The sequence below is a fragment of the Leuresthes tenuis genome, unplaced genomic scaffold (assembly GCF_036924035.1).
Source record: "Leuresthes tenuis unplaced genomic scaffold, fLeuTen1.0.hap1 SCAF_23, whole genome shotgun sequence".
NCBI lineage: Eukaryota > Metazoa > Chordata > Actinopteri > Atheriniformes > Atherinopsidae > Leuresthes > Leuresthes tenuis.
In genome coordinates, this window is record NW_027325377.1 from 29,274,933 (window position 1) to 29,347,021 (window position 72,089).

The window sequence follows — 72,089 nt, forward strand, 5'->3', positions numbered from 1 at the left end:
GTTCCGTTTCTGGTCCACGATAATATTCTGTTTCGGTTTCACGGTAATGTTCCGTCTCTGGTCCACGATAATGTTCTGTCTCTGGTCCACGATAATGTTCCGTTTCTGGTCCATGATAATGTTCTTTTTCACGGTAATGTTCTGTCTCTGGTCCATGGTAATGTTCGATCTCTGGTCCACGATAATGTTCGGTTTCACGGTAATGTTCCGTCTCTGGTCCACGAAAATGTTGTGTTTCTGTTTCACGGTAATGTTCCGTTTCTGGTCCATGATAATGTTCTTTTTCACGTCAATGTTCTGTCTCTGGTCCATGGTAATGTTCTGTCTCTGGTCCACAGTAATGTTCTGTCTCTGGTCCACGGTAATGTTCTGTCTCTGGTCCACGGTAATGTTCTGTCTCTGGTCCACGGTAATGTTCTGTCTCTGGTACACGGTAATGTTCTGTCTCTGGTCCACGGTAATGTTCGATCTCTGGTCCACGATAATGTTCGGTTTCACGGTAATGTTCCGTCTCTGGTCCACGATAATGTTCTGTTTCGGTTTCACGGTAATGTTCCGTTTCTGGTTCACGATAATATTCTGTTTCGGTTTCACGGTAATGTTCCGTCTGGTCCACGGTAATGTTCCTTCCCTGGTCCACGATAATGTTGTGTTTCTGTTTCACGGTAATGTTCCGTTTTTGGTCCATGATAATGTTCTGTTTCATGGTAATGTTCCGTTTTTGGTCCATGATAATGTTCTGTTTCATGGTAATGTTTTGTCTCTGGTCCACGGTAACGTTCGGTTTCAAGGTAAAGTTCGGTCTCTGGTCCACAGTAATGTTCTGTCTCTGGTCCACGGTAATGTTCTGTCTCTGGTCCACGGTAATGTTCTGTCTCTGGTTCACGGTACTGTTCTGTCTCTGGTCCACGGTAATGTTCGATCTCTGGTCCACGATAATGTTCGGTTTCACGGTAATGTTCCGTCTCTGGTCCACGATAATGTTCTGTTTCGGTTTCATGGTAATGTTCCGTTTCTGGTCCACGGTAATGTTCGGTTTCAAGGTAAAGTTCGGTCTCTGGTCAACAGTAATGTTCTGTCTCTTGTCCACGGTAATGTTCTGTCTCTGGTCCACGGTAATGTTCTGTCTCTGGTCCACGGTAATGTTCTGTCTCTGGTCCACGGTAATGTTCGATCTCTGGTCCACGATAATGTTCGGTTTCACGGTAATGTTCCGTCTCTGGTCCACGATAATGTTCTGTTTCGGTTTCACGGTAATGTTCCGTTTCTAGTCCACGATAATGTTCTGTTTCTGTTTCACGGTAATGTTCCGTTTCTGGTCCATGATAATGTTCTGTTTCACGGTAATGTTCTGTCCCTGGTCCATGGTAATGTTCTGTTTCTGGTCCACGGTAATGTTCGGTTTCAAGGTAAAGTTCGGTCTCTGGTCCACAGTAATGTTCTGTCTCTGGTCCACGGTAATGTTCTGTCTCTGGTCCACGGTAATGTTCTGTCTCTGGTCCACGGTAATGTTCGTTCTCTGGTACACGGTAATGTTCTGTCTCTGGTCCACGGTAATGTTCGATCTCTGGTCCACGATAATGTTCGGTTTCACGGTAATGTTTTGTTTCTGGTCCACGATAATGTTCCGTTTCTGGTCCACGATAATGTTCTGTTTAGGTTTCACGGTAATGTTCTGTCTCTGGTCCACAATAATGTTCCATCTCTTGTCCACGATAATGTTCCGTCTCTGGTCCACGGTAATGTTCTGTCTCTGGTCCACGGTAATGTTCTGTCTCTGGTCCACAGTAATGTTCTGTCTCTGGTCCACGGTAATGTTCGATCTCTGGTCCACGATAATGTTCGGTTTCATGGTAATGTTCCGTCTCTGGTACACGGTAATGTTCTGTTTCGGTTTCACGGTAATGTTCCGTTTCTGGTCCACGGTAATGTTCTGTCTCTGGTCCACGGTAATGTTCGATCTCTGGTCCACGATAATTTTCGGTTTCACGGTAATGTTCCGTCTCTGGTCCACGATAATGTTCTGTTTCGGTTTCACGGTAATGTTCCGTATCTAGTCCACGATAATGTTCTGTTTCTGTTTCACGGTAATGTTCCTTTTCTGGTCCATGATAATGTTCTGTTTCACGGTAATGTTCTGTCCCTGGTCCATGGTAATGTTCTGTTTCTGGTCCACGGTAATGTTCGGTTTCAAGGTAAAGTTCGGTCTCTCGTCCACAGTAATGTTCTGTCTCTGGTCCACGGTAATGTTCTGTCTCTGGTCCACGGTAATGTTCTGTCTCTGGTCCACGGTAATGTTCTGTCTCTGGTCCACGGTAATGTTCGATCTCTGGTACACGGTAATGTTCTGTCTCTGGTCCACTGTAATGTTCGATCTCTGGTCCACGGTAATGTTCGATCTCTGGTACACGGTAATGTTCTGTCTCTGGTCCACGGTAATGTTCGATCTCTGGTCCACGATAATGTTCGGTTTCACGGTAATGTTCCGTCTCTGGTCCACGATAATGTTCTGTTTCGGTTTCACGGTAATGTTCCGTTTCTGGTTCACGATAATATTCTGTTTCGGTTTCACGGTAATGTTCCGTCTGGTCCACGGTAATGTTCCTTCCCTGGTCCACGATAATGTTGTGTTTCTGTTTCACGGTAATGTTCCGTTTTTGGTCCATGATAATGTTCTGTTTCATGGTAATGTTCCGTTTTTGGTCCATGATAATGTTCTGTTTCATGGTAATGTTTTGTCTCTGGTCCACGGTAACGTTCGGTTTCAAGGTAAAGTTCGGTCTCTGGTCCACAGTAATGTTCTGTCTCTGGTCCACGGTAATGTTCTGTCTCTGGTCCACGGTAATGTTCTGTCTCTGGTTCACGGTACTGTTCTGTCTCTGGTCCACGGTAATGTTCGATCTCTGGTCCACGATAATGTTCGGTTTCACGGTAATGTTCCGTCTCTGGTCCACGATAATGTTCTGTTTCGGTTTCATGGTAATGTTCCGTTTCTGGTCCACGGTAATGTTCGGTTTCAAGGTAAAGTTCGGTCTCTGGTCAACAGTAATGTTCTGTCTCTTGTCCACGGTAATGTTCTGTCTCTGGTCCACGGTAATGTTCTGTCTCTGGTCCACGGTAATGTTCTGTCTCTGGTCCACGGTAATGTTCGATCTCTGGTCCACGATAATGTTCGGTTTCACGGTAATGTTCCGTCTCTGGTCCACGATAATGTTCTGTTTCGGTTTCACGGTAATGTTCCGTTTCTAGTCCACGATAATGTTCTGTTTCTGTTTCACGGTAATGTTCCGTTTCTGGTCCATGATAATGTTCTGTTTCACGGTAATGTTCTGTCCCTGGTCCATGGTAATGTTCTGTTTCTGGTCCACGGTAATGTTCGGTTTCAAGGTAAAGTTCGGTCTCTGGTCCACAGTAATGTTCTGTCTCTGGTCCACGGTAATGTTCTGTCTCTGGTCCACGGTAATGTTCTGTCTCTGGTCCACGGTAATGTTCGTTCTCTGGTACACGGTAATGTTCTGTCTCTGGTCCACGGTAATGTTCGATCTCTGGTCCACGATAATGTTCGGTTTCACGGTAATGTTTTGTTTCTGGTCCACGATAATGTTCCGTTTCTGGTCCACGATAATGTTCTGTTTAGGTTTCACGGTAATGTTCTGTCTCTGGTCCACAATAATGTTCCATCTCTTGTCCACGATAATGTTCCGTCTCTGGTCCACGGTAATGTTCTGTCTCTGGTCCACGGTAATGTTCTGTCTCTGGTCCACAGTAATGTTCTGTCTCTGGTCTACGGTAATGTTCGATCTCTGGTCCACGATAATGTTCGGTTTCATGGTAATGTTCCGTCTCTGGTACACGGTAATGTTCTGTTTCGGTTTCACGGTAATGTTCCGTTTCTGGTCCACGGTAATGTTCTGTCTCTGGTCCACGGTAATGTTCGATCTCTGGTCCACGATAATTTTCGGTTTCACGGTAATGTTCCGTCTCTGGTCCACGATAATGTTCTGTTTCGGTTTCACGGTAATGTTCCGTATCTAGTCCACGATAATGTTCTGTTTCTGTTTCACGGTAATGTTCCTTTTCTGGTCCATGATAATGTTCTGTTTCACGGTAATGTTCTGTCCCTGGTCCATGGTAATGTTCTGTTTCTGGTCCACGGTAATGTTCGGTTTCAAGGTAAAGTTCGGTCTCTCGTCCACAGTAATGTTCTGTCTCTGGTCCACGGTAATGTTCTGTCTCTGGTCCACGGTAATGTTCTGTCTCTGGTCCACGGTAATGTTCTGTCTCTGGTCCACGGTAATGTTCGATCTCTGGTACACGGTAATGTTCTGTCTCTGGTCCACTGTAATGTTCGATCTCTGGTCCACGGTAATGTTCGATCTCTGGTACACGGTAATGTTCTGTCTCTGGTCCACGGTAATGTTCGATCTCTGGTCCACGATAATGTTCGGTTTCACGGTAATGTTTTGTTTCTGGTCCACGATAATGTTCCGTTTCTGGTCCACGATAATGTTCTGTTTAGGTTTCACGGTAATGTTCGGTCTCTGGTCCACAATAATGTTCCATCTCTTGTCCACGATAATGTTCCGTCTCTGGTCCACGATAATGTTCTTTCTCTGGTCCACGATAATGTTCCGTTTCTGGTCCACGATAATGTTCTGTTTCGGTTTCACGGTAATGTTCTGTCTCTGGTCCACGATAATGTTCCCTTTCTGGTCCACGATAATGTTCTGTTTTGGTTTCAAAGTAATGTTCTGTCTCTGGTCCACGGTAAAGTTCCGTTTCTGGTCCACGATAATGTTCTGTTTCGGTTTCACGGTAATGTTCCGTTTCTAGTCCACGATAATGTTCTGTTTCTGTTTCACGGTAATGTTCCGTTTCTGGTCCATGATAATGTTCTGTTTCACGGTAATGTTCTGTCCCTGGTCCATGGTAATGTTCTGTCTCTGGTCCACGGTATAGTTCGGTTTCAAGGTAAAGTTCGGTCTCTGGTCAAAAGTAATGTTCTGTCTCTGGTCCACTGTAATGTTCTTTCTCTGGTCCACGGTAATGTTCTGTCTCTGGTCCATGGTAATGTTCTATCTCTGGTCCACGGTAATGTTCTGTCTCTGGTCCACGGTAATGTTTGATCTCTGGTCCACGATAATGTTCGGTTTCACGGTAATGTTCCGTCTCTGGTCCACGGTAATGTTCCGTCTCTGGTCCACGAAAATGTTGTGTTTCTGTTTCACGGTAATGTTCCGTTTCTGGTCCATGATAATGTTCTTTTTCACAGTAATGTTCTGTCTCTGGTCCATGGTAATGTTCTGTCTCTGGTCCACAGTAATGTTCTGTCTCTGGTCCACGGTAATGTTCTGTCTCTGGTCCACGGTAATGTTCTGTCTCTGGTCCACGGTAATGTTCTGTCCCTGGTCCATGGTAATGTTCTGTCTCTGGTCCACGGTAATGTTCGATCTCTGGTCCACGATAATGTTCAGTTTCACGGTAATGTTCTGTTTCTGGTCCACGGTAATGTTCTGTGTCTGGTTCACGATAATGTTCGGTTTCACGGTAATGTTCCGTCTCTGGTCCACGATAATGGACCGTCTTTGGTCCACGATAATGTTATGTTTCTGTTTCACGGTAATGTTCCGTTTCTGGTCCACGATGATTTTGTGTTTCTGTTTCACGGTAATGTTCCGTTTCTGGTCCACGATAATGTTCTGTTTCGGTTTCACGGTAATGTTCTGTCTCTGGTCCATGATAATGTTCCGTTTCTGGTCCACGATAATGTTCTGTTTCAGTTTCACGGTAATGTTCCGTTTCTGGTCCACGATAATGTTCTGTTTCTGTTTCACGGTAATGTTCCGTTTCTGGTCCATGATAATGTTCTGTTTCACGGTAATGTTCTGTCCCTGGTCCATGGTAATGTTCTGTCTCTGGTCCACGGTAATGTTCGGTTTCAAGATAAAGTTTGGTCTCTGGTCCACAGTAATGTTCTGTCTCTGGTCCACGGTAATGTTCTGTCTCTGGTCCACGGTAATGTTCTGTCTCTGGTCCACAGTAATGTTCTGTCTCTGGTCCACGGTAATGTTCTGTCTCTGGTCCACGGTAATGTTCTGTCTCTGGTCCACGGTAATGTTCTATCTCTGGTCCACGGTAATGTTCTGATTCGGTGTCACGGTAATGTTCCGTTTCTAGTCCACGATAATGTTCTGTCTCTGGTCCACGATAATGTTCCGTTTCTTGTCCATGATAATGTTCTTTTTCACGGTAATGTTCTGTCTCTGGTCCATGGTAATGTTCTGTCTCTGGTCCACGGTAATGTTCGGTTTCAAGGTAAAGTTCGGTCTCTGGTCCACAGTAATGTTCTGTCTCTGGTCCACGGTAATGTTCTGTCTCTGGTCCACGGTAATGTTCTGTCTCTGGTCCACGGTCATGTTCTGTCTCTGGTCCACGGTAATGTTCTGTCTCTGGTCCACGGTAATTTTCTGTCTCTGGTCCACGGTAATGTTCGATCTCTGGTCGACGATAATGTTCGGTTTCACGGTAATGTTCCGTCTCTGGTCCACGATAATGTTCTGTTTCGGTTTCACGGTAATGTTCCGTTTCTGGTCCACGATAATATTCTGTTTCGGTTTCACGGTAATGTTCCGTCTCTGGTCAACGGTAATGTTCCTTCTCTGGTCCACGATAATGTTGTGTTTCTGTTTCACGGTAATGTTCCGTTTTTGGTCCATGATATTGTTCTGTTTCATGGTAATGTTCTGTCTCTGTATCCACGGTAACGTTCGGTTTCTGGTCCACGGTAATGTTCGATCTCTGGTCCACGATAGTGTTCGGTTTCTGGTCCACGGTAATGTTCGATCTCTGGTCCACGATAGTGTTCGGTTTCACGGTAATGTTCCGTCTCTGGTCCACGATAATGTTCTGTTTCGGTTTAACGGTAATGTTCCGTTTCTGGTCCACGGTAATTTTCGGTTTCAAGGTAAAGTTCGGTCTCTGGTCCACAGTAATGTTTTGTCTCTTGTCCACGGTAATGTTCTGTCTCTGGTCCACGGTAATGTTCTGTCTCTGGTCCACGGTAATGTTCTGTCTCTGGTCCACGGTAATGTTCTGTCTCTGGTCCACGGTAATGTTCTGTCTCTGGTCCACCATAATGTTCCCTTTCTGGTCCACGATAATGTTCTGTTTTGGTTTCAAGGTAATGTTTGTCTCTGGTCCACGGTAATGTTCCGTTTCTGGTCCACGATAATGTTCTGATTCGGTGTCACGGTAATGTTCCGTTTCTAGTCCACGATAATGTTCTGTCTCTGGTCCACGGTATGGTTCGATCTCTGGTCCACGATAATGTTCGGTTTCACGGTAATGTTTTGTTTCTGGTCCACGATAATGTTCCGTTTCTGGTCCACGATAATGTTCTGTTTAGGTTTCACGGTAATGTTCTGTCTCTGGTCCACGATAATGTTCCGTCTCTGGTCCACGATAATGTTCCGTCTCTGGTCCACGATAATGTTCTGTCTCTGGTCCACGATAATGTTCCGTTTCTAGTCCATGATAATGTTCTTTTTCACGGTAATGTTCTGTCTCTGGTCCATGGTAATGTTCGATCTCTGGTCCACGATAATGTTCGGTTTCACGGTAATGTTCCGTCTCTGGTCCACGGTAATGTTCCGTCTCTGGTCCACGAAAATGTTGTGTTTCTGTTTCACGGTAATGTTCCGTTTCTGGTCCATGATAATGTTCTTTTTTACGGTAATGTTCTGTCTCTGGTCCATGGTAATGTTCTGTCTCTGGTCCACGGTAATGTTCTGTCTCTGGTCCACGGTAATGTTCTGTCTCTGGTCCACGGTAATGTTCTGTCTCTGGTCCACGGTAATGTTCTGTCTCTGGTCCACGGTAATGTTCTGTCTCTGGTCCACGGTAATGTTCGATCTCTGGTCCACGATAATGTTCGGTTTCACGGTAATGTTCCGTCTCTGGTCCACGATAATGTTCTGTTTCGGTTTCACGGTAATGTTCCGTTTCTGGTCCACGATAATATTCTGTTTCGGTTTCACGGTAATGTTCCGTCTGGTCCACGGTAATGTTCCTTCCCTGGTCCACGATAATGTTGTGTTCCTGTTTCACGGTAATGTTCCGTTTTTGGTCCATGATAATCTTCTGTTTCATGGTAATGTTCCGTTTTTGGTCCATGATAATGTTCTGTTTCATGGTAATGTTCTGTCTCTGGTCCACGGTAACGTTCGGTTTCAAGGTAAAGTTCGGTCTCTGGTCCACAGTAATGTTCTGTCTCTGGTCCACGGTAATGTTCTGTCTCTGGTCCACGGTAATGTTCTGTCTCTGGTCCACGGTAATGTTCTGTCTCTGGTTCACGGTACTGTTCTGTCTCTGGTCCACGGTAATGTTCGATCTCTGGTCCACGGTAATGTTCTGTCTCTGGTTCACGGTACTGTTCTGTCTCTGGTCCACGGTAATGTTCGATCTCTGGTCCACGATAATGTTCGGTTTCACGGTAATGTTCCGTCTCTGGTCCACGATAATGTTCTGTTTCGGTTTCATGGTAATGTTCCGTTTCTGGTCCACGGTAATGTTCGGTTTCAAGGTAAAGTTCGGTCTCTGGTCCACAGTAATGTTCTGTCTCTTGTCCACGGTAATGTTCTGTCTCTGGTCCACGGTAATGTTCTGTCTCTGGTCCACGGTAATGTTCTGTCTCTGGTCCACGGTAATGTTCGATCTCTGGTCCACGATAATGTTCGGTTTCACGGTAATGTTCTGTCTCTGGTCCACGGTAATGTTCTGTTTCGGTTTCACTGTAATGTTCCGTTTCTGGTCCACGGTAATGTTCTGTCTCTGGTCCACGGTAATGTTCTTTCTCTGGTCCACGTTAATGTTCTGTCTCTGGTCCACGGTAATGTTCGATCTCTGGTCCACGATAATTTTCGGTTTCACAGTAATGTTCCGTCTCTGGTCCACGATAATGTTCTGTTTCGGTTTCACGGTAATGTTCCGTTTCTAGTCCACGATAATGTTCTGTTTCTGTTTCACGGTAATGTTCGGTGTCAAGGTAAAGTTCGGTCTCTGGTCCACAGTAATGTTCTGTCTCTGGTCCACGGTAATGTTCTGTCTCTGGTCCACGGTAATGTTCTGTTTCACGGTAATGTTCTGTCCCTGGTCCATGGTAATGTTCTGTTTCTGGTCCACGGTAATGTTCGGTGTCAAGGTAAAGTTCGGTCTCTGGTCCACAGTAATGTTCTGTCTCTGGTCCACGGTAATGTTCTGTCTCTGGTCCACGGTAATGTTCTGTCTCTGGTCCACGGTAATGTTCGATCTCTGGTACACGGTAATGTTCTGTCTCTGGTCCACGGTAATGTTCGATCTCTGGTCCACGATAATGTTCGGTTTCACGGTAATGTTTTGTTTCTGGTCCACGATAATGTTCCGTTTCTGGTCCACGATAATGTTCTGTTTAGGTTTCACGGTAATGTTCTGTCTCTGGTCCACAATAATGTTCCATCTCTGGTCCACGATAATGTTCCGTCTCTGGTCCACGATAATGTTCTGTCTCTGGTCCACGATAATGTTCCGTTTCTGGTCCACGATAATGTTCTGTTTCGGTTTCACGGTAATGTTCCGTTTCTGGTCCACGATAATTTTGTGTTTCTGTTTCACGGTAATGTTCCGTTTCTGGTCCACGATAATGTTCGGTTTCAAGGTAAAGTTCGGTCTCTGGTCCACGGTAATGTTCCGTCTCTGGTCCACGGTAATGTTCCGTCTCTGGTCCACGAAAATGTTGTGTTTCTGTTTCACGGTAATGTTCCGTTTCTGGTCCATGGTAATGTTCTGTCTCTGGTCCACGGTAATGTTCGGTTTCAAGGTAAAGTTCGGTCTCTGGTCCACAGTAATGTTCTGTCTCTGGTCCACGGTAATGTTCTGTCTCTTGTCCACGGTAATGTTCTGTCTCAGGTCCACGGTAATGTTCTGTCTCTGGTCCACGGTAATGTTCTGTCTCTGGTCCACGGTAATGTTCTGTCTCTGGTCCACGGTAATATTCGATCTCTGGTCCACGATAATGTTCGGTTTCACGGTAATGTTCCGTCTCTGGTCCACGATAATGTTCTGTTTCGGTTTCACGGTAATGTTCCGTTTCTGGTCCACGATAATATTCTGTTTCGGTTTCACGGTAATGTTCCGTCTCTGGTCCACGGTAATGTTCCTTCTCTGGTCCACGATAAAGTTGTGTTTCTGTTTCACGGTAATGTTCCGTTTTTGGTCCATGATAATGTTCTGTTTCATGGTAATGTTCTGTCTCTGTATCCACGGTAACGTTCGGTTTCTGGTCCACGGTAATGTTCGATCTCTGGTCCACGATAGTGTTCGGTTTCACGGTAATATTCCGTCTCTGGTCCACGATAATGTTCTGTTTCGGTTTAACGGTAATTTTTCCGTTTCTGGTCCACGGTAATGTTCGGTTTCAAGGTAAACTTCGGTCTCTGGTCCACAGTAATGTTCTGTCTCTGGTCCACGATAATGTTCCCTTTCTGGTCCACGATAATTTTCTGTTTTGGTTTCAAGGTAATGTTTGTCTCTGGTCCACGGTAATGTTCCGTTTCTGGTCCACGATAATGTTCTGTTTCGGTTTCACGGTAATGTTCCGTTTCTAGTCCACGATAATGTTCTGTCTCTGGTCCACGGTACGGTTCGATCTCTGGTCCACGATAATGTTCGGTTTCACGGTAATGTTTTGTTTCTGGTCCACGATAATGTTCCGTTTCTGGTCCAAGATAATGTTCCGTTTCAGGTCCACGATAATGTTCTGTTTAGGTTTCACGGTAATGTTCTGTCTCTGGTCCACGATAATGTTCCGTCTCTGGTCCACGATAATGTTCCGTCTCTGGTCCACGATAATGTTCTGTCTCTGGTCCACGATAATGTTCCGTTTCTGGTCCATGATAATGTTCTTTTTCACGGTAATGTTCTGTCTCTGGTCCATGGTAATGTTCGATCTCTGGTCCACGATAATGTTCGGTTTCACGGTAATGTTCCGTCTCTGGTCCACGGTAATGTTCCGTCTCTGGTCCACGAAAATGTTGTGTTTCTGTTTCACGGTAATGTTCCGTTTCTGGTCCATGATAATGTTCTTTTTCACGTCAATGTTCTGTCTCTGGTCCATGGTAATGTTCTGTCTCTGGTCCACGGTAATGTTCTGTCTCTGGTCCACGGTAATGTTCTGTCTCTGGTCCACGGTAATGTTTTGTCTCTGGTCCACGGTAATGTTCTGTCTCTGGTCCACGGTAATGTTCGATCTCTGGTCCACGATAATGTTCGGTTTCACGGTAATGTTCCGTCTCTGGTCCACGATAATGTTCTGTTTCGGTTTCACGGTAATTTTCCGTTTCTGGTTCACGATAATATTCTGTTTCGGTTTCACGGTAATGTTCCGTCTGGTCCACGGTAATGTTCCTTCCCTGGTCCACGATAATGTTGTGTTTCTGTTTCACGGTAATGTTCCGTTTTTGGTCCATGATAATGTTCTGTTTCATGGTAATGTTCCGTTTTTGGTCCATGATAATGTTCTGTTTCATGGTAATGTTCTGTCTCTGGTCCACGGTAACGTTCGGTTTCAAGGTAAAGTTCGGTCTCTGGTCCACAGTAATGTTCTGTCTCTGGTCCACGGTAATGTTCTGTCTCTGGTCCACGGTAATGTTCTGTCTCTGGTTCACGGTACTGTTCTGTCTCTGGTCCATGGTAATGTTCGATCTCTGGTCCACGATAATGTTCGGTTTCACGGTAATGTTCCGTCTCTGGTCCACGATAATGTTCTGTTTCGGTTTCATGGTAATGTTCCGTTTCTGGTCCACGGTAATGTTCGGTTTCAAGGTAAAGTTCGGTCTCTGGTCAACAGTAATGTTCCGTCTCTGGTCCACGAAAATGTTGTGTTTCTGTTTCACGGTAATGTTCAGTTTCTGGTCCATGATAATGTTCTTTTTCACGTCAATGTTCTATCTCTGGTCCATGGTAATGTTCTGTCTCTGGTCCACGGTAATGTTCTGTCTCTGGTCCACGGTAATGTTCTGTCTCTGGTCCACGGTAATGTTCTGTCTCTGGTCCACGGTAATGTTCTGTCTCTGGTCCACGGTAATGTTCGATCTCTGGTCCACGATAATGTTCGGTTTCACGGTAATGTTCCGTCTCTGGTCCACGATAATGTTCTGTTTTGGTTTCACGGTAATGTTCCGTTTCTGGTTCACGATAATATTCTGTTTCGGTTTCACGGTAATGTTCCGTCTGGTCCACGGTAATGTTCCTTCCCTGGTCCACGATAATGTTGTGTTTCTGTTTCACGGTAATGTTCCGTTTTTGGTCCATGATAATGTTCTGTTTCATGGTAATGTTCCGTCTCTGGTCCACGATAATGTTCTGTTTCGGTTTAACGGTAATGTTCCGTTTCTGGTCCACGGTAATGTTCGGTTTCAAGGTAAAGTTCGGTCTCTGGTCCACAGTAATGTTCTGTCTCTTGTCCAAGGTAATGTTCTGTCTCTGGTCCACGGTAATGTTCTGTCTCTGGTCCACGGTAATGTTCTGTCTCTGGTCCACGGTAATGTTCTGTCTCTGGTCCACGATAATGTTCCGTTTCTGGTCCACGATAATGTTCTGATTCGGTGTCACGGTAATGTTCCGTTTCTAGTCCACGATAATGTTCTGTCTCTGGTCCACGGTATGGTTCGATCTCTGGTCCACGATAATGTTCGGTTTCACGGTAATGTTTTGTTTCTGGTCCACGATAATGTTCCGTTTCTGGTCCACGATAATGTTCTGTTTAGGTTTCACGGTAATGTTCTGTCTCTGGTCCACGATAATGTTCCGCCTCTGGTCCACGATAATGTTCCGTCTCTGGTCCACGATAATGTTCCGTCTCTGGTCCACGATAATGTTCCGTTTCTGGTCCATGATAATGTTCTTTTTCACGGTAATGTTCTGTCTCTGGTCCATGGTAATGTTCGATCTCTGGTCCACGATAATGTTCGGTTTCACGGTAATGTTGCGTCTCTGGTCCACGGTAATGTTCCGTCTCTGGTCCACGAAAAAGTTGTGTTTCTGTTTCACGGTAATGTTCCGTTTCTGGTCCATGATAATGTTCTTTTTCACGTCAATGTTCTGTCTCTGGTCCATGGTAATGTTCTGTCTCTGGTCCACGGTAATGTTCTGTCTCTGGTCCACGGTAATGTTCTGTCTCTGGTCCACGGTAATGTTCTGTCTCTGGTCCACGGTAATGTTCTGTCTCTGGTCCACGGTAATGTTCTGTCTCTGGTCCACGGTAATGTTCGATCTCTGGTCCACGATAATGTTCGGTTTCACGGTAATGTTCCGTCTCTGGTCCACGATAATGTTCTGTTTCGGTTTCACGGTAATGTTCCGTTTCTGGTTCACGATAATATTCTGTTTCGGTTTCACGGTAATGTTCCGTCTGGTCCACGGTAATGTTCCTTCCCTGGTCCACGATAATGTTGTGTTTCTGTTTCACGGTAATGTTCCGTTTTTGGTCCATGATAATGTTCTGTTTCATGGTAATGTTCCGTTTTTGGTCCATGATAATGTTCTGTTTCATGGTAATGTTCTGTCTCTGGTCCACGGTAACGTTCGGTTTCAAGGTAAAGTTCGGTCTCTGGTCCACAGTAATGTTCTGTCTCTGGTCCACGGTAATGTTCTGTCTCTGGTCCACGGTAATGTTCTGTCTCTGGTTCACGGTACTGTTCTGTCTCTGGTCCACGGTAATGTTCGATCTCTGGTCCACGATAATGTTCGGTTTCACGGTAATGTTCCGTCTCTGGTCCACGATAATGTTCTGTTTCGGTTTCATGGTAATGTTCCGTTTCTGGTCCACGGTAATGTTCGGTTTCAAGGTAAAGTTCGGTCTCTGATCAACAGTAATGTTCTGTCTCTTGTCCACGGTAATGTTCTGTCTCTGGTCCACGGTAATGTTCTGTCTCTGGTCCACGGTAATGTTCTGTCTCTGGTCCACGGTAATGTTCGATCTCTGGTCCACGATAATGTTCGGTTTCACGGTAATGTTCCGTCTCTGGTCCACGGTAATGTTCTGTTTCGGTTTCACGGTAATGTTCCGTTTCTGGTCCACGGTAATGTTCTGTCTCTGGTCCACGGTAATGTTCGATCTCTGGTCCACGATAATTTTCGGTTTCACGGTAATGTTCCGTCTCTGGTCCACGATAATGTTCTGTTTCGGTTTCACGGTAATGTTCCGTTTCTAGTCCACGATAATGTTCTGTTTCTGTTTCACGGTAATGTTCCGTTTCTGGTCCATGATAATGTTCTGTTTCACGGTAATGTTCTGTCCCTGGTCCATGGTAATGTTCTGTTTCTGGTCCACGGTAATGTTCGGTTTCAAGGTAAAGTTCGGTCTCTGGTCCACTGTAATGTTCTGTCTCTGGTCCACGGTAATGTTCTGTCTCTGGTCCACGGTAATGTTCTGTCTCTGGTCCACGGTAATGTTCGATCTCTGGTACACGGTAATGTTCTGTCTCTGGTCCACGGTAATGTTCGATCTCTGGTCCACGATAATGTTCGGTTTCACGGTAATGTTTTGTTTCTGGTCCACGATAATGTTCCGTTTCTGGTCCACGATAATGTTCTGTTTAGGTTTCACGGTAATGTTCTGTCTCTGGTCCACAATAATGTTCCATCTCTTGTCCACGATAATGTTCCGTCTCTGGTCCACGGTAATGTTCTGTCTCTGGTCCACGGTAATGTTCTGTCTCTGGTCCACGGTAATGTTCCGTCTCTGGTCCACGGTAATGTTCTGTCTCTGGTCCACGGTAATGTTCTGTCTCTGGTCCACGGTAATGTTCTGTCTCTGGTCCACGGTAATGTTCTGTCTCTGGTCCACGGTAATGTTCGATCTCTGGTCCACGATAATGTTCGGTTTCACGGTAATGTTCCGTCTCTGGTCCACGATAATGTTCTGTTTCGGTTTCACGGTAATGTTCTGTTTCTGGTTCACGATAATATTCTGTTTCGGTTTCACGGTAATGTTCCGTCTGGTCCTCGGTAATGTTCCTTCCCTGGTCCACGATAATGTTGTGTTTCTGTTTCACGGTAATGTTCCGTTTTTGGTCCATGATAATGTTCTGTTTCATGGTAATGTTCCGTTTTTGGTCCATGATAATGTTCTGTTTCATGGTAATGTTCTGTCTCTGGTCCACGGTAACGTTCGGTTTCAAGGTAAAGTTCGGTCTCTGGTCCACAGTAATGTTCTGTCTCTGGTCCACGGTAATGTTCTGTCTCTGGTCCACGGTAATGTTCTGTCTCTGGTTCACGGTACTGTTCTGTCTCTGGTCCACGGTAATGTTCGATCTCTGGTCCACGATAATGTTCGGTTTCACGGTAATGTTCCGTCTCTGGTCCACGATAATGTTCTGTTTCGGTTTCATGGTAATGTTCCGTTTCTGGTCCACGGTAATGTTCGGTTTCAAGGTAAAGTTCGGTCTCTGGTCAACAGTAATGTTCTGTCTCTTGTCCACGGTAATGTTCTGTCTCTGGTCCACGGTAATGTTCTGTCTCTGGTCCACGGTAATGTTCTGTCTCTGGTCCACGGTAATGTTCGATCTCTGGTCCACGATAATGTTCGGTTTCACGGTAATGTTCCGTCTCTGGTCCACGGTAATGTTCTGTTTCGGTTTCACGGTAATGTTCCGTTTCTGGTCCACGGTAATGTTCTGTCTCTGGTCCACGGTAATGTTCTGTCTCTGGTCCACGGTAATGTTCTGTCTCTGGTCCACGGTAATGTTCTGTCTCTGGTCCACGGTAATGTTCTGTCTCTGGTCCACGGTAATGTTCGATCTCTGGTCCACGATAATGTTCGGTTTCACGGTAATGTTCCGTCTCTGGTCCACGATAATGTTCTGTTTCGGTTTCACGGTAATGTTCCGTTTCTGGTTCACGATAATATTCTGTTTCGGTTTCACGGTAATGTTCCGTCTGGTCCACGGTAATGTTCCTTCCCTGGTCCACGATAATGTTGTGTTTCTGTTTCACGGTAATGTTCAGTTTTTGGTCCATGATAATGTTCTGTTTCATGGTAATGTTCCGTTTTTGGTCCATGATAATGTTCTGTTTCATGGTAATGTTCTGTCTCTGGTCCACGGTAACGTTCGGTTTCAAGGTAAAGTTCGGTCTCTGGTCCACAGTAATGTTCTGTCTCTGGTCCACGGTAATGTTCTGTCTCTGGTCCACGGTAATGTTCTGTCTCTGGTTCACGGTACTGTTCTGTCTCTGGTCCACGGTAATGTTCGATCTCTGGTCCACGATAATGTTCGGTTTCACGGTAATGTTCCGTCTCTGGTCCACGATAATGTTCTGTTTCGGTTTCATGGTAATGTTCCGTTTCTGGTCCACGGTAATGTTCGGTTTCAAGGTAAAGTTCGGTCTCTGGTCAACAGTAATGTTCTGTCTCTTGTCCACGGTAATGTTCTGTCTCTGGTCCACGGTAATGTTCTGTCTCTGGTCCACGGTAATGTTCTGTCTCTGGTCCACGGTAATGTTCGATCTCTGGTCCACGATAATGTTCGGTTTCACGGTAATGTTCCGTCTCTGGTCCACGGTAATGTTCTGTTTCGGTTTCACGGTAATGTTCCGTTTCTGGTCCACGGTAATGTTCTGTCTCTGGTCCACGGTAATGTTCGATCTCTGGTCCACGATAATTTTCGGTTTCACGGTAATGTTCCGTCTCTGGTCCACGATAATGTTCTGTTTCGGTTTCACGGTAATGTTCCGTTTCTAGTCCACGATAATGTTCTGTTTCTGTTTCACGGTAATGTTCCGTTTCTGGTCCATGATAATGTTCTGTTTCACGGTAATGTTCTGTCCCTGGTCCATGGTAATGTTCTGTTTCTGGTCCACGGTAATGTTCGGTTTCAAGGTAAAGTTCGGTCTCTGGTCCACTGTAATGTTCTGTCTCTGGTCCACGGTAATGTTCTGTCTCTGGTCCACGGTAATGTTCTGTCTCTGGTCCACGGTAGTGTTCGATCTCTGGTACACGGTAATGTTCTGTCTCTGGTCCACGGTAATGTTCGATCTCTGGTCCACGATAATGTTCGGTTTCACGGTAATGTTTTGTTTCTGGTCCACGATAATGTTCCGTTTCTGGTCCACGATAATGTTCTGTTTAGGTTTCACGGTAATGTTCTCTCTCTGGTCCACAATAATGTTCCATCTCTTGTCCACGATAATGTTCCGTCTCTGGTCCACGGTAATGTTCTGTCTCTGGTCCACGGTAATGTTCTGTCTCTGGTCCACGGTAATGTTCTGTCTCTGGTCCACGGTAATGTTCGATCTCTGGTCCACGATAATGTTCGGTTTCACGGTAATGTTCTGTCTCTGGTCCATGGTAATGTTCGATCTCTGGTCCACGATAATGTTCGGTTTCACGGTAATGTTGCGTCTCTGTTCCACGGTAATGTTCCGTCTCTGGTCCACGAAAATGTTGTGTTTCTGTTTCACGGTAATGTTCCGTTTCTGGTCCATGATAATGTTCTTTTTCACGTCAATGTTCTGTCTCTGGTCCATGGTAATGTTCTGTCTCTGGTCCACGGTAATGTTCTGTCTCTGGTCCACGGTAATGTTCTGTCTCTGGTCCACGGTAATGTTCTGTCTCTGGTCCACGGTAATGTTCTGTCTCTGGTCCACGGTAATGTTCTGTCTCTGGTCCACGGTAATGTTCGATCTCTGGTCCACGATAATGTTCGGTTTCACGGTAATGTTCCGTCTCTGGTCCACGATAAGGTTCTGTTTCGGTTTCACGGTAATGTTCCGTTTCTGGTTCACGATAATATTCTGTTTCGGTTTCACGGTAATGTTCCGTCTGGTCCACGGTAATGTTCCTTCCCTGGTCCACGATAATGTTGTGTTTCTGTTTCACGGTAATGTTCCGTTTTTGGTCCATGATAATGTTCTGTTTCATGGTAATGTTCCGTTTTTGGTCCATGATAATGTTCTGTTTCATGGTAATGTTCTGTCTCTGGTCCACGGTAACGTTCGGTTTCAAGGTAAAGTTCGGTCTCTGGTCCACAGTAATGTTCTGTCTCTGGTCCACGGTAATGTTCTGTCTCTGGTCCACGGTAATGTTCTGTCTCTGGTTCACGGTACTGTTCTGTCTCTGGTCCACGGTAATGTTCGATCTCTGGTCCACGATAATGTTCGGTTTCACGGTAATGTTCCGTCTCTGGTCCACGATAATGTTCTGTTTCGGTTTCATGGTAATGTTCGATCTCTGGTCCACGATAATTTTCGGTTTCACGGTAATGTTCCGTCTCTGGTCCACGATAATGTTCTGTTTCGGTTTCACGGTAATGTTCCGTTTCTAGTCCACGATAATGTTCTGTTTCTGTTTCACGGTAATGTTCCGTTTCTGGTCCATGATAATGTTCTGTTTCACGGTAATGTTCTGTCCCTGGTCCATGGTAATGTTCTGTTTCTGGTCCACGGTAATGTTCGGTTTCAAGGTAAAGTTCGGTCTCTGGTCCACTGTAATGTTCTGTCTCTGGTCCACGGTAATGTTCTGTCTCTGGTCCACGGTAATGTTCTGTCTCTGGTCCACGGTAATGTTCGATCTCTGGTACACGGTAATGTTCTGTCTCTGGTCCACGGTAATGTTCGATCTCTGGTCCACGATAATGTTCGGTTTCACGGTAATGTTTTGTTTCTGGTCCACGATAATGTTCCGTTTCTGGTCCACGATAATGTTCTGTTTAGGTTTCACGGTAATGTTCTGTCTCTGGTCCACAATAATGTTCCATCTCTTGTCCACGATAATGTTCCGTCTCTGGTCCACGGTAATGTTCTGTCTCTGGTCCACGGTAATGTTCTGTCTCTGGTCCACGGTAATGTTCTGTCTCTGGTCCACGGTAATGTTCGATCTCTGGTCCACGATAATGTTCGGTTTCACGGTAATGTTCCGTCTCTGGTCCACGATAATGTTCTGTTTCGGTTTCACGGTAATGTTCCGTTTCTGGTTCACGATAATATTCTGTTTCGGTTTCACGGTAATGTTCCGTCTGGTCCTCGGTAATGTTCCTTCCCTGGTCCACGATAATGTTGTGTTTCTGTTTCACGGTAATGTTCCGTTTTTGGTCCATGATAATGTTCTGTTTCATGGTAATGTTCCGTTTTTGGTCCATGATAATGTTCTGTTTCATGGTAATGTTCTGTCTCTGGTCCACGGTAACGTTCGGTTTCAAGGTAAAGTTCGGTCTCTGGTCCACAGTAATGTTCTGTCTCTGGTCCACGGTAATGTTCTGTCTCTGGTCCACGGTAATGTTCTGTCTCTGGTTCACGGTACTGTTCTGTCTCTGGTCCACGGTAATGTTCGATCTCTGGTCCACGATAATGTTCGGTTTCACGGTAATGTTCCGTCTCTGGTCCACGATAATGTTCTGTTTCGGTTTCATGGTAATGTTCCGTTTCTGGTCCACGGTAATGTTCGGTTTCAAGGTAAAGTTCGGTCTCTGGTCAACAGTAATGTTCTGTCTCTTGTCCACGGTAATGTTCTGTCTCTGGTCCACGGTAATGTTCTGTCTCTGGTCCACGGTAATGTTCTGTCTCTGGTCCACGGTAATGTTCGATCTCTGGTCCACGATAATGTTCGGTTTCACGGTAATGTTCCGTCTCTGGTCCACGGTAATGTTCTGTTTCGGTTTCACGGTAATGTTCCGTTTCTGGTCCATGGTAATGTTCTGTCTCTGGTCCACGGTAATGTTCTGTCTCTGGTCCACGGTAATGTTCTGTCTCTGGTCCACGGTAATGTTCTGTCTCTGGTCCACGGTAATGTTCTGTCTCTGGTCCACGGTAATGTTCGATCTCTGGTCCACGATAATGTTCGGTTTCACGGTAATGTTCCGTCTCTGGTCCACGATAATGTTCTGTTTCGGTTTCACGGTAATGTTCCGTTTCTGGTTCACGATAATATTCTGTTTCGGTTTCACGGTAATGTTCCGTCTGGTCCACGGTAATGTTCCTTCCCTGGTCCACGATAATGTTGTGTTTCTGTTTCACGGTAATGTTCAGTTTTTGGTCCATGATAATGTTCTGTTTCATGGTAATGTTCCGTTTTTGGTCCATGATAATGTTCTGTTTCATGGTAATGTTCTGTCTCTGGTCCACGGTAACGTTCGGTTTCAAGGTAAAGTTCGGTCTCTGGTCCACAGTAATGTTCTGTCTCTGGTCCACGGTAATGTTCTGTCTCTGGTCCACGGTAATGTTCTGTCTCTGGTTCACGGTACTGTTCTGTCTCTGGTCCACGGTAATGTTCGATCTCTGGTCCACGATAATGTTCGGTTTCACGGTAATGTTCCGTCTCTGGTCCATGATAATGTTCTGTTTCGGTTTCATGGTAATGTTCCGTTTCTGGTCCACGGTAATGTTCGGTTTCAAGGTAAAGTTCGGTCTCTGGTCAACAGTAATGTTCTGTCTCTTGTCCACGGTAATGTTCTGTCTCTGGTCCACGGTAATGTTCTGTCTCTGGTCCACGGTAATGTTCTGTCTCTGGTCCACGGTAATGTTCGATCTCTGGTCCACGATAATGTTCGGTTTCACGGTAATGTTCCGTCTCTGGTCCACGGTAATGTTCTGTTTCGGTTTCACGGTAATGTTCCGTTTCTGGTCCACGGTAATGTTCTGTCTCTGGTCCACGGTAATGTTCGATCTCTGGTCCACGATAATTTTCGGTTTCACGGTAATGTTCCGTCTCTGGTCCACGATAATGTTCTGTTTCGGTTTCACGGTAATGTTCCGTTTCTAGTCCACGATAATGTTCTGTTTCTGTTTCACGGTAATGTTCCGTTTCTGGTCCATGATAATGTTCTGTTTCACGGTAATGTTCTGTCCCTGGTCCATGGTAATGTTCTGTTTCTGGTCCACGGTAATGTTCGGTTTCAAGGTAAAGTTCGGTCTCTGGTCCACTGAAATGTTCTGTCTCTGGTCCACGGTAATGTTCTGTCTCTGGTCCACGGTAATGTTCTGTCTCTGGTCCACGGTAGTGTTCGATCTCTGGTACACGGTAATGTTCTGTCTCTGGTCCACGGTAATGTTCGATCTCTGGTCCACGATAATGTTCGGTTTCACGGTAATGTTTTGTTTCTGGTCCACGATAATGTTCCGTTTCTGGTCCACGATAATGTTCTGTTTAGGTTTCACGGTAATGTTCTCTCTCTGGTCCACAATAATGTTCCATCTCTTGTCCACGATAATGTTCCGTCTCTGGTCCACGGTAATGTTCTGTCTCTGGTCCACGGTAATGTTCTGTCTCTGGTCCACGGTAATGTTCTGTCTCTGGTCCACGGTAATGTTCTGTCTCTGGTCCACGGTAATGTTCGATCTCTGGTCCACGATAATGTTCGGTTTCACGGTAATGTTCTGTCTCTGGTCCATGGTAATGTTCGATCTCTGGTCCACGATAATGTTCGGTTTCACGGTAATGTTGCGTCTCTGTTCCACGGTAATGTTCCGTCTCTGGTCCACGAAAATGTTGTGTTTCTGTTTCACGGTAATGTTCCGTTTCTGGTCCATGATAATGTTCTTTTTCACGTCAATGTTCTGTCTCTGGTCCATGGTAATGTTCTGTCTCTGGTCCACGGTAATGTTCTGTCTCTGGTCCACGGTAATGTTCTGTCTCTGGTCCACGGTAATGTTCTGTCTCTGGTCCACGGTAATGTTCTGTCTCTGGTCCACGGTAATGTTCTGTCTCTGGTCCACGGTAATGTTCGATCTCTGGTCCACGATAATGTTCGGTTTCACGGTAATGTTCCGTCTCTGGTCCACGATAAGGTTCTGTTTCGGTTTCACGGTAATGTTCCGTTTCTGGTTCACGATAATATTCTGTTTCGGTTTCACGGTAATGTTCCGTCTGGTCCACGGTAATGTTCCTTCCCTGGTCCACGATAATGTTGTGTTTCTGTTTCACGGTAATGTTCCGTTTTTGGTCCATGATAATGTTCTGTTTCATGGTAATGTTCCGTTTTTGGTCCATGATAATGTTCTGTTTCATGGTAATGTTCTGTCTCTGGTCCACGGTAACGTTCGGTTTCAAGGTAAAGTTCGGTCTCTGGTCCACAGTAATGTTCTGTCTCTGGTCCACGGTAATGTTCTGTCTCTGGTCCACGGTAATGTTCTGTCTCTGGTTCACGGTACTGTTCTGTCTCTGGTCCACGGTAATGTTCGATCTCTGGTCCACGATAATGTTCGGTTTCACGGTAATGTTCCGTCTCTGGTCCACGATAATGTTCTGTTTCGGTTTCATGGTAATGTTCGATCTCTGGTCCACGATAATTTTCGGTTTCACGGTAATGTTCCGTCTCTGGTCCACGATAATGTTCTGTTTCGGTTTCACGGTAATGTTCCGTTTCTAGTCCACGATAATGTTCTGTTTCTGTTTCACGGTAATGTTCCGTTTCTGGTCCATGATAATGTTCTGTTTCACGGTAATGTTCTGTCCCTGGTCCATGGTAATGTTCTGTTTCTGGTCCACGGTAATGTTCGGTTTCAAGGTAAAGTTCGGTCTCTGGTCCACTGTAATGTTCTGTCTCTGGTCCACGGTAATGTTCTGTCTCTGGTCCACGGTAATGTTCTGTCTCTGGTCCACGGTAATGTTCGATCTCTGGTACACGGTAATGTTCTGTCTCTGGTCCACGGTAATGTTCGATCTCTGGTCCACGATAATGTTCGGTTTCACGGTAATGTTTTGTTTCTGGTCCACGATAATGTTCCGTTTCTGGTCCACGATAATGTTCTGTTTAGGTTTCACGGTAATGTTCTGTCTCTGGTCCACAATAATGTTCCATCTCTTGTCCACGATAATGTTCCGTCTCTGGTCCACGGTAATGTTCTGTCTCTGGTCCACGGTAATGTTCTGTCTCTGGTCCACGGTAATGTTCTGTCTCTGGTCCACGGTAATGTTCGATCTCTGGTCCACGATAATGTTCGGTTTCACGGTAATGTTCCGTCTCTGGTCCACGGTAATGTTCTGTTTCGGTTTCACGGTAATGTTCCGTTTCTGGTCCACGGTAATGTTCTGTCTCTGGTCCACGGTAATGTTCGATCTCTGGTCCACGATAATTTTCGGTTTCACGGTAATGTTCCGTCTCTGGTCCACGATAATGTTCTGTTTCGGTTTCACGGTAATGTTCCGTTTCTAGTCCACGATAATGTTCTGTTTCTGTTTCACGGTAATGTTCCGTTTCTGGTCCATGATAATGTTCTGTTTCACGGTAATGTTCTGTCCCTGGTCCATGGTAATGTTCTGTTTCTGGTCCACGGTATTGTTCGGTTTCAAGGTAAAGTTCGGTCTCTGGTCCACTGTAATGTTCTGTCTCTGGTCCACGGTAATGTTCTGTCTCTGGTCCACGGTAATGTTCTGTCTCTGGTCCACGGTAATGTTCGATCTCTGGTACACGGTAATGTTCTGTCTCTGGTCCACGGTAATGTTCGATCTCTGGTCCACGATAATGTTCGGTTTCACGGTAATGTTTTGTTTCTGGTCCACGGTAATGTTCCGTTTCTGGTCCACGATAATGTTCTGTTTAGGTTTCACGGTAATGTTCTGTCTCTGGTCCACAATAATGTTCCATCTCTTGTCCACGATAATGTTCCGTCTCTGGTCCACGGTAATGTTCTGTCTCTGGTCCACGGTAATGTTCTGTCTCTGGTCCACGGTAATGTTCTGTCTCTGGTCCACGGTAATGTTCTGTCTCTGGTCCACGGTAATGTTCTGTCTCTGGTCCACGGTAATGTTCGATCTCTGGTACACGGTAATGTTCTGTCTCTGGTCCACGGTAATGTTCGATCTCTGGTCCACGATAATGTTCGGTTTCACGGTAATGTTTTGTTTCTGGTCCACGGTAATGTTCCGTTTCTGGTCCACGATAATGTTCTGTTTAGGTTTCACGGTAATGTTCTGTCTCTGGTCCACAATAATGTTCCATCTCTTGTCCACGATAATGTTCCGTCTCTGGTCCACGGTAATGTTCGATCTCTGGTCCACGATAATGTTCGGTTTCACGGTAATGTTCCGTCTCTGGTCCACGGTAATGTTCTGTTTCGGTTTCACGGTAATGTTCCGTTTCTGGTCCACGATAATGTTCTGTTTAGGTTTCACGGTAATGTTCTGTCTCTGGTCCACAATAATGTTCCATCTCTTGTCCACGATAATGTTCCGTCTCTGGTCCACGATAATGTTCTTTCTCTGGTCCACGATAATGTTCCGTTTCTGGTCCACGATAATGTTCTGTTTCGGTTTCACGGTAATGTTCTGTCTCTGGTCCACGATAATGTTCCCTTTCTGGTCCACGATAATGTTCTGTTTTGGTTTCAAGGTAATGTTCTGTCTCTGGTCCACGGTAAAGTTCCGTTTCTGGTCCACGATAATGTTCTGTTTCGGTTTCACGGTAATGTTCCGTTTCTAGTCCACGATAATGTTCTGTTTCTGTTTCACGGTAATGTTCCGTTTCTGGTCCATGATAATGTTCTGTTTCACGGTAATGTTCTGTCCCTGGTCCATGGTAATGTTCTGTCTCTGGTCCACGGTAATGTTCGGTTTCAAGGTAAAGTTCGGTCTCTGGTCCACAGTAATGTTCTGTCTCTGGTCCACGGTAATGTTCTTTCTCTGGTCCACGGTAATGTTCTGTCTCTGGTCCATGGTAATGTTCTATCTATGGTCCACGGTAATGTTCTGTCTCTGGTCCACGGTAATGTTTGATCTCTGGTCCACGATAATGTTCGGTTTCACGGTAATGTTCCGTCTCTGGTCCACGGTAATGTTCCGTCTCTGGTCCACGAAAATGTTGTGTTTCTGTTTCACGGTAATGTTCCGTTTCTGGTCCATGATAATGTTCTTTTTCACGGTAATGTTCTGTCTCTGGTCCATGGTAATGTTCTTTCTCTGGTCCACAGTAATGTTCTGTCTCTGGTCCACGGTAATGTTCTGTCTCTGGTCCACGGTAATGTTCTGTCTCTGGTCCACGGTAATGTTCTGTCCCTGGTCCATGGTAATGTTCTGTCTCTGGTCCACGGTAATGTTCGATCTCTGGTCCACGATAATGTTCAGTTTCACGGTAATGTTCTGTTTCTGGTCCACGGTAATGTTCTGTGTCTGGTTCACGATAATGTTCGGTTTCACGGTAATGTTCCGTCTCTGGTCCACGATAATGGACCGTCTTTGGTCCACGATAATGTTATGTTTCTGTTTCACGGTAATGTTCCGTTTCTGGTCCACGATAATTTTGTGTTTCTGTTTCACGGTAATGTTCCGTTTCTGGTCCACGATAATGTTCTGTTTCGGTTTCACGGTAATGTTCTGTCTCTGGTCCATGATAATGTTCCGTTTCTGGTCCACGATAATGTTCTGTTTCAGTTTCACGGTAATGTTCCGTTTCTGGTCCACGATAATGTTCTGTTTCTGTTTCAAGGTAATGTTCCGTTTCTGGTCCATGATAATGTTCTGTTTCACGGTAATGTTCTGTCCCTGGTCCATGGTAATGTTCTGTCTCTGGTCAACGGGAATGTTCGGTTTCAAGATAAAGTTTGGTCTCTGGTCCACAGTAATGTTCTGTCTCTGGTCCACGGTAATGTTCTGTCTCTGGTCCACGGTAATGTTCTGTCTCTGGTCCAAGGTCATGTTCTGTCTCTGGTCCACGGTAATGTTCTGTCTCTGGTCCACGGTAATGTTCGATCTCTGGTCCACGATAATGTTCCGTCTCTGGTCCACGATAATGTTTTGTCTCTGGTCCACGATAATGTTCCGTTTCTGGTCCATGATAATGTTCTTTTTCACGGTAATGTTCTGTCTCTGGTCCACGGTAATGTTCTGTCTCTGGTCCACGGTCATGTTCTGTCTCTGGTCCACGGTAATGTTCTGTCTCTGGTCCACGATAATATTCTGATTCGGTGTCACGGTAATGTTCCGTTTCTAGTCCACGATAATGTTCTGTCTCTGGTCCACGATAATGTTCCATTTCTGGTCCATGATAATGTTCTTTTTCACGGTAATGTTCTGTCTCTGGTCCATGGTAATGTTCTGTCTCTGGTCTACGGTAATGTTCGGTTTCAAGGTAAAGTTCGGTCTCTGGTCCACAGTAATGTTCTGTCTCTGGTCCACGGTAATGTTCTGTCTCTGGTCCACGGTAATGTTCTGTCTCTGGTCCACGGTCATGTTCTGTCTCTGGTCCACGGTAATGTTCTGTCTCTGGTCCACGGTAATTTTCTGTCTCTGGTCCACGGTAATGTTCGATCTCTGGTCCACGATAATGTTCCGTCTCTGGTCCACGATAATGTTTTGTCTCTGGTCCACGATAATGTTCCGTTTCTGGTCCATTATAATGTTCTTTTTCACGGTAATGTTCTGTCTCTGGTCCATGGTAATGTTCGATCTCTGGTCCACGATAATGTTCGGTTTCACGGTAATGTTCCGTCTCTGGTCCACGGTAATGTTCCGTCTCTGGTCCACGAAAATGATGTGTTTCTGTTTCACGGTAATGTTCCGTTTCTGGTCCATGATAATGTTCTTTTTCACGTCAATGTTCTGTCTCTGGTCCATGGTAATGTTCTGTCTCTGGTCCACAGTAATGTTCTGTCTCTGGTCCACGGTAATGTTCTGTCTCTGGTCCACGGTAATGTTCTGTCTCTGGTCCACGGTAATGTTCTGTCTCTGGTCCACGGTAATGTTCTATCTCTGGTCCACGGTAATGTTCGATCTCTGGTCCACGATAATGTTCGGTTTCACGGTAATGTTCCGTCTCTGGTCCACGATAATGTTCTGTTTCGGTTTCACGGTAATGTTCCGTTTCTGGTTCACGATAATATTCTGTTTCGGTTTCACGGTAATGTTCCGTCTGGTCCACGGTAATGTTCCTTCCCTGGTCCACGATAATGTTGTGTTTCTGTTTCACGGTAATGTTCCGTTTTTGGTCCATGATAATGTTCTGTTTCATGGTAATGTTCCGTTTTTGGTCCATGATAATGTTCTGTTTCATGGTAATGTTCTGTCTCTGGTCCATGGTAACGTTCGGTTTCAAGGTAAAGTTCGGTCTCTGGTCCACAGTAATGTTCTGTCTCTGGTCCACGGTAATGTTCTGTCTCTGGTCCACGGTAATGTTCTGTCTCTGGTTCACGGTACTGTTCTGTCTCTGGTCCACGGTAATGTTCGATCTCTGGTCCACGATAATGTTCGGTTTCACGGTAATGTTCCGTCTCTGGTCCACGATAATGTTCTGTTTCGGTTTCATGGTAATGTTCCGTTTCTGGTCCACGGTAATGTTCGGTTTCAAGGTAAAGTTCGGTCTCTGGTCAACAGTAATGTTCTGTCTCTTGTCCACGGTAATGTTCTGTCTCTGGTCCACGGTAATGTTCTGTCTCTGGTCCACGGTAATGTTCTGTCTCTGGTCCACGGTAATGTTCTGTCTCTGGTCCACGGTAATGTTCGATCTCTGGTCCACGATAATGTTCGGTTTCGGTTTCACGGTAATGTTCCGTTTCTGGTCCACGGTAATGTTCTGTCTCTGGTCCACGGTAATGTTCGATCTCTGGTCCACGATAATTTTCGGTTTCACGGTAATGTTCCGTCTCTGGTCCACGATAATGTTCTGTTTCGGTTTCACGGTAATGTTCCGTTTCTAGTCCACGATAATGTTCTGTTTCTGTTTCACGGTAATGTTCCGTTTCTGGTCCATGATAATGTTCTGTTTCACGGTAATGTTCTGTCCCTGGTCCATGGTAATGTTCTGTTTCTGGTCCACGGTAATGTTCGTTTTCAAGGTAAAGTTCGGTCTCTGGTCCACGGTAATGTTCTGTCTCTGGTCCACGGTAATGTTCTGTCTCTGGTCCACGGTAATGTTCGATCTCTGGTACACGGTAATGTTCTGTCTCTGGTCCACGGTAATGTTCGATCTCTGGTCCACGATAATGTTCGGTTTCACGGTAATGTTTTGTTTCTGGTCCACGATAATGTTCCGTTTCTGGTCCACGATAATGTTCTGTTTAGGTTTCACGGTAATGTTCTGTCTCTGGTCCACAATAATGTTCCATCTCTTGTCCATGATAATGTTCCGTCTCTGGTCCACGATAATGTTCTTTCTCTGGTCCACGATAATGTTCCGTTTCTGGTCCACGATAATGTTCTGTTTCGGTTTCACGGTAATGTTCTGTCTCTGGTCCACGATAATGTTCCCTTTCTGGTCCACGATAATGTTCTGTTTTGGTTTCAAGGTAATGTTCTGTCTCTGGTCCACGGTAAAGTTCCGTTTCTGGTCCACGATAATGTTCTGTTTCGGTTTCACGGTAATGTTCCGTTTCTAGTCCACTATAATGTTCTGTTTCTGTTTCACGGTAATGTTCTGTCCCTGGTCCATGGTAATGTTCTGTCTCTGGTCCACGGTAATGTTCGGTTTCAAGGTAAAGTTCGGTCTCTGGTCCACAGTAATGTTCTGTCTCTGGTCCACGGTAATGTTCTTTCTCTGGTCCACGGTAATGTTCTGTCTCTGGTCCATGGTAATGTTCTATCTCTGGTCCACGGTAATGTTCTGTCTCTGGTCCACGGTAATGTTTGATCTCTGGTCCACGATAATGTTCGGTTTCACGGTAATGTTCCGTCTCTGGTCCACGGTAATGTTCTGTCTCTGGTCCACGGTCATGTTGTGTTTCTGTTTCACGGTAATGTTCCGTTTCTGGTCCATGATAATGTTCTTTTTCACGGTAATGTTCTGTCTCTGGTCCATGGTAATGTTCTGTCTCTGGTCCACAGTAATGTTCTGTCTCTGTATCCACGGTAACGTTCGGTTTCTGGTCCACGGTAATGTTCTGTCTCTGGTCCACGGTAATGTTCTGTCTCTGTTCCACGGTAATGTTCTGTCTCTGGTCCACGATAATGTTCCGTTTCTGGTCCACGATAATGTTCTGATTCGGTGTCACGGTAATGTTCCGTTTCTAGTCCACGATAATGTTCTGTCTCTGGTCCACGGTATGGTTCGATCTCTGGTCCACGATAATGTTCGGTTTCACGGTAATGTTTTGTTTCTGGTCCACGATAATGTTCCGTTTCTGGTCCACGATAATGTTCTGTTTAGGTTTCACGGTAATGTTCTGTCTCTGGTCCACGATAATGTTCCGTCTCTGGTCCACGATAATGTTCCGTCTCTGGTCCACGATAATGTTCTGTCTCTGGTCCACGATAATGTTCCGTTTCTGGTCCATGATAATGTTCTTTTTCACGGTAATGTTCTGTCTCTGGTCCATGGTAATGTTCGATCTCTGGTCCACGATAATGTTCGGTTTCACGGTAATTTTCCGTCTCTGGTCCACGGTAATGTTCCGTCTCTGGTCCACGAAAATGTTGTGTTTCTGTTTCACGGTAATGTTCCGTTTCTGGTCCATGATAATGTTCTTTTTCACGGTAATGTTCTGTCTCTGGTCCATGGTTATGTTCTGTCTCTGGTCCACGGTAATGTTCTGTCTCTGGTCCACGGTAATGTTCTGTCTCTGGTCCACGGTAATGTTCTGTCTCTGGTCCACGGTAATGTTCTGTCTCTGGTCCACGGTAATGTTCTGTCTCTGGTCCATGGTAATGTTCGATCTCTGTTCCACGATAATGTTTGGTTTCACGGTAATGTTCCGTCTCTGGTCCACGATAATGTTCTGTTTCGGTTTCACGGTAATTTTCCGTTTCTGGTCCACGATAATATTCTGTTTCGGTTTCACGGTAATGTTCCGTCTGGTCCACGGTAATGTTCCTTCCCTGGTCCACGATAATGTTGTGTTTCTGTTTCACGGTAATGTTCCGTTTTTGGTCCATGATAATGTTCTGTTTCATGGTAATGTTCCGTTTTTGGTCCATGATAATGTTCTGTTTCATGGTAATGTTCTGTCTCTGGTCCACGGTAACGTTCGGTTTCAAGGTAAAGTTCGGTCTCTGGTCCACAGTAATGTTCTGTCTCTGGTCCACGGTAATGTTCTGTCTCTGGTCCACGGTAATGTTCTGTCTCTGGTCCACGGTAATGTTCTGTCTCTGGTTCACGGTACTGTTCTGTCTCTGGTCCACGGTAATGTTCGATCTCTGGTCCACGATAATGTTCGGTTTCACGGTAATGTTCCGTCTCTGGTCCACGATAATGTTCTGTTTCGGTTTCATGGTAATGTTCTGTCTCTGGTCCACGGTAAAGTTCCGTTTCTGGTCCACGATAATGTTCTGTTTCGGTTTCACGGTAATGTTCCGTTTCTAGTCCACTATAATGTTCTGTTTCTGTTTCACGGTAATGTTCTGTCCCTGGTCCATGGTAATGTTCTGTCTCTGGTCCACGGTAATGTTCGGTTTCAAGGTAAAGTTCGGTCTCTGGTCCACAGTAATGTTCTGTCTCTGGTCCACGGTAATGTTCTTTCTCTGGTCCACGGTAATGTTCTGTCTCTGGTCCATGGTAATGTTCTATCTCTGGTCCACGGTAATGTTCTGTCTCTGGTCCACGGTAATGTTTGATCTCTGGTCCACGATAATGTTCGGTTTCACGGTAATGTTCCGTCTCTGGTCCACGGTAATGTTCTGTCTCTGGTCCACGGTCATGTTGTGTTTCTGTTTCACGGTAATGTTCCGTTTCTGGTCCATGATAATGTTCTTTTTCACGGTAATGTTCTGTCTCTGGTCCATGGTAATGTTCTGTCTCTGGTCCACAGTAATGTTCTGTCTCTGTATCCACGGTAACGTTCGGTTTCTGGTCCACGGTAATGTTCTGTCTCTGGTCCACGGTAATGTTCTGTCTCTGTTCCACGGTAATGTTCTGTCTCTGGTCCACGATAATGTTCCGTTTCTGGTCCACGATAATGTTCTGATTCGGTGTCACGGTAATGTTCCGTTTCTAGTCCACGATAATGTTCTGTCTCTGGTCCACGGTATGGTTCGATCTCTGGTCCACGATAATGTTCGGTTTCACGGTAATGTTTTGTTTCTGGTCCACGATAATGTTCCGTTTCTGGTCCACGATAATGTTCTGTTTAGGTTTCACGGTAATGTTCTGTCTCTGGTCCACGATAATGTTCCGTCTCTGGTCCACGATAATGTTCCGTCTCTGGTCCACGATAATGTTCTGTCTCTGGTCCACGATAATGTTCCGTTTCTGGTCCATGATAATGTTCTTTTTCACGGTAATGTTCTGTCTCTGGTCCATGGTAATGTTCGATCTCTGGTCCACGATAATGTTCGGTTTCACGGTAATTTTCCGTCTCTGGTCCACGGTAATGTTCCGTCTCTGGTCCACGAAAATGTTGTGTTTCTGTTTCACGGTAATGTTCCGTTTCTGGTCCATGATAATGTTCTTTTTCACGGTAATGTTCTGTCTCTGGTCCATGGTTATGTTCTGTCTCTGGTCCACGGTAATGTTCTGTCTCTGGTCCACGGTAATGTTCTGTCTCTGGTCCACGGTAATGTTCTGTCTCTGGTCCACGGTAATGTTCTGTCTCTGGTCCACGGTAATGTTCTGTCTCTGGTCCATGGTAATGTTCGATCTCTGTTCCACGATAATGTTTGGTTTCACGGTAATGTTCCGTCTCTGGTCCACGATAATGTTCTGTTTCGGTTTCACGGTAATTTTCCGTTTCTGGTCCACGATAATATTCTGTTTCGGTTTCACGGTAATGTTCCGTCTGGTCCACGGTAATGTTCCTTCCCTGGTCCACGATAATGTTGTGTTTCTGTTTCACGGTAATGTTCCGTTTTTGGTCCATGATAATGTTCTGTTTCATGGTAATGTTCCGTTTTTGGTCCATGATAATGTTCTGTTTCATGGTAATGTTCTGTCTCTGGTCCACGGTAACGTTCGGTTTCAAGGTAAAGTTCGGTCTCTGGTCCACAGTAATGTTCTGTCTCTGGTCCACGGTAATGTTCTGTCTCTGGTCCACGGTAATGTTCTGTCTCTGGTCCACGGTAATGTTCTGTCTCTGGTTCACGGTACTGTTCTGTCTCTGGTCCACGGTAATGTTCGATCTCTGGTCCACGATAATGTTCGGTTTCACGGTAATGTTCCGTCTCTGGTCCACGATAATGTTCTGTTTCGGTTTCATGGTAATGTTCCGTTTCTGGTCCACGGTAATGTTCGGTTTCAAGGTAAAGTTCGGTCTCTGGTCCACAGTAATATTCTGTCTCTTGTCCACGGTAATGTTCTGTCTCTGGTCCACGGTAATGTTCTGTCTCTGGTCCACGGTAATGTTCTGTCTCTGGTCCACGGTAATGTTCGATCTCTGGTCCACGATAATGTTCGGTTTCACGGTAATGTTCCGTCTCTGGTCCACGGTAATGTTCTGTTTCGGTTTCACGGTAATGTTCCGTTTCTGGTCCACGGTAATGTTCTTTCTCTGGTCCACGGTAATGTTCTGTCTCTGGTCCACGGTACTGTTCTGTCTCTGGTCCACGGTAATGTTCGATCTCTGGTCCACGATAATGTTCGGTTTCACGGTAATGTTCCGTCTCTGGTCCACGATAATGTTCTGTTTCGGTTTCATGGTAATGTTCCGTTTCTGGTCCACGGTAATGTTCGGTTTCAAGGTAAAGTTCGGTCTCTGGTCAACAGTAATGTTCTGTCTCTTGTCCATGGTAATGTTCTGTCTCTGGTCCACGGTAATGTTCTGTCTTTGGTCCACGGTAATGTTCTGTCTCTGGTCCACGGTAATGTTCGATCTCTGGTCCACGATAATGTTCGGTTTCACGGTAATGTTCCGTCTCTGGTCCACGGTAATGTTCTGTTTCGGTTTCACGGTAATGTTCCGTTTCTGGTCCACGGTAATGTTCTGTCTCTGGTCCACGGTAATGTTCTTTCTCTGGTCCACGGTAATGTTCTGTCTCTGGTCCACGGTAATGTTCGATCTCTGGTCCACGATAATTTTCGGTTTCACGGCAATGTTCCGTCTCTGGTCCACGATAATGTTCTGTTTCGGTTTCACGGTAATGTTCCGTTTCTGGTCCACGATTATATTCTGTTTCGGTTTCACGGTAATGTTCCGTCTCTGGTCCACGGTAATGTTCCTTCTCTGGTCCACGATAATGTTGTGTTTCTGTTTCACGGTAATGTTCCGTTTTTGGTCCATGATAATGTTCTGTTTCATGGTAATGTTCTGTCTCTGTATCCACGGTAACGTTCGGTTTCTGGTCCACGGTAATGTTCGATCTCTCGTCCACGATAGTGTTCGGTTTCTGGTCCACGGTAATGTTCGATCTCTGGTCCACGATAGTGTTCGGTTTTACGGTAATGTTCCGTCTCTGGTCCACGATAATGTTCTGTTTCGGTTTAACGGTAATGTTTCGTTTCTGGTCCACGGTAATGTTCGGTTTCAAGGTAAAGTTCGGTCTCTGGTCCACAGTAATGTTCTGTCTCTTGTCCACGGTAATGTTCTGTCTCTGGTCCACGGTAATGTTCTGTCTCTGGTCTACGGTAATGTTCTGTCTCTGTTCCACGGTAATGTTCTGTCTCTGGTCCACGATAATGTTCCGTTTCTGGTCCACGATAATGTTCTGATTCGGTGTCACGGTAATGTTCCGTTTCTAGTCCACGATAATGTTCTGTCTCTGGTCCACGGTATGGTTCGATCTCTGGTCCACGATAATGTTCGGTTTCACGGTAATGTTTTGTTTCTGGTCCACGATAATGTTCCGTTTCTGGTCCACGATAATGTTCTGTTTAGGTTTCACGGTAATGTTCTGTCTCTGGTCCACGATAATGTTCCGTCTCTGGTCCACGATAATGTTCCGTCTCTGGTCCACGATAATGTTCTGTCTCTGGTCCACGATAATGTTCCGTTTCTGGTCCATGATAATGTTCTTTTTCACGGTAATGTTCTGTCTCTGGTCCATGGTAATGTTCGATCTCTGGTCCACGATAATGTTCGGTTTCACGGTAATTTTCCGTCTCTGGTCCACGGTAATGTTCCGTCTCTGGTCCACGAAAATGTTGTGTTTCTGTTTCACGGTAATGTTCCGTTTCTGGTCCATGATAATGTTCTTTTTCACGGTAATGTTCTGTCTCTGGTCCATGGTAATGTTCTGTCTCTGGTCCACGGTAATGTTCTGTCTCTGGTCCACGGTAATGTTCTGTCTCTGGTCCACGGTAATGTTCTGTCTCTGGTCCACGGTAATGTTCTGTCTCTGGTCCACGGTAATGTTCTGTCTCTGGTCCATGGTAATGTTCGATCTCTGTTCCACGATAATGTTTGGTTTCACGGTAATGTTCCGTCTCTGGTCCACGATAATGTTCTGTTTCGGTTTCACGGTAATGTTCCGTTTCTGGTCCACGATTATATTCTGTTTCGGTTTCACGGTAATGTTCCGTCTCTGGTCCACGGTAATGTTCCTTCTCTGGTCCACGATAATGTTGTGTTTCTGTTTCACGGTAATGTTCCGTTTTTGGTCCATGATAATGTTCTGTTTCATGGTAATGTTCTGTCTCTGTATCCACGGTAACGTTCGGTTTCTGGTCCACGGTAATGTTCGATCTCTCGTCCACGATAGTGTTCGGTTTCTGGTCCACGGTAATGTTCGATCTCTGGTCCACGATAGTGTTCGGTTTTACGGTAATGTTCCGTCTCTGGTCCACGATAATGTTCTGTTTCGGTTTAACGGTAATGTTTCGTTTCTGGTCCACGGTAATGTTCGGTTTCAAGGTAAAGTTCGGTCTCTGGTCAACAGTAATGTTCTGTCTCTTGTCCACGGTAATGTTCTGTCTCTGGTCCACGGTAATGTTCTGTCTCTGGTCCACGGTAATGTTCTGTCTCTGGTCCACGGTAATGTTCGATCTCTGGTCCACGATAATGTTCGGTTTCACGGTAATGTTTTGTTTCTGGTCCACGATAATGTTCCGTTTCTGGTCCACGATAATGTTCTGTTTAGGTTTCACGGTAATGTTCTGTCTCTGGTCCACGATAATGTTCCGTCTCTGGTCCACGATAATGTTCCGTCTCTGGTCCACGATAATGTTCTGTCTCTGGTCCACGATAATGTTCCGTTTCTGGTCCATGATAATGTTCTTTTTCACGGTAATGTTCTGTCTCTGGTCCATGGTAATGTTCGATCTCTGGTCCACGATAATGTTCGGTTTCACGGTAATTTTCCGTCTCTGGTCCACGGTAATGTTCCGTCTCTGGTCCACGAAAATGTTGTGTTTCTGTTTCACGGTAATGTTCCGTTTCTGGTCCATGATAATGTTCTTTTTCACGGTAATGTTCTGTCTCTGGTCCATGGTAATGTTCTGTCTCTGGTCCACGGTAATGTTCTGTCTCTGGTCCACGGTAATGTTCTGTCTCTGGTCCACGGTAATGTTCTGTCTCTGGTCCACGGTAATGTTCTGTCTCTGGTCCACGGTAATGTTCTGTCTCTGGTCCATGGTAATGTTCGATCTCTGTTCCACGATAATGTTTGGTTTCACGGTAATGTTCCGTCTCTGGTCCACGATAATGTTCTGTTTCGGTTTCACGGTAATGTTCCGTTTCTGGTCCACGATTATATTCTGTTTCGGTTTCACGGTAATGTTCCGTCTGGTCCACGGTAATGTTCCTTCCCTGGTCCACGATAATGTTGTGTTTCTGTTTCACGGTAATGTTCCGTTTTTGGTCCATGATAATGTTCTGTTTCATGGTAATGTTCCGTTTTTGGTCCATGATAATGTTCTGTTTCATGGTAATGTTCTGTCTCTGGTCCACGGTAACGTTCGGTTTCAAGGTAAAGTTCGGTCTCTGGTCCACAGTAATGTTCTGTCTCTGGTCCACGGTAATGTTCTGTCTCTGGTCCACGGTAATGTTCTGTCTCTGGTTCACGGTACTGTTCTGTCTCTGGTCCACGGTAATGTTCGATCTCTGGTCCACGATAATGTTCGGTTTCACGGTAATGTTCCGTCTCTGGTCCACGATAATGTTCTGTTTCGGTTTCATGGTAATGTTCCGTTTCTGGTCCACGGTAATGTTCGGTTTCAAGGTAAAGTTCGGTCTCTGGTCCACAGTAATATTCTGTCTCTTGTCCACGGTAATGTTCTGTCTCTGGTCCACGGTAATGTTCTGTCTCTGGTCCACGGTAATGTTCTGTCTCTGGTCCACGGTAATGTTCGATCTCTGGTCCACGATAATGTTCGGTTTCACGGTAATGTTCCGTCTCTGGTCCACGGTAATGTTCTGTTTCGGTTTCACGGTAATGTTCCGTTTCTGGTCCACGGTAATGTTCTTTCTCTGGTCCACGGTAATGTTCTGTCTCTGGTCCACGGTACTGTTCTGTCTCTGGTCCACGGTAATGTTCGATCTCTGGTCCACGATAATGTTCGGTTTCACGGTAATGTTCCGTCTCTGGTCCACGATAATGTTCTGTTTCGGTTTCATGGTAATGTTCCGTTTCTGGTCCACGGTAATGTTCGGTTTCAAGGTAAAGTTCGGTCTCTGGTCAACAGTAATGTTCTGTCTCTTGTCCACGGTAATGTTCTGTCTCTGGTCCACGGTAATGTTCTGTCTCTGGTCCACGGTAATGTTCTGTCTCTGGTCCACGGTAATGTTCGATCTCTGGTCCACGATAATGTTCGGTTTCACGGTAATGTTCCGTCTCTGGTCCACGGTAATGTTCTGTTTCGGTTTCACGGTAATGTTCCGTTTCTGGTCCACGGTAATGTTCTGTCTCTGGTCCACGGTAATGTTCTTTCTCTGGTCCACGGTAATGTTCTGTCTCTGGTCCACGGTAATGTTCGATCTCTGGTCCACGATAATTTTCGGTTTCACGGCAATGTTCCGTCTCTGGTCCACGATTATATTCTGTTTCGGTTTCACGGTAATGTTCCGTCTCTGGTCCACGGTAATGTTCCTTCTCTGGTCCACGATAATGTTGTGTTTCTGTTTCACGGTAATGTTCCGTTTTTGGTCCATGATAATGTTCTGTTTCATGGTAATGTTCTGTCTCTGTATCCACGGTAACGTTCGGTTTCTGGTCCACGGTAATGTTCGATCTCTGGTCCACGATAGTGTTCGGTTTCTGGTCCACGGTAATGTTCGATCTCTGGTCCACGATAGTGTTCGGTTTTACGGTAAAGTTCGGTCTCTGGTCCACGATAATGTTCTGTTTCGGTTTAACGGTAATGTTTCGTTTCTGGTCCACGGTAATGTTCGGTTTCAAGGTAAAGTTCGGTCTCTGGTCCACAGTAATGTTCTGTCTCTTGTCCACGGTAATGTTCTGTCTCTGGTCCACGGTAATGTTCTGTCTCTGTTCCACGGTAATGTTCTGTCTCTGGTCCACGATAATGTTCCGTTTCTGGTCCACGATAATGTTCTGATTCGGTGTCACGGTAATGTTCCGTTTCTAGTCCACGATAATGTTCTGTCTCTGGTCCACGGTATGGTTCGATCTCTGGTCCACGATAATGTTCGGTTTCACGGTAATGTTTTGTTTCTGGTCCACGATAATGTTCCGTTTCTGGTCCACGATAATGTTCTGTTTAGGTTTCACGGTAATGTTCTGTCTCTGGTCCACGATAATGTTCCGTCTCTGGTCCACGATAATGTTCCGTCTCTGGTCCACGATAATGTTCTGTCTCTGGTCCACGATAATGTTCCGTTTCTGGTCCATGATAATGTTCTTTTTCACGGTAATGTTCTGTCTCTGGTCCATGGTAATGTTCGATCTCTGGTCCACGATAATGTTCAGTTTCACGGTAATGTTCCGTCTCTGGTCCACGGTAATGTTCCGTCTCTGGTCCACGAAAATGTTGTGTTTCTGTTTCACGGTAATGTTCCGTTTCTGGTCCATGATAATGTTCTTTTTCACGGTAATGTTCTGTCTCTGGTCCATGGTAATGTTCTGTCTCTGGTCCACGGTAATATTCTGTCTCTGGTCCACGGTAATGTTCTGTCTCTGGTCCACGGTAATGTTCTGTCTCTGGTCCACGGTAATGTTCTGTCTCTGGTCCACAGTAATGTTCTGTCTCTGGTCCACGGTAATGTTCGATCTCTGGTCCACGATAATGTTTGGTTTCACGGTAATGTTCCGTCTCTGGTCCACGATAATGTTCTGTTTCGGTTTCACGGTAATGTTCCGTTTCTGGTCCACGATAATATTCTGTTTCGGTTTCACGGTAATGTTCCGTCTGGTCCACGGTAATGTTCCTTCCCTGGTCCACGATAATGTTGTGTTTCTGTTTCACGGTAATGTTCCGTTTTTGGTCCATGATAATGTTCTGTTTCATGGTAATGTTCCGTTTTTGGTCCATGATAATGTTCTGTTTCATGGTAATGTTCTGTCTCTGGTCCACGGTAACGTTCGGTTTCAAGGTAAAGTTCGGTCTCTGGTCCACAGTAATGTTCTGTCTCTGGTCCACGGTAATGTTCTGTCTCTGGTCCACGGTAATGTTCTGTCTCTGGTTCACGGTACTGTTCTCTCTCTGGTCCACGGTAATGTTCGATCTCTGGTCCACGATAATGTTCGGTTTCACGGTAATGTTCCGTCTCTGGTCCACGATAATGTTCTGTTTCGGTTTCATGGTAATGTTCCGTTTCTGGTCCACGGTAATGTTCGGTTTCAAGGTAAAGTTCGGTCTCTGGTCCACAGTAATATTCTGTCTCTTGTCCACGGTAATGTTCTGTCTCTGGTCCACGGTAATGTTCTGTCTCTGGTCCACGGTAATGTTCTGTCTCTGGTCCACGGTAATGTTCGATCTCTGGTCCACGATAATGTTCGGTTTCACGGTAATGTTCCGTCTCTGGTCCACGGTAATGTTCTGTTTCGGTTTCACGGTAATGTTCCGTTTCTGGTCCACGGTAATGTTCTTTCTCTGGTCCACGGTAATGTTCTGTCTCTGGTCCACGGTACTGTTCTGTCTCTGGTCCACGGTAATGTTCGATCTCTGGTCCACGATAATGTTCGGTTTCACGGTAATGTTCCGTCTCTGGTCCACGATAATGTTCTGTTTCGGTTTCATGGTAATGTTCCGTTTCTGGTCCACGGTAATGTTCGGTTTCAAGGTAAAGTTCGGTCTCTGGTCCACAGTAATGTTCTGTCTCTTGTCCACGGTAATGTTCTGTCTCTGGTCCACGGTAATGTTCTGTCTCTGGTCCACGGTAATGTTCTGTCTCTGGTCCACGGTAATGTTCGATCTCTGGTCCACGATAATGTTCGGTTTCACGGTAATGTTCCGTCTCTGGTCCACGGTAATGTTCTGTTTCGGTTTCACGGTAATGTTCCGTTTCTGGTCCACGGTAATGTTCTGTCTCTGGTCCACGGTAATGTTCTTTCTCTGGTCCACGGTAATGTTCTGTCTCTGGTCCACGGTAATGTTCGATCTCTGGTCCACGATAATTTTCGGTTTCACGGCAATGTTCCGTCTCTGGTCCACGATAATGTTCTGTTTCGGTTTCACAGTAATGTTCCGTTTCTAGTCCACGGTAATGTTCTGTCTCTGGTCCACGGTAATGTTCGATCTCTGGTCCACGATAATGTTTGGTTTCACGGTAATGTTCCGTCTCTGGTCCACGATAATGTTCTGTTTCGGTTTCACGGTAATGTTCCGTTTCTGGTCCACGATAATATTCTGTTTCGGTTTCACGGTAATGTTCCGTCTGGTCCACGGTAATGTTCCTTCCCTGGTCCACGATAATGTTGTGTTTCTGTTTCACGGTAATGTTCCGTTTTTGGTCCATGATAATGTTCTGTTTCATGGTAATGTTCCGTTTTTGGTCCATGATAATGTTCTGTTTCATGGTAATGTTCTGTCTCTGGTCCACGGTAACGTTCGGTTTCAAGGTAAAGTTCGGTCTCTGGTCCACAGTAATGTTCTGTCTCTGGTCCACGGTAATGTTCTGTCTCTGGTCCACGGTAATGTTCTGTCTCTGGTTCACGGTACTGTTCTGTCTCTGGTCCACGGTAATGTTCGATCTCTGGTCCACGATAATGTTCGGTTTCACGGTAATGTTCCGTCTCTGGTCCACGATAATGTTCTGTTTCGGTTTCATGGTAATGTTCCGTTTCTGGTCCACGGTAATGTTCGGTTTCAAGGTAAAGTTCGGTCTCTGGTCCACAGTAATATTCTGTCTCTTGTCCACGGTAATGTTCTGTCTCTGGTCCACGGTAATGTTCTGTCTCTGGTCCACGGTAATGTTCTGTCTCTGGTCCACGGTAATGTTCGATCTCTGGTCCACGATAATGTTCGGTTTCACGGTAATGTTCCGTCTCTGGTCCACGGTAATGTTCTGTTTCGGTTTCACGGTAATGTTCCGTTTCTGGTCCACGGTAATGTTCTTTCTCTGGTCCACGGTAATGTTCTGTCTCTGGTCCACGGTACTGTTCTGTCTCTGGTCCACGGTAATGTTCGATCTCTGGTCCACGATAATGTTCGGTTTCACGGTAATGTTCCGTCTCTGGTCCACGATAATGTTCTGTTTCGGTTTCATGGTAATGTTCCGTTTCTGGTCCACGGTAATGTTCGGTTTCAAGGTAAAGTTCGGTCTCTGGTCCACAGTAATGTTCTGTCTCTTGTCCACGGTAATGTTCTGTCTCTGGTCCACGGTAATGTTCTGTCTCTGGTCCACGGTAATGTTCTGTCTCTGGTCCACGGTAATGTTCGATCTCTGGTCCACGATAATGTTCGGTTTCACGGTAATGTTCCGTCTCTGGTCCACGGTAATGTTCTGTTTCGGTTTCACGGTAATGTTCCGTTTCTGGTCCACGGTAATGTTCTGTCTCTGGTCCACGGTAATGTTCTTTCTCTGGTCCACGGTAATGTTCTTTCTCTGGTCCACGGTAATGTTCGATCTCTGGTCCACGATAATTTTCGGTTTCACGGCAATGTTCCGTCTCTGGTCCACGATAATGTTCTGTTTCGGTTTCACGGTAATGTTCCGTTTCTAGTCCACGATAATGTTCTGTTTCTGTTTCACGGTAATGTTCCGTTTCTGGTCCATGATAATGTTCTGTTTCACGGTAATGTTCTGTCCCTGGTCCATGGTAATGTTCTGTTTCTGGTCCACGGTAATGTTCGGTTTCAAGGTAAAGTTCGGTCTCTGGTCCACAGTAATGTTCTGTCTCTGGTCCACGGTAATGTTCTGTCTCTGGTCCACGGTAATGTTCTGTCTCTGGTCCACGGTAATGTTCGATCTCTGGTACACGGTAATGTTCTGTCTCTGGTCCACGGTAATGTTCGATCTCTGGTCCACGATAATGTTCGGTTTCACGGTAATGTTTTGTTTCTGGTCCACGATAATGTTCCGTTTCTGGTCCACGATAATGTTCTGTTTAGGTTTCACGGTAATGTTCTGTCTCTGGTCCACAATAATGTTCCATCTCTGTTCCACGATAATGTTCCGTCTCTGGTCCACGATAATGTTCTGTCTCTGGTCCACGATAATGTTCCGTTTCTGGTCCACGATAATGTTCTGTTTCGGTTTCACGGTAATGTTCCGTTTCTGGTCCACGATAATTTTGTGTTTCTGTTTCACGGTAATGTTCCGTTTCTGGTCCACGATAATTTTGTGTTTCTGTTTCACGGTAATGTTCCGTTTCTGGTGCACGATAATTTTGTGTTTCTGTTTCACGGTAATGTTCCGTTTCTGGTCCACGATAATTTTGTGTTTCTGTTTCACGGTAATGTTCCGTTTCTGGTCCACGATAATGTTCGGTTTCAAGGTAAAGTTCGGTCTCTGGTCCACGGTAATGTTCTGTCTCTGGTCCACGGTAATGTTCTGTCTCTGGTCCACGGTAATGTTCTGTCTCTGGTCCACGGTAATGTTCGATCTCTGGTCAACGATAATGTTCGGTTTCACGGTAATGTTCCGTCTCTGGTCCACGATAATGTTCTGTTTCTGTATCACGTTAATATTCCGTTTCTGGTCCACGATAATTTTGTGTTTCTGTTTCACGGTAATGTTCCGTTTCTGGTCCACGATAATGTTCGGTTTCACGGTAATGTTCTGTTTCTGGTCCACGGTAATGTTCTGTGTCTGGTTCATGATAATGTTCGGTTTCACGGTAATGTTCTGTCTCTGGTCCACGATAATGGACCGTCTTTGGTCCACGATAATGTTATGTTTCTGTTTCACGGTAATGTTCCGTTTCTGGTCCACGATAATTTTGTGTTTCTGTTTCACGGTAATGTTCCGTTTCTGGTCCACGATAATGTTCTGTTTCGGTTTCACGGTAATGTTCTGTCTCTGGTCCATGATAATGTTCCGTTTCTGGTCCACGATAATGTTCTGTTTCAGTTTCACGGTAATGTTCCGTTTCTGGTCCACGATAATGTTCTGTTTCTGTTTCACGGTAATGTTCCGTTTCTGGTCCATGATAATGTTCTGTTTCACGGTAATGTTCTGTCCCTGGTCCATGGTAATGTTCTGTCTCTGGTCCACGGTAATGTTCGGTTTCAAGGTAAAGTTCGGTCTCTGGTCCACAGTAATGTTCTGTCTCTGGTCCACGGTAATGTTCTGTCTCTGGTCCACGGTAATGTTCTGTCTCTGGTCCACGGTAATGTTCTGTCTCTGGTCCACGATAATGTTCTGTCTCTGGTCCACGGTAATGTTCTGTCTCTGGTTCACGGTACTGTTCTGTCTCTGGTCCACGGTAGTGTTCGATCTCTGGTCCACGATAATGTTCGGTTTCACGGTAATGTTCCGTCTCTGGTCCACGATAATGTTCTGTTTCTGTATCACGGTAATATTCCGTTTCTGGTCCACGATAATTTTGTGTTTCTGTTTCACGGTAATGTTCCGTTTCTGGTCCACGATAATGTTCGGTTTCACGGTAATGTTCTGTTTCTGGTCCTCGGTAATGTTCTGTGTCTGGTTCATGATAATGTTCGGTTTCACGGTAATGTTCCGTCTCTGGTCCACGATAATGGACCGTCTTTGGTCCACGATAATGTTATGTTTCTGTTTCACGGTAATGTTCCGTTTCTGATGCACGATAATTTTGTGTTTCTGTTTCACGGTAATGTTCCGTTTCTGGTCCACGATAATTTTGTGTTTCTGTTTCACGGTAATGTTCCGTTTCTGGTCCACGATAATGTTCGGTTTCAAGGTAAAGTTCGGTCTCTGGTCCACGGTAATGTTCTGTCTCTGGTCCACGGTAATGTTCTGTCTCTGGTCCACGGTAATGTTCGATCTCTGGTCCACGATAATGTTCGGTTTCACGGTAATGTTCCGTCTCTGGTCCACGATAATGTTCTGTTTCTGTATCACGGTAATATTCCGTTTCTGGTCCACGATAATTTTGTGTTTCTGTTTCACGGTAATGTTCCGTTTCTGGTCCACGATAATGTTCGGTTTCACGGTAATGTTCTGTTTCTGGTCCACGGTAATATTCTGTGTCTGGTTCATGATAATGTTCGGTTTCACGGTAATGTTCCGTCTCTGGTCCACGATAATGGACCGTCTTTGGTCCACGATAATGTTATGTTTCTGTTTCACGGTAATGTTCCGTTTCTGGTCCACGATAATTTTGTGTTTCTGTTTCACGGTAATGTTCCGTTTCTGGTCCACGATAATGTTCTGTTTCGGTTTCACGGTAATGTTCTGTCTCTGGTCCATGATAATGTTCCGTTTCTGGTCCACGATAATGTTCTGTTTCAGTTTCACGGTAATGTTCCGTTTCTGGTCCACGATAATGTTCTGTTTCTGTTTCACGGTAATGTTCCGTTTCTGGTCCATGATAATGTTCTGTTTCACGGTAATGTTCTGTCCCTGGTCCATGGTAATGTTCTGTCTCTGGTCCACGGTAATGTTCGGTTTCAAGGTAAAGTTCGGTCTCTGGTCCACAGTAATGTTCTGTCTCTGGTCCACGGTAATGTTCTGTCTCTGGTCCACAGTAATGTTCTGTCTCTGGTCCACGGTAATGTTCTGTCTCTGGTCCAAGATAATGTTCTGTCTCTGGTCCACGGTAATGTTCTATCTCTGGTCCACGGTAATGTTCTGTCTCTGGTCCACGGTAATGTTCGATCTCTGGTCCACGATAATGTTCGGTTTCACGGTAATGTTTTGTTTCTGGTCCACGATAATGTTCCGTTTCTGGTCCACGATAATGTTCTGTTTCGGTTTCACGGTAATGTTCCGTTTCTAGTCCAAGATAATGTTCTGTTTCTGTTTCACGGTAATGTTCCGTTTCTGGTCCACGATAATGTTCGGTTTCAAGGTAAAGTTCGGTCTCTGGTCCACGGTAATGTTCTGTCTCTGGTCCACGGTAATGTTCTGTCTCTGGTCCACGGTAATGTTCGATCTCTGGTCCACGATAATGTTCGGTTTCACGGTAATGTTCCGTCTCTGGTCCACGATAATGTTCTGTTTCTGTATCACGGTAATATTCCGTTTCTGGTCCACGATAATTTTGTGTTTCTGTTTCACGGTAATGTTCCGTTTCTGGTCCACGATAATGTTCGGTTTCACGGTAATGTTCTGTTTCTGGTCCACGGTAATATTCTGTGTCTGGTTCATGATAATGTTCGGTTTCACGGTAATGTTCCGTCTCTGGTCCACGATAATGAACCGTCTTTGGTCCACGATAATGTTATGTTTCTGTTTCACGGTAATGTTCCGTTTCTGTTCCACGATAATTTTGTGTTTCTGTTTCACGGTAATGTTCCGTTTCTGGTCCACGATAATGTTCTGTTTCGGTTTCACGGTAATGTTCTGTCTCTGGTCCATGATAATGTTCCGTTTCTGGTCCACGATAATGTTCTGTTTCAGTTTCACGGTAATGTTCCGTTTCTGGTCCACGATAATGTTCTGTTTCTGTTTCACGGTAATGTTCCGTTTCTGGTCCATGATAATGTTCTGTTTCACGGTAATGTTCTGTCCCTGGTCCATGGTAATGTTCTTTCTCTGGTCCACGGTAATGTTCGGTTTCAAGGTAAAGTTCGGTCTCTGGTCCACAGTAATGTTCTGTCTCTGGTCTACGGTAATGTTCTGTCTCTGGTCCACAGTAATGTTCTGTCTCTGGTCCACGGTAATGTTCTGTCTCTGGTCCAAGATAATGTTCTGTCTCTGGTCCACGGTAATGTTCTATCTCTGGTCCACGGTAATGTTCTGTCTCTGGTCCACGGTAATGTTCGATCTCTGGTCCACGATAATGTTCGGTTTCACGGTAATGTTTTGTTTCTGGTCCACGATAATGTTCCGTTTCTGGTCCACGATAATGTTCTGTTTAGGTTGCACGGTAATGTTCTGTCTCTGGTCCACGATAATGTTCCGTCTCTGGTCCACGATAATGTTCCATCTCTGGTCCACGATAATGTTCTGTCTCTGGTCCACGATAATGTTCCGTTTCTGGTCCACGATAATGTTCTGTTTCGGTTTCACGGTAATGTTCTGTCTCTGGTCCACGATAATGTTCCCTTTCTGGTCCACGTTAATGTTTTGTTTTGGTTTCAAGGTAATGTTCTGTCTCTGGTCCACGGTAATGTTCCGTTTCTGGTCCACGATAATGTTCTGTTTCGGTTTCACGGTAATGTTCCGTTTCTAGTCCAAGATAACTTTCTGTTTCTGTTTCACGGTAATGTTCCGTTTCTGGTCCATGATAATATTCTGTTTCACGGTAATGTTCTGTCCCTGGTCCATGGTACTGTTCTTTCTCTGGTCCACAGTAATGTTCTGTCTCTGGCCCACGGTAATATTCTGTCTCTAGTCCACGGTAATGTTGTGTCTCTGGTCCACGGTAATGTTCTATCTCTGGTCCACGGTAATGTTCTGTCTCTGGTCCACGGTAATGTTCGATCTCTGGTCCACGATAATGTTCAGTTTCACGGTAATGTTCTGTTTCTGGTCCACGGTAATGTTCTGTGTCTGGTTCACGATAATGTTCGGTTTCATGGTAATGTTCCGTCTCTGGTCCACGATAATGGACCGTCTTTGGTCCACGATAATGTTATGTTTCTGTTTCACGGTAATGTTCCGTTTCTGGTCCACGATAATTTTGTGTTTCTGTTTCACGGTAATTATCCGTTTCTGGTCCACGATAATGTTCTGTTTCGGTTTCACGGTAATGTTCTGTCTCTGGTCCATGATAATGTTCCGTTTCTGGTCCACGATAATGTTCTGTTTCAGTTTCACGGTAATGTTCCGTTTCTGGTCCACGATAATGTTCTGTTTCTGTTTCACGGTAATGTTCCGTTTCTGGTCCATGATAATGTTCTGTTTCACGGTAATGTTCTGTCCCTGGTCCATGGTAATGTTCTGTCTCTGGTCCACGGTAATGTTCGGTTTCAAGATAAAGTTCGGTCTCTGGTCCACAGTAATGTTCTGTCTCTGGTCCGCGGTAATGTTCTGTCTCTGGTCCACGATAATGTTCTGTCTCTGGTCCACGGTAATGTTCTGTCTCTGGTCCACAGTAATGTTCTGTCTCTGGTCCACGGTAATGTTCTGTCTCTGGTCCACGGTAATGTTCTGTCTCTGGTCCACGGTAATGTTCTATCTCTGGTCCACGGTAATGTTCTGTCTCTGGTCCACGGTAATGTTCGATCTCTGGTCCACGATAATGTTCGGTTTCACGGTAATGTTTTGTTTCTGGTCCACGATAATGTTCCGTTTCTGGTCCACGATAATGTTCTGATTAGGTTGCACGGTAATGTTCTGTCTCTGGTCCACGATAATGTTCCGTCTCTGGTCCACGATAATGTTCTGTCTCTGGTCCACGATAATGTTCTGTTTCACGGTAATGTTCTGTCCCTGGTCCATGGTAATGTTCTGTCTCTGGTCCACGGTAATGTTCGGTTTCAAGGTAAAGTTCGGTCTCTGGTCCACAGTAATGTTCTGTCTCTGGTCCACGGTAATGTTCTGTCTCTGGTCCACGGTAATGTTCTGTCTCTGGTCCACGGTAATGTTCTGTCTCTGGTCCACGATAATGTTCTGTCTCTGGTCCACGGTAATGTTCTGTCTCTGGTTCACGGTACTGTTCTGTCTCTGGTCCACGGTAGTGTTCGATCTCTGGTCCACGATAATGTTCGGTTTCACGGTAATGTTCCGTCTCTGGTCCACGATAATGTTCTGTTTCTGTATCACGGTAATATTCCGTTTCTGGTCCACGATAATTTTGTGTTTCTGTTTCACGGTAATGTTCCGTTTCTGGTCCACGATAATGTTCGGTTTCACGGTAATGTTCTGTTTCTGGTCCTCGGTAATGTTCTGTGTCTGGTTCATGATAATGTTCGGTTTCACGGTAATGTTCCGTCTCTGGTCCACGATAATGGACCGTCTTTGGTCCACGATAATGTTATGTTTCTGTTTCACGGTAATGTTCCGTTTCTGATGCACGATAATTTTGTGTTTCTGTTTCACGGTAATGTTCCGTTTCTGGTCCACGATAATTTTGTGTTTCTGTTTCACGGTAATGTTCCGTTTCTGGTCCACGATAATGTTCGGTTTCAAGGTAAAGTTCGGTCTCTGGTCCACGGTAATGTTCTGTCTCTGGTCCACGGTAATGTTCTGTCTCTGGTCCACGGTAATGTTCGATCTCTGGTCCACGATAATGTTCGGTTTCACGGTAATGTTCCGTCTCTGGTCCACGATAATGTTCTGTTTCTGTATCACGGTAATATTCCGTTTCTGGTCCACGATAATTTTGTGTTTCTGTTTCACGGTAATGTTCCGTTTCTGGTCCACGATAATGTTCGGTTTCACGGTAATGTTCTGTTTCTGGTCCACGGTAATATTCTGTGTCTGGTTCATGATAATGTTCGGTTTCACGGTAATGTTCCGTCTCTGGTCCACGATAATGGACCGTCTTTGGTCCACGATAATGTTATGTTTCTGTTTCACGGTAATGTTCCGTTTCTGGTCCACGATAATTTTGTGTTTCTGTTTCACGGTAATGTTCCGTTTCTGGTCCACGATAATGTTCTGTTTCGGTTTCACGGTAATGTTCTGTCTCTGGTCCATGATAATGTTCCGTTTCTGGTCCACGATAATGTTCTGTTTCAGTTTCACGGTAATGTTCCGTTTCTGGTCCACGATAATGTTCTGTTTCTGTTTCACGGTAATGTTCCGTTTCTGGTCCATGATAATGTTCTGTTTCACGGTAATGTTCTGTCCCTGGTCCATGGTAATGTTCTGTCTCTGGTCCACGGTAATGTTCGGTTTCAAGGTAAAGTTCGGTCTCTGGTCCACAGTAATGTTCTGTCTCTGGTCCACGGTAATGTTCTGTCTCTGGTCCACAGTAATGTTCTGTCTCTGGTCCACGGTAATGTTCTGTCTCTGGTCCAAGATAATGTTCTGTCTCTGGTCCACGGTAATGTTCTATCTCTGGTCCACGGTAATGTTCTGTCTCTGGTCCACGGTAATGTTCGATCTCTGGTCCACGATAATGTTCGGTTTCACGGTAATGTTTTGTTTCTGGTCCACGATAATGTTCCGTTTCTGGTCCACGATAATGTTCTGTTTCGGTTTCACGGTAATGTTCCGTTTCTAGTCCAAGATAATGTTCTGTTTCTGTTTCACGGTAATGTTCCGTTTCTGGTCCACGATAATGTTCGGTTTCAAGGTAAAGTTCGGTCTCTGGTCCACGGTAATGTTCTGTCTCTGGTCCACGGTAATGTTCTGTCTCTGGTCCACGGTAATGTTCGATCTCTGGTCCACGATAATGTTCGGTTTCACGGTAATGTTCCGTCTCTGGTCCACGATAATGTTCTGTTTCTGTATCACGGTAATATTCCGTTTCTGGTCCACGATAATTTTGTGTTTCTGTTTCACGGTAATGTTCCGTTTCTGGTCCACGATAATGTTCGGTTTCACGGTAATGTTCTGTTTCTGGTCCACGGTAATATTCTGTGTCTGGTTCATGATAATGTTCGGTTTCACGGTAATGTTCCGTCTCTGGTCCACGATAATGAACCGTCTTTGGTCCACGATAATGTTATGTTTCTGTTTCACGGTAATGTTCCGTTTCTGTTCCACGATAATTTTGTGTTTCTGTTTCACGGTAATGTTCCGTTTCTGGTCCACGATAATGTTCTGTTTCGGTTTCACGGTAATGTTCTGTCTCTGGTCCATGATAATGTTCCGTTTCTGGTCCACGATAATGTTCTGTTTCAGTTTCACGGTAATGTTCCGTTTCTGGTCCACGATAATGTTCTGTTTCTGTTTCACGGTAATGTTCCGTTTCTGGTCCATGATAATGTTCTGTTTCACGGTAATGTTCTGTCCCTGGTCCATGGTAATGTTCTTTCTCTGGTCCACGGTAATGTTCGGTTTCAAGGTAAAGTTCGGTCTCTGGTCCACAGTAATGTTCTGTCTCTGGTCTACGGTAATGTTCTGTCTCTGGTCCACAGTAATGTTCTGTCTCTGGTCCACGGTAATGTTCTGTCTCTGGTCCAAGATAATGTTCTGTCTCTGGTCCACGGTAATGTTCTATCTCTGGTCCACGGTAATGTTCTGTCTCTGGTCCACGGTAATGTTCGATCTCTGGTCCACGATAATGTTCGGTTTCACGGTAATGTTTTGTTTCTGGTCCACGATAATGTTCCGTTTCTGGTCCACGATAATGTTCTGTTTAGGTTGCACGGTAATGTTCTGTCTCTGGTCCACGATAATGTTCCGTCTCTGGTCCACGATAATGTTCCATCTCTGGTCCACGATAATGTTCTGTCTCTGGTCCACGATAATGTTCCGTTTCTGGTCCACGATAATGTTCTGTTTCGGTTTCACGGTAATGTTCTGTCTCTGGTCCACGATAATGTTCCCTTTCTGGTCCACGTTAATGTTTTGTTTTGGTTTCAAGGTAATGTTCTGTCTCTGGTCCACGGTAATGTTCCGTTTCTGGTCCACGATAATGTTCTGTTTCGGTTTCACGGTAATGTTCCGTTTCTAGTCCAAGATAACTTTCTGTTTCTGTTTCACGGTAATGTTCCGTTTCTGGTCCATGATAATGTTCTGTTTCACGGTAATGTTCTGTCCCTGGTCCATGGTACTGTTCTTTCTCTGGTCCACAGTAATGTTCTGTCTCTGGCCCACGGTAATATTCTGTCTCTAGTCCACGGTAATGTTGTGTCTCTGGTCCACGGTAATGTTCTATCTCTGGTCCACGGTAATGTTCTGTCTCTGGTCCACGGTAATGTTCGATCTCTGGTCCACGATAATGTTCAGTTTCACGGTAATGTTCTGTTTCTGGTCCACGGTAATGTTCTGTGTCTGGTTCACGATAATGTTCGGTTTCATGGTAATGTTCCGTCTCTGGTCCACGATAATGGACCGTCTTTGGTCCACGATAATGTTATGTTTCTGTTTCACGGTAATGTTCCGTTTCTGGTCCACGATAATTTTGTGTTTCTGTTTCACGGTAATTATCCGTTTCTGGTCCACGATAATGTTCTGTTTCGGTTTCACGGTAATGTTCTGTCTCTGGTCCATGATAATGTTCCGTTTCTGGTCCACGATAATGTTCTGTTTCAGTTTCACGGTAATGTTCCGTTTCTGGTCCACGATAATGTTCTGTTTCTGTTTCACGGTAATGTTCCGTTTCTGGTCCATGATAATGTTCTGTTTCACGGTAATGTTCTGTCCCTGGTCCATGGTAATGTTCTGTCTCTGGTCCACGGTAATGTTCGGTTTCAAGATAAAGTTCGGTCTCTGGTCCACAGTAATGTTCTGTCTCTGGTCCGCGGTAATGTTCTGTCTCTGGTCCACGATAATGTTCTGTCTCTGGTCCACGGTAATGTTCTGTCTCTGGTCCACAGTAATGTTCTGTCTCTGGTCCACGGTAATGTTCTGTCTCTGGTCCACGGTAATGTTCTGTCTCTGGTCCACGGTAATGTTCTATCTCTGGTCCACGGTAATGTTCTGTCTCTGGTCCACGGTAATGTTCGATCTCTGGTCCACGATAATGTTCGGTTTCACGGTAATGTTTTGTTTCTGGTCCACGATAATGTTCCGTTTCTGGTCCACGATAATGTTCTGATTAGGTTGCACGGTAATGTTCTGTCTCTGGTCCACGATAATGTTCCGTCTCTGGTCCACGATAATGTTCTGTCTCTGGTCCACGATAATGTTCCGTTTCTGGTCCACGATAATGTTCTGTTTCGGTTTCACGGTAATGTTCTGTCTCTGGTCCACGATATTGTTCCCTTTCTGGTCCACGATAATGTTTTGTTTTGGTTCTCTCTCTGGTCCACGATAATGTTCCGTCTCTGGTCCACGATAATGTTCCGTCTCTGGTCCACGATAATGTTCTGTCTCTGGTCCAAGATAATGTTCCGTTTCTGGTCCACGATAATGTTCTCTTTCGGTTTCACTGTAATGTTCTGTCTCTGGTCCACGATAATGTTCCCTTTCTGGTCCACGATAATGTTCTGTTTTGGTTTCAAGGTAATGTTCTGTCTCTGGTCCACGGTAATGTTCCGTTTCTGGTCCACGATAATGTTCTGTTTCGGTTTCACGGTAATGTTCCGTTTCTAGTCCACGATAATGTTCTGTTTCTGTTTCACGGTAATGTTCCGGTTCTGGTCCATGATAATGTTCTGTTTCGTGGTAATGTTCTGTCCCTGGTCCATGGTAATGTTCTGTCTCTGGTCCACGGTAATGTTCGGTTTCAAGGTAAAGTTCGGTCTCTGGTCCACGATAATGTTCCCTTTCTGGTCCACGATAATGTTCTGTTTTGGTTTCAAGGTAATGTTCTGTCTCTGGTCCACGGTAATGTTCCGTTTCTGGTCCAAGATAATGTTCTGTTTCGGTTTCACGGTAATGTTCCGTTTCTAGTCCACGATAATGTTCTGTTTCTGTTTCACGGTAATGTTCCGTTTCTGGTCCATTATAATGTTCTGTTTCACGGTAATGTTCTGTCCCTGGTCCATGGTAATGTTCTGTCTCTGGTCCACGGTAATGTTCGGTTTCAAGGTAAAGTTCGGTCTCTGGTCCATAGTAATGTTCTGTCTCTGGTCCACGGTAATGTTCTGTCTCTGGTCCACGGTAATGTTCTGTCTCTGGTCCACGGTAATGTTCGATCTCTGGTCCACGATAATTTTCGGTTTCACGGTAATGTTCCGTCTCTGGTCCACGATAATGTTCTGTTTCTGTATCACGGTAATGTTCCGTTTCTGGTCCACGATAATGTTCGGTTTCACGGTAATGTTCTGTCTCTGGTCCACGGTAATGTTCTGTGTCTGGTCCACGATAATGTTCGGTTTCACGGTAATGTTCCGTCTCTGGTCCACGATAATGGACCGTCTTTGGTCCACGATAATGTTATGTTTCTGTTTCACGGTAATATTCCGTTTCTGGTCCACGATAATGTTCTGTTTCGGTTTCACGGTAATGTTCTGTCTCTGGTCCATCATAATGTTCCGTTTCTGGTCCACGATAATGTTCTGTTTCAGTTTCACGGTAATGTTCCGTTTCTGGTCCACGATAATGTTGTGTTTCTGTTTCACGGTAATGTTCCGTTTCTGGTCCATGATAATGTTCTGTTTCACGGTAATGTTCTGTCTCTGGTCCATGGTAATGTTCTGTCTCTGGTCCACGGTAATGTTCGGTTTCAAGGTAAAGTTCGGTCTCTGGTCCACAGTAATGTTCTGTCTCTGGTCCGCGGTAATGTTCTGTCTCTGGTCCGCGGTAATGTTCTGTCTCTGGTCCACGGTAATGTTCGATCTCTGGTCCACGATAATGTTCGGTTTTACGGTAATGTTCCGTCTCTGGTCCACGATAATGTTCTTTTTCGGTTTCACGGTAATGTTCCGTTTCTGGTCCACGATAATGTTCTGTTTCGGTTTCACGGTAATGTTCCGTCTCTGGTCCACGGTAATGTTCCGTCTCTGGTCCACGATAATGTTGTGTTTCTGTTTCACGGTAATGTTCCGTTTCTGGTCCATGATAATGTTCTGTTTCACGGTAATGTTCTGTCTCTGGTCCACGGTAATGTTCTGTCTCTGGTCCACGGTAATGTTCTGTCTCTGGTCCACGGTAATGTTCTGTATCTTGTCCACGGTAATGTTCTGTCTCTCGTCCACGGTAATGTTCGATCTCTGGTCCACGATAATGTTCGGTTTCACGGTAATGTTCCGTCTCTGGTCCATGACTATGTTCTGTTTCTGTATCACGGTAATGTTCCGTTTCTGGTCCACGATAATTTTGTGTTTCTGTTTCACGGTAATGTTCCGTTTCTGGTCCACGATAATGTTCGGTTTCAAGGTAAAGTTCGGTCTCTGGTCCACGGTAATGTTCTGTCTCTGGTCCACGGTAATGTTCCGTTTCTGGTCCACGATAATGTTCTGTTTCGGTTTCACGGTAATGTTCTGTCTCTGGTCCATGATAATGTTCCGTTTCTGGTCCACGATAATGTTCTGTTTCAGTTTCACGGTAATGTTCTGTTTCGGTTTCACGGTAATGTTCTGTCTCTGGTCCACGGTAATGTTTTGTTTCTGTTTCACGGTAATGTTCGGTTTCACGGTAATGTTCCGTCTCTGGTCCACGATAATGTTGTGTTTCTGTTTCACGGTAATGTTTTGTTTCTGGTCCACGATAATGTTGTGTTTCTGGTCCACGATAATGTTCCGTTTCTGGTCCACGATAATGTTCTGTTTAGGTTTCACGGTAATGTTCTGTCTCTGGTCCACGATAATGTTCCGTCTCTGGTCCACGATAATGTTCCGTCTCTGGTCCACGATAATGTTCCGTCTCTGGTCCACGATAATGTTCCGTCTCTGGTCCACGATAATGTTCTGTCTCTGGTCCACGATAATGTTCCGTTTCTGGTCCACGATAATGTTCTCTTTCGGTTTCACGGTAATGTTCTGTCTCTGGTCCACGGTAATGTTCCGTTTCTGGTCCACGATAATGTTCTGTTTCGGTTTCACGGTAATGTTCCGTTTCTAGTCCATGATAATGTTCTGTTTCACGGTAATGTTCTGTCCCTGGTCCATGGTAATGTTCTGTCTCTGGTCCACGGTAATGTTCGGTTTCAAGGTAAAGTTCGGTCTCTGGTCCACAGTAATGTTCTGTCTCTGGTCCACGGTAATGTTCTGTCTCTGGTCCACGGTAATGTTCTGTCTCTGGTCCACGGTAAAGTTCGATCTCTGGTCCACGATAATGTTCGGTTTCACGGTAATGTTCCGTCTCTGGTCCACGATAATGTTCTGTTTCTGTATCACGGTAATGTTCCATCTCTGGTCCATGATTATGTTCTGTTTCTGTATCACGGTAATGTTCCGTTTCTGGTCCACGATAATTTTGTGTTTCTGTTTCACGGTAATGTTCCGTTTCTGGTCCACGATAATGTTCGGTTTCAAGGTAAAGTTCGGTCTCTGGTCCACGGTAATGTTCTGTCTCTGGTCCACGGTAATGTTCTGTCTCTGGTCCACGGTAATGTTTTGTTTCTGTTTCACGGTAATGTTCCGTCTCTGGTCCACGATAATGTTCGGTTTCACGGTAATGTTCCGTCTCTGGTCCACGATAATGTTGTGTTTCTGTTTCACGGTAATGTTCCGTTTCTGGTCCACGATAATGTTCTGTTTCTGGTCCACGATAATGTTCCGTTTCTGGTCCACGATAATGTTCTGTTTAGGTTTCACAGTAATGTTCTGTCTCTGGTCCACAATAATGTTCTCTCTCTGGTCCACGATAATGTTCCGTCTCTGGTCCACGATAATGTTCCGTCTCTGGTCCACGATAATGTTCTGTCTCTGGTCCAAGATAATGTTCCGTTTCTGGTCCACGATAATGTTCTCTTTCGGTTTCACTGTAATGTTCTGTCTCTGGTCCACGATAATGTTCCCTTTCTGGTCCACGATAATGTTCTGTTTTGGTTTCAAGGTAATGTTCTGTCTCTGGTCCACGGTAATGTTCCGTTTCTGGTCCACGATAATGTTCTGTTTCGGTTTCACGGTAATGTTCCGTTTCTAGTCCACGATAATGTTCTGTTTCTGTTTCACGGTAATGTTCCGTTTCTGGTCCATGATAATGTTCTGTTTCACGGTAATGTTCTGTCCCTGGTCCATGGTAATGTTCTGTCTCTGGTCCACGGTAATGTTCGGTTTCAAGGTAAAGTTCGGTCTCTGGTCCACGGTAATGTTCTGTCTCTGCTCCACGGTAATGTTCTGTCTCTGGTCCACGGTAATGTTCTGTCTCTGGTCCACGGTAATGTTCGATCTCTGGTCCAGGATAATGTTCGGTTTAACGGTAATGTTCCGTCTCTGGTCCACGATAATGTTCTGTTTCTGTATCACGGTAATGTTCCGTCTCTGGTCCATGATTATGTTCTGTTTCTGTATCACGGTAATGTTCCGTTTCTGGTCCACGATAATTTTGTGTTTCTGTTTCACGGTAATGTTCCGTTTCTGGTCCACGATAATGTTCGGTTTCAAGGTAAAGTTCGGTCTCTGGTGTACGGTAATGTTCTGTCTCTGGTCCACGGTAATGTTCTGTCTCTGGTCCACGGTAATGTTTTTTTTCTGTTTCACGGTAATGTTCCGTCTCTGGTCCCCGATAATGTTCGGTTTCACGGTAATGTTCCGTCTCTGGTCCACGATAATGTTGTGTTTCTGTTTGACGGTAATGTTCCGTTTCTGGTCCACGATAATGTTGTGTTTCTGGTTCACGATAATGTTCCGTTTCTGGTCCAAGATAATGTCCTGTTTAGGTTTTACGGTAATGTTCTGTCTCTGGTCCACGATAATGTTCTGTCTCTGGTCAAAGATAATGTTCCGTCTCTGGTCCACGATAATGTTCCGTCTCTGGTCCACGCTAATGTTCTGTTTCTGTTTAACGGTAATATTCCGTTTCTGGTCCACGATAATGTTGTGTTTCGGTTTCACGGTAATGTTCCGTTTCTGGTCCACGATAATGTTGTGTTTCGGTTTCACGGTAATATTCCGTTTCTGGTACACGATAATGTTCTGTTTCGGTTTCACGGTAATGTTCTGTTTCTGTTTCACGGTAATGTTCCGTTTCTGGTCCACGATAATGTTGTGTTTCTGTTTCACGGTAATGTTCCGTTTCTGGTCCACGCTAATGTTCTGTTTCTGTTTCACGGTAATGTTCCGTTTCTGGTCCACGATAATGTTGTGTTTCTGTTTCATGGTAATGTTTTGTTTCTGGTCCACGATAACGTTCTGTTTCTGTTTCACGAAAATGTTGTATTTCTGTTTCACGGTAATGTTCCGTTTCTGGTCCACGGTAATGTTCTGTCTCTGGTCCACAATAATGTTGTGTTTCTGTTTCACGGTAATGTTCCGTTTCTGGTCTACGATAATGTTCGGTTTCACGGTAATGTTCTGGTCCACGGTAATGTGCTGTCTCTGTTCCATGATAATGTTCGGTTTCACGATAATATTCTGTCTCTGGTCCACGATAATGTTCCTTTTTCTGTTTCACGGTAATATTCCGTGTCTGGTCCACGATAATGTTGTGTTTCTGTTTCACGGTAATGTTCTGTTTCACAGTAATGTTCTGTCTCTGGTCCACGCTAATGTTCTGTTTCTGTTTCACGGTAATGTTCCATTTCTGGTCCACGATAATGTTGTGTTTCTGTTTCACGGTAATGTTCGTTTCTGGTCAACAATAATGTTTTGTTTCGGTTTCACGGTAATGTTCTGTCTCTGGTCCATGGTAATGTTCTGTTTCGGTTTCATGGTAATGTCCGGTCTCTGGTCCACGGCAATGTTCGGTTTCACGGTAATGTTCTGGTCCACGGTAATGTTCCGTCTCTGGTCCACAGTAATGTTCCGTTTCACGGTAATGTTCCATTTTTGGTCCACGGTAATGTTCTGTCTCTGGTCCACGATAATGTTCGATCTCTGGTCCACGATAATGTTCGGTTTCACGGTAATGTTCCGTCTCTGGTGCAAGATAATGTTGTGTTTCTGTTTCACGGTAATGTTCCGTTTCTGGTCCAGGATAATGTTCTGTTTCGGTTTCACGGTTATGTTCTGTCTCTGGTCCACGGTAATGTTCTGTCTCTGGTCCACGGTAATGTTCTGTCTCTGGTCCACGGTAATGTTTTTTTTCTGTTTCACGGTAATGTTCCGTCTCTGGTCCACGATAATGTTCGGTTTCACAGTAATGTTCCGTCTCTGGTCCACGATAATGTTGTGTTTCTGTTTGACGGTAATGTTCCGTTTCTGGTCCACGATAATGTTGTGTTTAGGTTTCACAGTAATGTTCTGTCTCTGGTCCACGATAATGTTCTGTCTCTGGTCAACGATAATGTTCCGTCTCTGGTCCACGATAATGTTCCGTCTCTGGTCCACGCTAATGTTCTGTTTCTGTTTAACGGTAATGTTCCGTTTCTGGTCCACGATAATGTTGTGTTTCGGTTTCACGGTAATGTTCTGTCTCTGGTCCACGCTAATGTTCTGTTTCTGTTTAACGGTAATGTTCCGTTTCTGGTCCACGATAATGTTGTGTTTCGGTTTCACGGTAATGTTCCGTTTCTGGTACACGATAATGTTGTGTTTCGGTTTCACGGTAATGTTCCGTCTCTGGTCCACGGTAATGTTCCGTCTCTGGTCCACAATAATGTTGTGTTTCTGTTTCACGGTAATGTTCCGTTTCTGGTCCATGATAATGTTCTGTTTCACTGTAATGTTCTGTCTCTGGTCCACGCTAATGTTCTGTTTCTGTTTCACGGTAATGTTCCGTTTCTGGTCCACGATAATGTTGTGTTTCTGTTTCACGGTAATGTTCTGTTTCACAGTAATGTTCTGTCTCTGGTCCACGCTAATGTTCTGTTTCTGTTTCACGGTAATGTTCCATTTCTGGTCCACGATAATGTTTTGTTTCTGTTTAACGGTAATGTTCTTTTCTTGTCCACAATAATGTTCTGTTTCGGTTTCACGGTAATGTTCTGTCTCTGGTCCATGGTAATGTTCTGTTTCGGTTTCATGGTAATGTCCGGTCTCTGGTCCACGGTAATGTTCGGTTTTACGGTAATGTTCGGTCTCTGGTCCACGATAATGTTCGGTTTCACGGTAATGTTCTGGTCCACGGTAATGTTCCGTCTCTGGTCCACGGTAATGTTCTGTCTCTGGTCCACGATAATGTTCGATCTCTGGTCCACGATAATGTTCGGTCTCACGGTAATGTTCCGTCTCTTGTCCAAGATAATGTTGTGTTTCTGTTTCACGGTAATGTTCCGTTTCTGGTCCACGATAATGTTCTGTTTCGGTTTCACGGTAATGTTCTGTCTCTGGTCCACGGTAATGTTCTGTCTCTGGTCCACGGTAATGTTCCTTTTCTGGTCCACGAAAATGTTGTGTTTCTGTTTCACGGTAATGTTCCGTTTCTGGTCCACGGTAATGTTCTGTCTCTGGTCCAGGATAATGTTCTGTTTCTGTTTCACGGTAATGTTCCGTTTCTGGTCCACGATAATGTTGTGTTTCTGTTTCACGGTAATGTTCCGTTTCTGGTCCACGATAATGTTCTGTTTCGGTTTCACGGTAATGTTCCATTTCTGGTCCACGATAATGTTCTGTTTCGGTTTCACGGTAATGTTCCATCTCTGGTCCACGGTAATGTTCCGTCTTTGGTCCACGATAATGTTCTGTTTCTGTTTCACGGTAATGTTCCGTTTCTGGTCCATGATAATTTTCTGTTTCACGGTAATGTTCTGTCTCTTGTCCACGCTAATGTTCTGTTTCTGTTTCACGGTAATGTTCTGTTTCACGGTAATTTTCTGTCTCTGGTCCACGCTAATGTTCTGTTTCTGTTTCACGGTAACGTTCTGTTTCTGTTTCGCGAAAATGTTGTCTTTCTGTTTCACGGTAATGTTCCGTTTCTGGTCCACGGTAATGTTCTGTCGCTGGTCCACAATAATGTTGTGTTTCTGTTTCACGGTAATGTTCCGTTTCTGGTCCACGATAATGTTCGGTTTCACGGTAATGTTCTGGTCCACGGTAATGTGCTGTCTCTGTTCCATGATAATGTTCGGTTTCACGATAATATTCTGTCTCTGGTCCACGATAATGTTCCTTTTTCTGTTTCACGGTAATATTCCGTGTCTGGTCCACGATAATGTTGTGTTTCTGTTTCACGGTAATGTTCTGTTTCACAGTAATGTTCTGTCTCTGGTCCACGCTAATGTTCTGTTTCTGTTTCACGGTAATGTTCCATTTCTGGTCCACGATAATGTTGTGTTTCTGTTTCACGGTAATGTTCGTTTCTGGTCCACAATATTGTTTTGTTTCGGTTTCACGGTAATGTTCTGTCTCTGGTCCATGGTAATGTTCTGTTTCGGTTTCATGGTAATGTCCGGTCTCTGGTCAACGGCAATGTTCGGTTTCACGGTAATGTTCGGTCTCTGGTCCACGATAATGTTCGGTTTCACGGTAATGTTCTGGTCCACGGAAATGTTCCGTCTCTGGTCCACAGTAATGTTCAGTTTCACGGTAATGTTCCATTTTTGGTCCACGGTAATGTTCTGTCTCTGGTCCACGATAATGTTCGATCTCTGGTCCACGATAATGTTCGGTTTCACGGTAATGTTCCGTCTCTGGTCCAAGATAATGTTGTGTTTCTGTTTCACGGTAATGTTCCGTTTCTGGTCCAGGATAATGTTCTGTTTCGGTTTCACGGTAATGTTCTGTCTCTGGTCCACGGTAATGTTCTGTCTCTGGTCCACGGTAATGTTCCGTTTCACGGTAATGTTCCGTCTCTGGTCCACGATAATGTTGTGTTTCTGTTTCACGGTTTTGTTCCGTTTCTGGTCCACGATAATGTTCTGTTTCAGTTTCACGGTAATGTTCTGTCTCTTGTCCACGGTAATGTTCTGTTTCTGTTTCACGGTAATGTTCCGTTTCTGGTCCACGAAAATGTTGTGTTTCTGTTTCACGGTAATGTTCCGTTTCTGGTCCACGGTAATGTTCTGTCTCTGGTCCACGGTAATGTTCTGTTTCTGTTTCACGGTAATGTTCCGTCTCTGGTCCACGATAATGTTCGGTTTCACGGTAATGTTCTGGTCCACGGTAATGTTCTGTCTCTGTTCCATGATAATGTTCGGTTTCACGATAATATTCGGTCTCTGGTCCACGATAATGTTCCTTTTTCTGTTTCACGGTAATGTTCCGTTTCTGGTCCGCGATAATGTTCTGTTTCGGTTTAACGGTAATGTTTGGTCTCTGGTCCACGGTAATGTTCGGTTTCACGGTAATGTTGGGTCTCTGGTCCACGATAATGTTCGGTTTCACGGTAATGTTCTGGTCCACGGTAATGTTCCGTCTCTGGTCCACAGTAATGTTCCGTTTCACGGTAATGTTCCATTTTTTGTCCACGGTAATGTTCTGTCTCTGGTCCACGATAATGTTCGATCTCTGGTCCACGATAATGTTCGGTTTCACGGTAATGTTCCGTCTCTGGTCCAAGATAATGTTCTGTTTCTGTTTCACGGTAATGTTCCGTCTCTGGTCCACGATAATGTTCGGTTTCACGGTAATGTTCTGGTCCACGGTAATGTGCTGTCTCTGTTCCATGATAATGTTCGGTTTCACGATAATATTCTGTCTCTGGTCCAAGATAATGTTCCTTTTTCTGTTTCACGGTAATATTCCGTTTCTGGTCCACGATAATGTTCTGTTTCGGTTTAACGGTAATGTTCGGTCTCTGGTCCACAGTAATGTTCTGTCTCTGTTCCATGATAATGTTCGGTTTCACGATAATGTTCAGTCTCTGGTCCACGATAATGATCTGTTTCTGCTTCACGGTAATCTTCGGTCCCTGGTCCACGCTAATGTTCCTTTTTCTGTTTCATGGTAATCTGTTTCTGGTCCACAGTAATGTTCTATCTTTTTTCCATGATAATGTTCGGTCTCTGGTCCACGATAATGTTCTTTTTCTGTTTCACGGTAATGTTCTGTTTCGGTTTAACGGTAATGTTCGGTCTCTGGTCCACAGTAATGTTCTGTCTCTGTTCCATGATAATGTTCGGTCTCTGGTCCACGATAATGTTCTTTTTCTGTTTCACGGTAATGTTCCGTTTCTGGTCCACGATAATGTTGTGTTTCTGTTTCACGGTAATGTTTTGTTTCTGGTCCACGATAATGTTCTGTTTCGGTTTGACGGTAATGTTCTGTCTCTGGTCCACGCTAATGTTCTGTTTCTGTTTCACGGTAATGTTCCGTTTCTGGTCCACGATAATGTTGTGTTTCTGTTTCACGGTAATGTTCCGTTTCTGGTCCACGATAATGTTGTGTTTCTGTTTGACGGTAATGTTTTGTTTCTGGTCCACGATAATGTTCTGTTTCGGTTTGACGGTAATGTTCCGTTTCTGGTACACGATAATGTTCTGTTTCGGTTTCACGGTTATGTTCCGTCTCTGGTCCACGATAATGTTGTGTTTCTGTTTCACGGTAATGTTCCGTTTCTGGTCCATGATAATGTTCTGTTTCACGGTAATGTTCTGTCTCTGGTCCACGGTGATGTTCTGTTTCAAGGTAAAGTTCGGTCTCTGGTCCACAGTAATGTTCTGTATCTGGTCCACGGTAATGTTCTGTCTCTGGTCCACGGTAATGTTCGGTTTCACGGTAATGTTCCGTCTCTGGTCCACGATAATGTTCCGTTTCTGGTCCACGATAATGTTCTGTTTCGGTTTCACGGTCATGTTCTGTCTCTGGTCCACGATAATGTTCTGTCTCTGGTCCACGGTAATGTTCTGTTTCTGTTTCACGGTAATGTTCCGTTTCTGGTACACGATAATGTTGTGTTTCTGTTTCACGGTAATGTTCCGTTTCTGGTCCACGATAATGTTCTGTTTCGGTTTCACGGTAATGTTCCGTCTCTGGTCCACGGTAATGTTCCGTCTTTGGTCCACGATAATGTTCTGTTTCTGTTTCACGGTAATGTTCCGTTTCTGGTCCATGATAATTTTCTGTTTCACGGTAATGTTCTTTCTCTGGTCCACGCTAATGTTCTGTTCCGTTTCACGGTAATGTTCCGTTTCTGGTCCACGATAATTTTGTGTTTCTGTTTCACGGTAATGTTCTGTTTCACGGTAATGTTCTGTCTCTGGTCCACGCTAATGTTCTGTTTCTGTTTCACGGTAATGTTCCGTTTCTGGTCCACGGTAATGTTCCGTTTCTGGTCCACGATAATGTTGTGTTTCTGTTTCACGGTAATGTTTTGTTTCTGGTCCACGATAATGTTCTGTTTCGGTTTGACGGTAATGTTTCGTTTCTGGTACACGATAATGTTCTGTTTCTGTTTCACGGTAATGTTCCGTCTCTGGTCCACGGTAATGTTCCGTCTCTGGTCCACGATAATGTTGTGTTTCTGTTTCACGGTAATGTTCCGTTTCTGGTCCATGATAATGTTCTGTTTCACGGTAATGTTCTGTCTCTGGTCCACGGTGATGTTCGGTTTCAAGGTAAAGTTCGGTCTCTGGTCCACAGTAATGTTCTGTCTCTGGTCCACGGTAATGTTCTGTCTCTGGTCCACGGTAATGTTCTGTCTCTGGTCCACGGTAATGTTCTGTCTCTTGTCCACGGTAATGTTCTGTCTCTGGTCCACGGTAATGTTCGATCTCTGGTCGACGATATTTGTTCGGTTTCACGGTAATGTTCCGTCTCTGGTCCACGATAATGTTCCGTCTCTGGTCCACGATAATGTTCCGTCTCTGGTCCACGATAATGTTCCGTTTCTGGTCCACGATAATGTTCTGTTTCGGTTTCACGGTAATGTTCTGTCTCTGGTCCACGATAATGTTCTGTCTCTGGTCCACGGTAATGTTCTGTTTCTGTTTCACGGTAATGTTCCGTTTCTGGTCCACGATAATGTTTGTTTCTGTTTCACGGTAATGTTCCGTCTCTGGTCCACGGTAATGTTCCGTCTTTGGTCCACGATAATGTTCTGTTTCTGTTTCACGGTAATGTTCCGTTTCTGGTCCATGATAATTTTCTGTTTCACGGTAATGTTCTGTCTCTTGTCCACGCTAATGTTCTGTTCCGTTTCACGGTAATGTTCCGTTTCTGGTCCACGATAATGTTGTGTTTCTGTTTCACGGTAATGTTCTGTTTCACGGTAATGTTCTGTCTCTGGTCCACGCTAATGTTCTGTTTCTGTTTCACGGTAATGTTCCGTTTCTGGTCCACGGTAATGTTCCGTTTCTGGTCCACGATAATGTTGTGTTTCTGTTTCACGGTAAGGTTTTGTTTCTGGTCCACGATAATGTTCTGTTTCGGTTTCACGGTAATGTCCCGTTTCTGGTACACGATAATGTTCTATTTCGGTTTCACGGTAATGTTCCGTCTCTGGTCCACGGTAATGTTCCGTTTCTGGTCCACAATAATGTTGTGTTTCTTTTTCACGGTAATGTTCCGTTTCTGGTCCATGATAATGTTCTGTTTCACGGTAATGTTCTGTCTCTGGTCCACGCTAATGTTCTGTTTCTGTTTCACGGTAATGTTCCGTTTCTGGTACACGATAATGTTCTGTTTCTGTTTCACGGTAATGTTCTGTCTCTGGTCCACGGTTATGTTCCGTCTCTGGTCCACGATAATGTTGTGTTTCTGTTTCACGGTAATGTTCCGTTTCTGGTCCATGATAATGTTCTGTTTCACGGTAATGTTCTGTCTCTGGTCCACGGTGATGTTCGGTTTCAAGGTAAAGTTCGGTCTCTGGTCCACAGTAATGTTCTGTCTCTGGTCCACGGTAATGTTCTGTCTCTGGTCCACGGTAATGTTCTGTCTCTGGTCCACGGTAATGTTCTGTCTCTTGTCCACGGTAATGTTCTGTCTCTGGTCCACGGTAATGTTCGATCTCTGGTCCACGATAATGTTCGGTTTCACGGTAATGTTCCGTCTCTGGTCCACGATAATGTTCCGTCTCTGGTCCACGATAATGTTCCGTCTCTGGTCCACGATAATGTTCCGTTTCTGGTCCACGATAATGTTCTGTTTCGGTTTCACGGTAATGTTCTGTCTCTGGTCCACGATAATGTTCTGTCTCTGGTCCACGGTAATGTTCTGTTTCTGTTTCACGGTAATGTTCCGTTTCTGGTCCACGATAATGTTGTGTTTCTGTTTCACGGTAATGTTCCGTCTCTGGTCCACGGTAATGTTCCGTCTTTGGTCCACGATAATGTTCTGTTTCTGTTTCACGGTAATGTTCCGTTTCTGGTCCATGATAATTTTCTGTTTCACGGTAATGTTCTGTCTCTTGTCCACGCTAATGTTCTGTTCCGTTTCACGGTAATGTTCCGTTTCTGGTCCACGATAATGTTGTGTTTCTGTTTCACGGTAATGTTCTGTTTCACGGTAATGTTCTGTCTCTGGTCCACGCTAATGTTCTGTTTCTGTTTCACGGTAATGTTCCGTTTCTGGTCCACGGTAATGTTCCGTTTCTGGTCCACGATAATGTTGTGTTTCTGTTTCACGGTAAGGTTTTGTTTCTGGTCCACGATAATGTTCTGTTTTGGTTTCACGGTAATGTTCCGTTTCTGGTACACGATAATGTTCTATTTCGGTTTCACGGTAATGTTCCGTCTCTGGTCCACGGTAATGTTCCGTCTCTGGTCCACAATAATGTTGTGTTTCTTTTTCACAGTAATGTTCCGTTTCTGGTCCATGATAATGTTCTGTTTCACGGTAATGTTCTGTCTCTGGTCCACGCTAATGTTCTGTTTCTGTTTCACGGTAATGTTCCGTTTCTGGTCCACGATAATTGTTAGAGTTTTTAATTGTTATCTCATGATATACCCTGTTTTACAATTATATTCCTGTGCTTTAATTGCACTTATATGCTATACCATAAAAATCATATGTGTGATGTATGGATCTTATACTACATTAGTTCTAATCATGTGATGATGAAATGTGTGTGATCCAAAGTGATCCCAAACCAAACCGGGAAAAGAGATGGACCCATGATGTGGACTACAAGGACTGGACATGGGACCCGAAACACCTATTCGACACAAATACCTGGTATAGGTATGTGAAATCCAGAGTGGGACGGTCGGACAGAATTGAGGGATGTTATGTGTGTTCCAAACTTCCCCCTTCCTCTACACAGACCCATCTCGCAGCCAAATGGATGAATAAAACTGAAGCGAAATATATGGCCTCAATGGCAGGTATTGGGTTTCAACATGGCAATATTGTGATCAATAACTCTGATCCCCACTGAGGAGTGGAAAACGGGACATGCAGTACATTGTTCTGGGCTAACATGAACATCACAATCAGAGGAGAACCCACACCACAGGTAGCATATCTCCACATTCCCCAAGGGCAGCACTTCACTTGCTTCACTCAAGGAAATGAGACGCATCTGTGCAAAAGCAAGGGCTGCCCACAGGGAGGAGCCTGGATGGGAGCTCTAAACATCACTTCTGAGTGCCAAGACGGAATTGCCACAGCAACTGGAGAAGGCTCCCCAACCAACATGTCTGCACCATCGAACGGGACGTACCTCATCCAGAACGGGTGGTGGTTATGCGGACATAATGTATATCCGATGTTGCCCATCAACTGGACGGGAGTCTGTGCACCGGTGTGGGTCACCGACCACACCTATAAGATCTACCGTGGCCAATTACCCTCCCTTCATAAGCGACAACAGAGAAGTGTTGCAATCTTCAAACCACACAATCCTATCTGGGGCTCAGATGTCCCATACGAACATAAGGTTTGGAGCACAGGCTCAAAAGTTATACATTCCCTCTTCCCTTGGGATGGTATTGGAAAACATGCACTGTATATTGAAACTCTGAATTATCGCTTCCAGTCTTTTGTCAACTTTTCTTTGCAGGTAGAAAATGGCCAGAATCGTGAACTCCAAGCCACACGGCTGATGGTTCTCCAGAACAGAATGGCTCTGGACTTGCTCACCGCAGCACAAGGTGGTGTGTGTCACATTATAGGTACTTCTTGTTAGAGTTTTTAATTGTTATCTCATGATATACCCTGTTTTACAATTATATTCCTGTGCTTTAATTGCACTTATATGCTATACCATAAAAATCATATGTGTGATGTATGGATCTTATACTACATTAGTTCTAATCATGTGATGATGAAATGTGTGTGTGAGTATGAACAAAGGGAGATGCTTCAGGACAGAGCCTTCCGGAGGTCAACTGAGTTTAACTGAGTTCAAACTACAACGCACAATGCCTGATTCAAACTAGTTTGTAGATGTATCTCTTTGAATGATTATCGTCAAGGTCTCACACTCTGTCTAACATTTAGGTATGGAGACACATCTGTAACTTCAGAGTCACACGCTCTGAAATTTCTATGCAGCCTTTTGTTTTGTAAAACTCTTCCCCTTTTCTAATCTTTGAATAAAACCAGACTGCTGCAAGGAGAGAGTCGGAGATTGTTGTAGGTTGCTTAGACACATACACCTGTGGCTGAAGCAGCGACGGCTCTCCCCTTTTGCAAAAGCTGAACTTTATATTGATCTCTTGTGTGGTTCTTTCTGTTTAAGGTGGGACTTCGTTAGTAAGAACGAAAAACCCCATCAACTTGGTGCCGTGACCCGGATCCCAACATACCTGACCGCTGGCGGACGGAGGACGACGCGCTGAAATCCGTGCACGGCCAGTGTCGACAGGACCTGGAAAGAAAGTCCTGGGGGGTAAATTCTTCGCTGGGCCAGCGTCATAGGTCCGACTTCGTCTGCCAACGGTGGATTGACGGGATCCGGACGGAGCGAAACAAACCAACAGAGAAGTAAGTGAAAAGCGCTGTGTTACGGGTCAGAGGCTCTGTAAGAAGAGAGGCCTTGAGTCCCAAAGAGTACAGGGTCAGAGGCTAAAAACCTTGAGTCCCAGAAAGTAAAGGGTCAGAGGCTAAAAACCTTGAGTCCCAGAAAGCAAAGGGTCAGAGGCTCTGTATGCAGAGGCCTTGAGTCCCAAGAGAGAGAGACTGCTGCAGAAGTCTGCTCTTTGTCAGAAGTAGTTCCTTGTCGAAGGTTTGCTTCTGAGTAGCAGGGAAAGAATTTGTGCTTTGTGCTGTACAAAATACTTGCTGCTGTGTAAATACGAGTGAATGAGAGTGTGAATGACAGAGTACACTGACTGAATCAGCATTACTGGTGGAAACCTAACGGTGTTAACACAAACCAGTAGTTTGTTGAAGTAGGTCAGTTTAATCTGTATTAAGGACATATATTAATAAAAATATACGCAGAGTACTAAATTAAGTTGAAATAAAAAATGGGTAATCAAACCAGTAAACCCTCCCCCAGAGGTGCCGAAGGTGATGAAAAATATATGGTTGGCAAATTTCCTGGTTGTCTACGTTATATGTCAAAGTGGCAGAAGAAGTTTGGTGTTGACAAAAAGTTGAAAGTTGATCAGACATGCTGAGAGAGTGGTAAATGAGAAAGAAGGAAATTCAGATGTGTTTTACACCGATGGTTTGGAATCCAGCAGCTCCACTGTTTTCTTCCGCGGCAGCCAGAGAGATGGCGGTCGAGGCAAAAACAGAGGGAGGGGAAGAGGCCAAAGGCCCTTCCAGTCTGGATCTGATAGAAATTCTGACGAATGCTGGAACTGTGGAGAACAGGGACATTGGTCCAGAAATTGTCCAAAGAAAAAACAAGATGATCACAAAGGAGGAAGAGGAGACAGAGGAAGGTCTAACTCCTGACTAGACATGAAAACCTCTGACTCCTCTAATCCTACAGATGAGATGGTTGTTGATGTCCATGCAGCTTGGGACGTTTTGAATGCACTCAAAGAGAAACCCTATATAGTGTTGAAAATAAATGGTAAACCTACAGAGTTTCTATGTGACAGTGGTGCATGCAAAACAGTTCTTAAAACACATGTCCCAGGTTTAAAACAGTCTCAAAATAGCATTTGGGTTAAATCAGCAGATGGGCAAACACACAAAGAGTATTTTTCTAAAGCTTTGACTGTTGCAGATGAAGAAGCTAAACTCACTATCTCAGCCTCTGTAGTGATTTCACCAAAATGCCCCGTTAACCTGTTGGGAAGAGACTTGATGACCCGGCTGGGCATCGCCATCGTCCCAATTAAAAACAGAATGAAGGCTTGCAGAGTCAGAGATGTTGACGTTTATGCATCCTGCACAGATGACAACAGTGTGTATTGTTCATATGATTTGAGCCCAAAGTTTGATTCTCACCTTCCTAGCAGAATGCTACGAGAAGCACGTGAACAACTACTAAATCCAGAGACAGAAATGACGCATAGTCAATTACATGTCACCATGAATGTTTTGACTGATCCCCATGACACATACGTCAAAGAATTTGCCAAAATGTCTCCTGTTGTAGTGGGATTGCTTCACATGTACACTGACCGAAGGTCATTTGCTGCTGTGACTGTACTCCTCCCTGTGGATCGAGCATCCAGCTACAAGTTATCAACTACCCCTCATATCTCTCTGTTCAAGCCTGAGAACATAACTTGGACAGATGCTGGCCTGAGAACAAAAATGGCAGCAGTTGCAAATGATTATGAGAGCAGTGACGAAAACTGGAGTTACAGTCCAAGCTGTGACATGTGGAGACAACCTTTCGGTGGTGCAGCAACGTGCGAAGCACAAGTGCACCCCCTCCCATGACAAACTGACGTTTTTCTAACTGCCAAAGAAGAAGCTGAATTGGCAGAGATCCCAGAAAAACTGTGGTCAAAGGGTCCTTCTGATGTTGGACTTTTAACATCCATACCTCCAGTACAAATTAAACCTCGATCAGACTGGAGGCCCAGAGTAAAACAATACCCTCTGAAACATGAGGCAGTGAAGGGCATCTCACCAGTGGTAACAGACCTTAACAAAGGGGAAATAATCAGACCATGCCCAGATTCCCCATGTAATACACCAATCTTTCCAGTGCAAAAAGCAAATGGTAAAGACTGGCGTATGATTCAAGATCTACGTGCTGTAAATGAAGCAGTTGAAACAAGAGCTCCAAATGTACCTGATCCACACACATTGTTGAACTCTCTAAAGCCTGATAAAAAGTTCTTTACTGTAGTTGACCTCAGTAACGCCTTTTTCTCAGTCCCAATTCACCCAGACTCTCAGTTCTGGTTTGCATTCACATATGAGGGTCAAGGATACACCTACACCAGATTGCCACAAGGGTTTGCTGACAGCCCCACTATCTTTACCCAAGCAATAATGGCCTGTTTGGCAGATTTTCACATGCCCGAGCGAAGCCAGTTGCTTGTGTATGTGGATGACATTTTGGTGGCATCAGAAACAGAGGAAGCATGCAGAGAAGACTCTCTTGCCCTGTTGCAGCACCTCTGCAAAACTGGAAACAAAGTATCAAAAGATAAGCTCCAGTGGGTGAGAAAAGAGGTGAACTATTTGGGCCACACACTGTCAGCCGCAGGCAGGCAGATACAAACAGCTAGAAAACAAACTATAGCTGACGTGCCTAAACCAGAGACAAAGAAACAAATGATGTCCTTCCTAGGACTTTGCAACTACTGCAGAGCGTGGATTCCACATTATGCAGAAAAAACTCACAAGTTGCAGAATCTCATTTACGGTGTCCCCATGACAATGTCTGATAAAATCAAGTGGACCCCTGAAACTGAGACAGCATTTGTAGTTTTAAAACAAGCTTTGATGGAAACCACAACTCTCGTGTTACCAGACTACAGTAAAACCTTCGTTCAGACAGTGGACTGCAAAAATGGCTACATGACTTCAGTGTTGTTGCAGAATCATGGTGGCAGATTGAAACCTGTAGCTTTCTACTCAAAAAAGTTGGACCCAGTGGCCCAAGCTTTACCTGAGTGCGTCCAAGCTGTTTGTGCAGCTGCTCTTGCAGTCACCCAATCAGCAGATGTCGTGTTGTTTCATAAAATGGAACTTCTGGTCCCACATGCGGTGGACGTGCTGTTGTTGCAAAGCAAAATGAATTTCCTTTCACCAGCCAGACATCTATCATACACAGCCACACTGCTGTCTCAGCCCCATCTGGTGGTGAAAAGATGTACTGTCTTAAACCCTGCAACATTGATTCCATTACCTGAAGATGGTACACCACACAACTGTCTGGAAACAACAGAACATTTGCAGTTACCAAGACCAGACCTCAGTGATACACCTCTCACTGAAAAATGGTTTGTTGATGGGTCATGTTCCAAAGACCCACAAGGTAACAATCGAAGTGGCTATGCAATAGTCCAACTGCCCTCCAGAGTGGTAGAGGCAGCCAAACTCCCTAGCCAAATGTCAGCACAAGCTGCTGAGCTTATTGCACTGACTAGAGCATGCAAATTAGCAGAAGGACATGAGGTAACAATCTACACTGACAGCCAATATGCTTTCTCAACCTTGTTTTATTTTGCAAAACAATGGGAACGCAGAGGCATGACAACATCTACAGGTAAACCTGTAACACATGCCTCCCTTCTGACTGATCTCCTTCAAGCTATACAGTTGCCAGCCAAATTAGCAGTGTGCAAGTGTGCTGCACACACTACAGGCAAAGATGAAGTCTCCAATGGCAACAGATTTGCAGACCAAGTAGCAAAAGAAGCAGCTACAGGAAAACATGGACATGACAAATTTTTATCATACACCGATGATAAACAACTTATTGACCAAACTGTACTAACAGATATGCAACAAAATGCATCAGTACAAGAAAAACAGATGTGGGCCACAAAAGGTGCCACACAAAACTCTGATGGGATTTTTCAAGTGAATGAAAAACCAGTTCTGCCTAAATCTCTTTTCAAAGCAGCAGCAATTGTGACACATGGGCCTTGCCATGTGTCAACAGGAGGGATGAGTGCTATCATACAACAACACTTTACAATGTACGGATTAAATTCCTACTTAAAAAATTTTTGTAAAGCATGTCTTGTGTGTGTGAAGCATAACCCCCAAGGAAACATGAGACCAAAAAGAGGCTCTTTTCCAAAACCCTCTTACCCGTTTCAAACAATGCACATGGACTTCATTGAACTTACACAAAGTGGACCTCACAAGTACTGTTTAGTGATGGTCGATGCTTTTTCCAAATGGGTTGAGATAGTTCCATCAAAGCTAGCTGATGCACTAGCAGTAGCTAAGGCTATTTGCAAAACTATCATCCCAGCCCACGGCATCCCACAAACCATTTACAGTGACAATGGGCCACACTTTGTGAACAAAGTAGTTCAGAAAATGGCAGAGCATTTGGGAATGGATTTGAAAAATCATTGTGCCTACCACCCTCAAAGTGCAGGCCTTGTGGAAAGAACAAACGGCACTATCAAAAGCAGATTGAAAAAGTGCATGGAAACTACTGGCCGTCCCTGGCCAGAATGCTTGGACCTGGTGAAACTCTATATGAGAATCACTCCCACATCAGAAGGATTAACTCCGTTTGAGATAGTCCATGGGAGACCATATAGGTTACCAGTGTTTTCATCAGACTTACAGAAAGCAGACGAAGAACAGACTCTGGCAGATTATATGATCAGGACACTAAACCAGAAAGACGTGTCCAATGCAAATTTACTGCCTTCTGATTCCTCTCTTCCACAGGTTGACAGTCCCATCAAAGCAGGTGACTGGGTGTACATCAAAGTCATCAAAAGGAAGAACTGGGCCAGCCCACGGTGGGAAGGACCATACCAAGTGCTCCTGACCACACCCACTGCAGTGAAGATTGCTGAAAGGCCCAGCTGGATCCACCTCAGCCACTGTAAGTTACAGAGAGTGTTGGACCCCTAATTTCAGAGTGGTGGGGAAGCCTGACTACAAAGGGACCTCATTGTTTAGAGTGAGGTGTCTCAACGTCAGTGAAGAAACCAACTGATCCTCACTCTGATAGGCCGAGGGTGCACCTGCATCTCTGATAACTGAGCAGCAATGGGAACACAAAAGGTGTTACTCAGCTGCGCTGCGGCTGTAGCGTGTGTATTGTCTGTGTTCATCCTAGGTGTCCAAAGTGATCCCAAACCAAACCGGGAAAAGAGATGGACCCATGATGTGGACTACAAGGACTGGACATGGGACCCGAAACACCTATTCGACACAAATACCTGGTACAGGTATGTGAAATCCACAGTGGGACGGTCGGACAGAACTGAGGGATGTTATGTGTGTTCCAAACTTCCCCCTTCCTCTACACAGACCCATCTCGCAGCCAAATGGATGAATAAAACTGAAGCGAAATATATGGCCTCAATGGCAGGTATTGGGTTTCAACATGGCAATATTGTGATCAATAACTCTGATCCCCACTGAGGA